The sequence below is a fragment of the Chamaea fasciata genome, unplaced genomic scaffold, assembly GCF_029207755.1.
Source record: "Chamaea fasciata isolate MVZ Bird 193981 ecotype frontalis unplaced genomic scaffold, bChaFas1.0.hap1 SCAF_23, whole genome shotgun sequence".
In the NCBI taxonomy this organism is placed as follows: domain Eukaryota; kingdom Metazoa; phylum Chordata; class Aves; order Passeriformes; family Sylviidae; genus Chamaea; species Chamaea fasciata.
The window spans coordinates 5,949,020-6,009,967 of NW_027094108.1; the positions used below are offsets into that span (position 1 = coordinate 5,949,020).

At 54.0% G+C, this 60,948-nt stretch overlaps 6 protein-coding genes across 6 annotated transcripts; 5 read left to right on the forward strand and 1 right to left on the reverse strand.

The window, feature by feature from the left end:
* The first annotated feature begins 15,021 nt into the window (after positions 1-15,021).
* Positions 15,022-33,136, forward strand: FHAD1 (forkhead associated phosphopeptide binding domain 1). The gene is given in 31 exon segments (XM_066203082.1): positions 15,022-15,117; positions 15,313-15,519; positions 17,395-17,662; positions 18,711-18,802; positions 19,053-19,280; positions 19,742-19,865; positions 20,261-20,391; positions 21,092-21,157; positions 21,564-21,656; positions 22,044-22,151; positions 22,538-22,621; positions 22,994-23,146; positions 23,488-23,683; positions 23,997-24,067; positions 24,375-24,512; positions 25,301-25,408; positions 25,602-25,691; positions 25,856-26,081; positions 26,559-26,640; positions 27,025-27,140; positions 27,819-27,978; positions 28,306-28,393; positions 28,737-28,766; positions 30,238-30,373; positions 30,624-30,760; positions 31,092-31,187; positions 31,772-31,992; positions 32,116-32,146; positions 32,149-32,198; positions 32,400-32,565; positions 32,841-33,136. Coding segments are annotated over 31 exon segments (3,876 nt in total). The 3' UTR covers positions 32,925-33,136.
* A 1,407-nt stretch (positions 33,137-34,543) lies between these two features.
* On the forward strand, positions 34,544-39,336 carry EFHD2 (EF-hand domain family member D2). The gene is made up of 4 exons (XM_066202898.1): positions 34,544-34,743; positions 37,817-37,964; positions 38,096-38,230; positions 38,369-39,336. The coding sequence occupies exons 1-4, from the start codon at positions 34,544-34,546 to the stop codon at positions 38,501-38,503; spliced, it is 618 nt and encodes a 205-aa protein (XP_066058995.1). The 3' UTR covers positions 38,504-39,336.
* A 528-nt stretch (positions 39,337-39,864) lies between these two features.
* Positions 39,865-41,564, forward strand: LOC136300462 (chymotrypsin-C-like). The gene is made up of 8 exons (XM_066202895.1): positions 39,865-40,015; positions 40,132-40,223; positions 40,309-40,406; positions 40,488-40,613; positions 40,730-40,866; positions 40,949-41,094; positions 41,254-41,406; positions 41,493-41,564. The coding sequence occupies exons 1-8, from the start codon at positions 39,976-39,978 to the stop codon at positions 41,508-41,510; spliced, it is 810 nt and encodes a 269-aa protein (XP_066058992.1). The 5' UTR covers positions 39,865-39,975; the 3' UTR covers positions 41,511-41,564.
* A 4,268-nt stretch (positions 41,565-45,832) lies between these two features.
* LOC136300463 (chymotrypsin-C-like) lies at positions 45,833-47,484 on the forward strand. The gene is made up of 8 exons (XM_066202896.1): positions 45,833-45,937; positions 46,054-46,145; positions 46,231-46,328; positions 46,410-46,535; positions 46,652-46,788; positions 46,871-47,016; positions 47,176-47,328; positions 47,414-47,484. Exons 1-8 carry the CDS (start codon positions 45,859-45,861, stop codon positions 47,429-47,431), a joined length of 849 nt encoding a protein of 282 aa, XP_066058993.1. The 5' UTR covers positions 45,833-45,858; the 3' UTR covers positions 47,432-47,484.
* A 2,864-nt stretch (positions 47,485-50,348) lies between these two features.
* On the forward strand, positions 50,349-52,959 carry LOC136300464 (chymotrypsin-C-like). The gene is made up of 8 exons (XM_066202897.1): positions 50,349-50,415; positions 50,532-50,623; positions 50,709-50,806; positions 50,888-51,013; positions 51,095-51,231; positions 51,314-51,459; positions 52,637-52,789; positions 52,891-52,959. Exons 1-8 carry the CDS (start codon positions 50,376-50,378, stop codon positions 52,906-52,908), a joined length of 810 nt encoding a protein of 269 aa, XP_066058994.1. The 5' UTR covers positions 50,349-50,375; the 3' UTR covers positions 52,909-52,959.
* A 1,438-nt stretch (positions 52,960-54,397) lies between these two features.
* CASP9 (caspase 9) lies at positions 54,398-60,705 on the reverse strand. Its single transcript, XM_066203123.1, has 10 exons — positions 60,428-60,705; positions 59,285-59,504; positions 58,819-58,899; positions 58,631-58,662; positions 57,928-58,104; positions 57,165-57,254; positions 56,349-56,496; positions 55,813-55,992; positions 55,526-55,635; positions 54,398-54,903 (listed from the first exon to the last, which is right to left on the reverse strand). The coding sequence occupies exons 1-10, from the start codon at positions 60,557-60,559 to the stop codon at positions 54,811-54,813; spliced, it is 1,263 nt and encodes a 420-aa protein (XP_066059220.1). The 5' UTR covers positions 60,560-60,705; the 3' UTR covers positions 54,398-54,810.
* Between the last annotated feature and the right edge of the window lie 243 nt (positions 60,706-60,948).

Genomic DNA, 60,948 nt, shown 5'->3' on the forward strand with positions numbered 1-60,948 from the left:
TGCAGAAACTGAGAGGAGACAAGGAAATGCCATAGCAGGGACCCCAAACCCACTGAGGGAGTAACTGTGATTGTGCCCTGCGCTGCAGCAAAGGTCCCACCACTGCTGGCTGAGGGGAAGGGAAAGGCGGCTCTCCCCTTACTCCAAGGCAGCCAGAACTCTGCAGGGTAAATAGAACGTTCAAACCCCCTGCCAAGTGTTTGTTGAAATGCAAAGGGGTTGTTCCCAAATACTGAAAAGGAACATAAAAAGCTGTGAATGTGATGCAGCAGCTTCTGAATGTGATCAGGCTGGAGAAGACCTAGACAAGACTCACCTAAAGGTAAAAAAATAAAACAGAAATTCAGGAATCCCAGATAAATGTGAAAACTGACCCCAGTGATGAATAAGAAAGAGAGAGCTTTGTACAGATTTCAGCTGCTGAATCTGCTAGGGGCATGGAGATCCCTGGAATGCACCTGCAGAGTGCTCTGATATTTCTGTAACTCTAACATCAACACAAAAGAAACATTAACCCTAAACCTAATGTTGGCCCACATCAGAAATAAAACCATAATGTAACACTGACCATGAAATTAGCCTAGCCCAAACATTAGCCCAGATCTCGACATAAGCACAACCCTTATACCAACCCCAACTCTACTCCTAACCCTAACCTTAATTCTGCTCCTAACCCCAACCCTAACTTGTCATCCCAGTGGATGAGGGAGATGCCTGGGTTTAAGTTTGCTCAGTCCAAACCTCAGGTTACACTGGAAGTTTACATAAATCCTTTGAGGGACATGTCAACAAAAATCCACCGAGGTGCCCATTAACCTCAATAGCCAGGAGGAAAAAAAAAAAAAAAAAAAAGAAGAATATCCAGTCAGAATATTAAAATCTGCTCTAATGGGATGGATCACTGTGCTATGAACCCTAAAAAAAATGCTTCATCTCATGAAACAGAAGGCAAAAAAATTAGAAATTTAATAATTGGAATAAGGTAAAGAAATTTAAAGTGTGGACTAGGTTAAACAATCCCAAAGCAGGTTTTGGGATCACTGAGATGCAGTTGCTGGCCTTTTTATAACAAGCACAAAATAAGGAATACTAATAATGACCTTGGGCTAAAATTACATTTCACTTTTATTTAGAAAGATGTTCCACTCTGGGCACATGAATAAATCAACGTGCAGCACATCTGCTCCACGTAAGCACAACCTGACAGTTTGGAGTGGCAGCTCCCCCCAAATTAAGAGTTACTCCAAGCCCTGGTAATGGGTTCATCAACAGCCCATCGCCAGGTTGTGCATATTCAACCCACTGATTTTATGACAAACCATTTGTCAAGGTCCCTGAAGGTGAGAACAGATTCTGAGTTCTCAGCATTTCTGAAAACGTACACAGATGTCTTTTCTTATTTTTTTTTTTCTTAATAAGAGGAGTCTACTGGGGATGATAATGATGTCATGGAAGTCAAAAAACAGTGAGCTGACAAGAGATATTTAAAATTATTTTATCATGTGAATAACAACAAGCTCTGCCTCCAGAACTGGCAGCTGTGGGCTGTGCAAGCAGAGGAGACACCATTGTCCAGCTCCCCAACACCCCCGGTGTCCCCATGACAAGAGTGGCTGGATGCAATGGGAACCTTCTCCTCAGGAAGGACAGAAAGCATTAAGCTGATGTTATCTCTCTATCTCCAGTGACAGTGGGGTGAGGTGACCCTGGCTGTAATCCCAGCACCCACCAAAGCCTCCCCATCACTGCCCTCCACAGCTGGACAGGGCAAAGAAAATTTCAGTGTTTTAAAAGATTCCTCTTAGAAATTGGTTCATCATTGGCCCTTGTGTGTTTAGTTTATTCTGTGCAAAACTTCATTTAGGGGGAAAGCCTCCTGTTCTAGGTCATTAGAAGGTGATTTTTGGTTACCAGTTTAGTCCCTGGGTCTTTTCCAACCTCAGCAATTCCATGATTCCATGCACAGCACAGTTACCTTTTGCTCAGGAGTCTAAGCAGCAAAATCCTTTCTAACTAGTTGTAGCTTTTGCCCTCTCCTCCAGGGGTGTTTCTTTTTCTTATCCAACTAAAACAAGGTTTTAACCAATTTCCCACACTTTCTGAAGGGACTCTGCAACAGGAGGGGCTGAGCTCATTTTCTCTCACTGAGCTGGTTTTCTCTCTGGGACCAGAGATCTGGCAGAACATCTTTTTTAAAGCCTTAAGCTACATTCTGAGGACACAGCTCCATCTTTCCCTGTGGGATCCCTCCTACAGAAAGAACACCCCGACCCCGCCTCCCCTGCACGTAGGAGCTGAGCTCTCCTTGCTGCTCTAACGATTCAGTGAGGTAACAATATTTTGGTAGTGATGTTAATTAGAGCCCCTCAAATGATGTCAGTGCCCAGGGCTCACTGAACAGCAGTTTAAGCCGTGGGTGTTCAGAACCAGGTGCTCAAGGGCTGCTGGAGGTTTTATATCTGCAGGTGTTCAACATCAGCCCCTGAGCTGTTTCTCGAGCACTTTGATGGCCTCGGGAGCCTGTGCTGAGCTTCTGCTTTAGATCTCTGGTAACATATCCCAGTTTCCTTCTTTATCCCAGCAGTTCTGCCTGCCTGAGCTGCTTTCTCAGCAGTGGCTGAGACTGGGACTTGACTGCCAATCTCCAGGGCGAGCAGACCTTACTTCAGCCACACAGCTCGATGTGGCACTGTTCAGTTTGAGCTGCAACAGGACAAAAAAATCCTTCTGCTGGGCACTGGATGCTGGACAGGCACTGCCCAGGCTCCCCAGGGAATGGGCACAGCGCCAAGGCTGCCAGAGCTCCAGGAGTGTTTAGACAGCACTGCCAGGTGCAGGGTGGGATTGTTGGGGTGTCTGTGCAGGGCCAGGAGCTGGGCTCTGAACCTTGCAGCTCAGGATATTCCATGGATTCTTTTCCATGAAGGGAATTCTGCTGCTTTCCCGCATTCACTGCGTACAGGGAGAAGGGTGCACTGACCAATTCAGTGTTTACACCTGAGAAAGTTTGTCCAGCTGCTCCTTGGTGAGATTTGTGGAATGAAAGAAGCCACTGACTGCATTGTCTTGCTGGCAATGGACTATTATGGGCTGCAATTGCTGTCACAGAGGCTGGAAATTTTCATCTGTTAAAGGATTGTTCACCCTTTCACTCCTGTGAACAGGTCTGGTCCCAGGGAAGGATTTGCTGAAGAACAACAAAAGTGCAGCAGCTCATGGAATCATGGAATGGTTTGGGCGGGAAGCGACCTTAAAGCTCATCCAGTTCCACCCTAGGGACACCTTCCACTAGACCAAGTTGCTCCACCCTGGCTTTGGACACTTCCAAGGAAAATGCTGCCCTAATACAAGACAACTTAATTGACAGAGGAGGAGGCACTGAAAAATTTCTTAATAAATTCTGACCAGAACTGAGGCTCCTTCTTACTCAGATCCCAGCAGATTTAGGCTCCATTGGCACCTTCCTCTGGGCATGGAATCATTGTGCTGCATCATCCAGTGGCCTCTGGAAAGAAAATGAGCCTGTGCGTGGAAACCATTTATTCCATAGTGTCAGAGAACATGGGAAAGGGTGAGGTGATCCGTGTCCTCATGCCTTCCCCAGTTTTCCCTACTGAGTCTGCCCTGAAACACTCCTGGCAGGGTCTGTGGGAGCACAGCACATTCCCACAGCTGGGGATCTCCTGTGCCTGTTGGACACACACAGATGACAGGGATGACAGGGGATGGACACACAGCCCCACAGGATGGGAGAGATACATCCCAAGGTGTCGTGGTGAGTGGAGAGCAAAAGGTGCCACAACCTTCTGGAAGTATCGTCAAGTGAAGAGCCAGCAGGAGTCACAGGCACACCAACACAACCACTCAACACTGACACTGGATAGCTGGGATAAATCCCTCGGCAGGAAGAAAGGGAAGGGTCTTCATTCAGAGTTCTACAGAGAGGCTCTAACCCAACAGCACAAAAAGGGATCCAAAGACGGGCATGAGGGAGGGACCAGGGTTTATATATGGGGTAACAGGGGCGGAGTTGGGAACAGGAGCCAATGGGTGAAGGACAAAGTGGTGCAAAGGCGGGGCAAGGTACAGGGAAAACCAATGGGGGAACAGGGGTGGAACATGGGCGGGGCTTGCACCAAACCAGGGCCAATGGGGCTTCGAGAAAGGGAGAACATTCCAGGGCAAGGACATAATAGGAAGAAAGGGGCAGGGAGGCCAATGGGCCAACCAGGAGAACAGAACTGGGCCACATTTGAATAACAACCAAAGAACTCTGGGAGAAGGCTGCTTCTTCTTCTCCTCCTCCTCTTAACATGAAAGGACTTGTCCCAATCAAGGGACATCCCTCCAAGGGAGCCTGAGGTGCTCTGGTTTAGGAGGTGGTCTGGCCTCCACACCAAGGCACAGGGAGAACAGTCTGGAATCATCACAAGAATCTTTTCTGTCAGTTCTGAAAGGTCACAGTGAAGAAGGGAGTTCCTGAAAAATAAACCTCGACATCTCACCCATCTTCCAGAGGAAACTCGAGAGGAAGTTTGGGAACTAGGAGTAAGTCAGCCTCACCTCAGTCCCTGGGAAGTTCCTGGAAAAGGATCCCCATGGGAGCATTTTATAGTCATATACAGGAAAATAATGTGACTGGGGCAGCCAGCAGGGTTTTGTTAAGGGAAGATGGAAGGAAAAGAGTAAAAAAAAAAAAAAGCTTTTGTTATTATTTTCCTTCCAATTTTGAGTTTTGTTCTGCCCTTTAAAGCATCTCCAGTCCAAGAGGAATGTTTCCCTTTGCACTCTCTGGTAGGAAATAGCTCTTGAGAGCCTCTTTAACCTTTGTCAGGGAATTTGAGCTCATTTCCCACAAAGGACAGGATAAGATTGCCCTCCAGTGGCTTACAAGAGAAATAAAATAAAATAAAATAAAATAAAATAAAATAAAATAAAATAAAATAAAATAAAATAAAATAAAATAAAATAAATAAAATGGCAAACTCTGGTTCCTGCTGTCATTCTTACAGACATTTCCCTTTGTTCTATTGCATTTATTGAGAGAGCTGCACCTCAGGGAAGACATGGAACAGCTGCTGTGACTCCAGAGTAAGCAACAAGTGTCCCTGGAGGAACAGACAAGTAAGAGAGGACTGAAAAAAATAAGCAGAATATAGATATGATCGAGGTGAGGATGAAAACAGCCCCTGGATTTGTAGGGAGTTGATAAAAGATAACACAGCTGCCCTATCCCTGAGAGTGTCCAGGGCCAGGTTGGATGGGGCTTGGAGCAGCCTGGAATAGTGGAAGGTGTCCCTGACCATGGCAGGGGTTGAACAAGATGGGCTTGGAGGTGTTTCTTTCAACTCAAACCCTTCTGGGATTCTGGGATTATATAAACTGCAGCAAAGGATTGATTCAAAAAGAAAAAGTTTCAGTAACAGGTATGATGAAGCTTTGGACATTTATGAGGAAATTGTGGGTCTGTAGGGCTTTAGGAACAAGTCAGAAAAACACCCCCCAGGAATGACCTGGAAAGAATTGCTTCTGCTTTTGTAGGAAAATGTAAATCTGTGGTTCAGTATAAATCTCTGTGGATCAAAAGAGCACACAGATCTATCAATGGATGGATCTACCTATCCATAGATCACCATGAATCTGGATCAACAGGTCTGTAGATCACCACAAGTCTGGATCAACAGATGTGAATAGGAGATCTGTATCTCACTATAAATCTGCTTGGATCAATAGATTTGCAGCTCACTATAGATCTGTCTGGATCAAAAGCTCTGTGGCCCAGCAGCTGTGTGAGCTGCTCTGGCTCCACAGGGACACGTCTCCCGTGGCTCCTGGTGGCACTTGCACGCTCTGTCTCTCCCCTTTCACTCCTAATGCACTGAACAAGAAAGCAAGACCCACCCACAGAGCTGCACATTCCAAACGTGAGCTCTGGAGTCAGACCAGTGGCTCTTAGCCCATGGCAGGGGCTGGAACGAGGCGGTCTTTAAGGTCCCTTCCAACCCAAACCATTCCATCATTCTGTCTGTGTGTCTGGTGTACAAAGAATCACTGAATGTCCTGAGCTGGAAGGGACCCACAGGGATCAACCAGTCCAACTCCTGTCCCTGCAGACACCCCAACAATCCCACCCTGGGCATCCCTGGGAGTGCTGTCCAAACTCTCCTGGAGCTCTGGCAGTGTCGGGGCCATGTCCATTCCCTGGGGAGCCTGGGCAGTGCCCAGCACCCTCTGGGGGAAGAACCTTTCCCTGATATCCAACCTAAACCCCCCTGACAGAGCTCCAGCCCTTCCCTGGGGTCCTGTCCCTGGTCACAGAGAGCAGAGATTGGAGCTTTTCCTCCTCACACTCCAATCTTTAATCTCACTGTACAAATCTCCTCCTTCACTTTCCTCTGCCTCAGGTGCCTCTGTCACCAGCCCAGAGATTTTCTCTCTCTCTAAGGCTCTATCTAGCTAGAAGCTCTTCTGATCCTCCCCTGACCTGTGTCCTGAAGAGACACCTGTGACACATGTGTGGGACATCCCCTTCCAGTGCAGTGCCCCCAGAGGATCCTCATGGGAAGAGATGGTGTCCATGGGATGCTGACTGCTGTGACCCACCTGGGGACAGTGGGCACAGCTTCTGTAGGCAACTTCTGGAACACCCAGAGATGATGTCACAGTCCTGTGCAGAGCTTTATCAGGCAATAAACATTAACAATCCTCAGCCCAACTGCCAGAGTGTGGCTGGAAGGGATTTGTTATTTTTATGAAGAAGATGAAAGGCTGGCGGGAGAGAAAACCCCAGTAACCTGGATACCATCTGACTGAACACCCACATCCTCCCATAAAACTTCACCACAAATGAGAGTGGTTTGTACCCGGCCCTTTGTTGGTTTTGAGTGATCCAGCCGCAGGAACCAGGATCTGCAATTGCCCCTATTTCACACGGAACAAACATTATTCCTGCCATAAACTCTTCGAGGCAGGCCTCCTGTTTTATTTGCATTCATTTGTCCAGACTCTTTTCCAAGCCAGCTCCTGACATGCTGTACTCACAAACCCCACAAGTGACTCTCAGAGACTGATTTAACTGATGGCTCTTTTTTGCTGCTGCTTCTTGTGGGGAGCTGGAGAATCTGGGACCCCAACAGAGGGAAGGCTGCCACAGGCCCAGCAGGCTCAGTGAGGCTGGGGCTGTATCTCCAGCAGCTGCACATGAACCCAGTATCTGCTCCTGGATCTTCCCCATTGATCCCTTCAGACTCCAAAATCTTTCCTGCAGTTGGCCCAGCCCCCCCAGTGCCTCTGGCAGCCAAATCCTCAGGTTTTCACATCCTCACACACATACAGACTCCTGGCTCCCCTGGCTGGACATTCTCTGGGATCACATCCCCACACACCCACAGTCCCACTCCAGGGGGGCTCTCAGACCTCCCTGCAGAGGGAATAAACAGTCCCTGACCCAGGAAAGGATTTAGGAATGGAGGCTAATGAGAAGCCACATCACAGTGTGCAGATCAGGATCAGGATCACACCACCCACTAAGCTCTTCACACAGCACTGGCCACTCTTGTCCCCTGAGCCTCATTTTTTTACCTTGTGTTTGTCTCTCTCCAAATTCCACCAACCTTTCCATTCCCCCACCTTTGCTTCCTCCCCTGAACATCCTACAGGAAATCTAATGAGATCCTGAACTTGCCTTGCCATGAACTTCATAATGTTTCCTACATCCCTATAAAAGGAGAGAGAGAAGAGAGGAGAGGAAATTCTGTTGGACTCATGGCTATGGATTTCACACCTGGACTACAGAATTGTGGAATATCCTGAGCTGGAAGGGACCCACAAGGAGCATCCAATCCAACTCCTGGTCCTGCACAGACACCTCAACAACCCCATCCTGTGCCTGAGAGCGTTGCCCAAAGGATTTTAAAGCTCATCTCATTCCACCCCTGCCATGGGCAGGGACGCCTTCCACTATCCCAGGCTGCTCCAAGCCCCATCCAGCCTGGCCTTGGACACTTCCAGGGATCCAGGGGCAGCCACAGCTGCTCTGGGCACCCTGTGCCAGGGTCTTACTGCCCTCCCAGCCAGGAATTCCTTCCCAATATCCCATCCATCCCTGCCCTCTGGCAGTGGGAAGCCATTCCCTGTGTCCTGTCCCTCCATCCCTTGTCCTCAGTCCCTCTCCAGCTCTCCTGGAGCCCCTTTAGGCCCTGGAAGGGGCTCTGAGCTCTGCCTGGAGTCTTCTCCAGGAGAACCCCCCCAGCTCTCCCAGCCTGGCTGCAGAGCAGAGGGGCTCCCATGGAACATCTCCATGTCCCTCAGAGGCCTTGTTGACTGGCAATGACAAACCAGGTTTTGGTCACATCTTCAGCATGCCTGAAATGCCCAGAGTCACCATGGGACAGACCCTTGGCACAATCTGTTTTCTTCCTGGAACAAAGAAGAGAATCCTTTGTGTGATGTTCTGTGAATTCACCGCTCTGTGGTGATTGGTTATCTCTGCTGTTGACTTATCAGGGGTTCAGACCTTCCGCCCTCCCCAGAAACAATCTGTTCAGCACCTGGATTGCTGGAGCGGCACCTTTGTTATTCCTGCAAGTTCCTGTTCTCTGTGCCTTTGTGAGCTCACTCTGCCACAACTGTCCCTGCCAGACCACATCCAAGAAGGCCCTGAAGGTCTGAGTCAACAAGAGATCAAAGATAAAGGAGCAGCTTTGGGGTACACAAAGGCAAATCATACCAGACAAGGGGAATTCACCTAAATGATCAGGCAGCAGGTTCAGAACAGTCATAAATATTTATTTTTCACCTACAAATATGCACCACACTTGGTACAGGCTTCAAAAAACACACAAAAAAAATCTTCCAGAGGTTCTAAAAGCCAAGCAGATCATAAGCAAACTGAGACACGGATCCTTGAAGGTGTGACAGAAGTGTCATTGGATGTGCCTTCCTGAAGGATCTGGAAATAACAGACCCTCCCACGATTATCCTGTCCCTCACAGTTGCCCCCTTCACCCTTTTCTTGGCCCCTTTCTCAGATTGAAGAAGTTCATCTCCCCCCCACCCGATGTGCCACAGACCCCTCACCACCTTGGTCACTCTGCACTGGATTTTCCAGGTTTTTTCCCCAGGTATTTCCCAGGAGAAGGGTTGGATATCTACCACGAGATGCCAAAAAATCGAAATTGCCTGGGGTAAATCACCTGAGTGACAATTCAGGCCCCAGCTGGGAGACACCAAACTGTGGGGTATTTCCAAAGTATTTGTGGGGAACAGCAAAGAAGAAAATTTACTGATCTGGTTAAAAAGTGTCTCACCATGACAGGACTGAAAACAGCAACAAAATACCTTTATCATTAATTCTGATTCCAGTGCCTGATAGTGAAATATCCCAGAAAGAGGAAAACATGGGATTTGTCTTTCAGACTCCTGGGGAAAAAAAAAACAAGTTAAGATCCTGGAAAGATCTAAGAGAATTCCTATCCCAGTGATAACAGTTTTTATCAGAACATGGCAGTGATGCAAAATATTTAATGCAAATTCTCCTTGGCCGTGACATTGCTTTTATGGAATTTTTATTGCCTATAAACCAAACCACATCATCGCTGGTACTTTCTCTGACCCTTGAGTTAAAATGTTACCCCAAGGACAATCACATCTTTGTGTGCTCTGTGTTTGCTGAGCACTCCTGGATCCCTGGATTTGCATGGGGTGGGAGCAGAGCCCCACTCAGGGATGGCACCAACCCCATCAACATTGCCTCTAATCTGTCTCCATTTTTTCCATGAAAAGCACTGAAATTTCCTCAAAAAAAAAGAGCTTTATTTGAAATTAGCAAAAGCTTCTGTTCTTCTGTTTCCTAGGTGGGGGCAAGTCAGAAATTCAGTGATGTTGAACAAAAAGACAAAAAAGGACAACCGAGCACTGGAATGGGCTGCTCAGAGAAGTTGCGGAGTCTCCATCCTTGGAGACATCCAAAAGTCATCTGGAAATGGTCCTGGGCACTCAGGTCCCAGACAGGGACCCCCATGAGCTGGCAGCTGCAGTGGGAGATGGAGCCCAAAATATTTTCTAGTATTTTCCTAGTATTTTTCTAATCAGATGATTTTGTAACCCCTTGCAGCACACGCGAGGTTTCAGCCTTAGCTGGTCATCAGCCTCCTGGGGTTGTTTTTGAAGGCTCAGAAATCTTCCTCAGGTTTGTACTTTTCATCTCTGTTTTCTGCACATGCTCTATAAGATTGTGTGCTCACATAGTCAGTGGTTAGCTTTTCGTAGTTAGCTTGCTCTGCTAAATTTGCTGATTTCTAAAAAGTGCTTCGTTCACGTACCCTATTACAAGGCACCTTCTTTCTGCACAGCTACAGCTTTTCGCACAGCTCAAGCATTATCCTGTTCCTCCGCATCACTCTCCATTCCCATCACTCCATCTGCAGCATCCTCACTTCTCACACCCCCTCGGTTCTGTCCCAAGGGCTCCCGTTAGGAGACGGATCGCTGTTCCAGGAGTGAATCCCCATTCCGCTTTCGGCCTGCAGGCGACACCGCGGAGACACGGCCCCGCCGCTCCTGGCACCGCTGACCCGCCGCCCTCGTCCCCACAGCGGGAAGCACGGCGGCGAGATCGCGCTCCCAGCTGGGCTCGGGGTTTGTGCTCAGGTGGGAAGGCGCCTTTCTGAGGAGAGACTTTATGTCGCCGCACCGCTCCTTCTCCTTCCCCAAAGCCATTTAGAATAAACGCCGGGGCAGCCATGTTGCGAGTGGCGTGGCGTCATTTCCTGCGCGCTGTCACCATCTTGAGTGTGGCGCCCGCGAGTGTCTTCCTGATCCGCCATCTTGAGTGTGTGACACGTGACTTTCTCTCGCGGACGTCATCTTGAGAGCGGCACGACGCCCTTCCTGCCTCCGCCGTCATCCTGAGTGTGTTGTCACGAGACTTCCTGCAGCCGCAGCCCAATGCTCCCTGGCAGCCGCGCCGCTCCTCCGTGGGCTCCCTGCAGTCCTCGCCCGACACTGCCCGCACAGCCGGGACCCGCGCCTGGTGCTCCCACGCTGGGCACCGTGCGTGCGCCAGGGCCGGCGGGAAGCGGCGGCGCTCCGCCAAATAACTGTGCCTGCGCGCCGTCCGGAGTTGCAGTACCGCTTTTGATCTGCGGGTGGGGCCAGAGAGCCGTTTGACGCACTGCGCAGGCGTGCCCGTCCTGCGTGCAGTACCGTCTTTAGCCTGCAGGTGTCAGGCCGAGCCCGCGAACACGCCGCACATGCGCAGTGCCCCGCGCTCAGCGCCGGCGGCGCGGCGGTTCGAGGCCCCGCCGAGATCTCGGGTTTGGTGTTCCAGTGGTGCACAAAAACCTCCTGAACGCACAGAGCTGCTTCTGTTGCCTTCGTAGAGCTCGTCTTTTCTCCCCTTTTCAGGCCCTTTATTATTTAATTTATATATACAAAGCTCATACTTGTATTTTCAAACCAAGATCCATACTCAGGATTCCTTACGCTCTAAGGTCCTTCATATAAAACTGCAGATATGGGCTTGTCCTTGGAAATCAATGCGCACAGAAATAAGAGAAAACTTCTACCATGAGGATGGTCAAACACCGGAAAAACTGTCCATAGTTGTAACATATGTTACAAAATAATTCGTGCAAAAGAATTACAACTACAGCATTCGTATAACCAAAGCCAGTGATGGGGAAAATAAAAGAGCAGTTTGCATCTGGTGATAAGGGAAGACAAATGCAGATACTAAGCAAGGATAAGCTGTCTCCAAAAAAATGATGATTCCAAAGGATTTCTTCGTCTGACAAGGTCCCAGTGATACACACTCAATATGCACCAAAGATAATATTCGTCGCCAAAGATGTTTATTCCTGAACAAAATTCCAGTAAAGAAATTAATTATTCACCCATTCTAAGAAACTTTTCATCAGACCTGGAGCAAGAAAAGAAAAATACATGAATACGCTGAAAGGATAAGATCAACAGAAGAGCAAGAAGACCCCCTGCTCAGGCAAAAAAAAAAAAAAGTATAAAACAAGACCCTGCGAAAGCAGGAGTGGTGAGCCACGGGGATTTGAAGCGATCGAGTTCAAATCTGGTTCACCCAGTGTCGATCACCTGGCTCAGCACTGTGATGCTTGTGGCTTTTCCAAATCTTATACTTTGGTTATTTAATAAATTCTCTTTGAATTATTAAATTGGCTAATCCGTTTATAACAATAGTGGTGGTGGAGTGTTGATCCTTGGAGAGATTCAAACCATTGCTGGGCGGGGCCCTGACCAATCTGCTCAGGGCTGCGCGCAGGGTTGGACTGGAGGATCTCAAAAAGTCCCTTCGATGTCAATGGTTCCATGCTCCAAGTCTGTATTGGCCTCCCTCTCTTCAAATCCTGGTGGGGAACCTCACCACCCACCTTCTAAACAAGTAAAAAGCGTGGAACTGTTCTCATTTATTTAAGGCAACTATTTGTATTTATTTAGGAACTGCCCACAGTTTGGAGGTAGAAGCTGCCTTTAAATCTTTTTTTTTTTTTAATCACCCCAAGAATTCTTGTGAACAAATTCTGTAATTTGTTCTGATAGCACCCCCTATTTCAGAAAATAAAGAATTGTTGCTCTTTGAAATTAAATCTAGCATAAATAGAAAACTACTGAACTGCCAAATTCAATTGACAAAAAATGGTTTTGCAGAAGAAATTCATCTCATCTTGTTTCTAAGTGCAGACGATTTTGTAAGGAGCAGAGCTCTGACAAGGATATCTTTTCCGTATCTCCATAATTTTTCACACAAGGTAAGAGATAGTCAAGCAGCTAATTGCGCCTTCAGCTTTTTAAATTTATTTCCACTTCCCCTTTCTTCTGAAGAGGAAGTAGTTTGCCCACAAATGCAATGTCAGCATGTTCTTTTGCTTCTTCGGCCTCTTTTTTCTATGCATCGTGTGCCTGGGAGAAAAATCTCCAGAATACAAGAAATATCTTTTTTAATTAACAACAGAAAAGCAAATTTCAAGGCTTTAATGATGCAGATAATCTCTAATTTTAGATGTGTCAATGCATTTACTGTCAATTTAAGACTTCTCTCTACTTAGCCTACCTTCTAATTAACAACCCTTCTTGTTTGTCATAATGTAATTTTTTAGGATTGTCACTGTTGCTTGTCTGAAGTCAGAAGCCTTTTTAGACTCCTATAAATGGAACCCATTTTAAAACTTAAATTCATCATTTAATGTGAGAGACATCAAAAACTATCAAAATTGAATACAGCTACCTGGCTGCTCTTGTCACAGAGAGAACAGTGTGAGGGGAAGGAAAGGAAAACAAATGATTCGAGGGAGGGAACACCTCTGCTATAGAAGCAGGAGGAGAGTGTTAGGGTTGTTTAGCCTGGAGAAGGGAAGGCTCCAGGACTTCTTATCGTGGCCTTCGTGTGGCTGTGAGAGGGTTGGAGAAGGGCAGGTGGCGATAAAACAAGGGGAATGGCTTTAGGATAGAAGAGGATTCGTTTCCATTAGATATTGGGAAGAAATCCTTTATTGTGATAGTGGTGAGGCACTGGCACAGGCTGTGACAGGAGAAACCCTTCAAGTGTTCAAGGCAAGGTTAGATGAGGCTTTGAGCAGCCTGGTCTAGTGGAACGTGTCCTTGCCCATGGCAGGGAGGGAGGGGCTGGAAATAGATGGTGTTTCAGGTCCCTTCCAGCCCAGGGATTCAGGGATTCCAGGATTCAGTGAGCCTCTGACTGCTGAGATGCTCAGATGCTGCCCAGGTGCACTACACAACTGCAGCTGGTGCTGAACCTCTACTCTGGTGTGTGTGTTTCTCATTTGGAAAAGGTACAGGACAGAATATCTGAGATGGAGAGAAGAGAGAAAACGAGAAGAGAGAAAAGAAAGAAAGAAGAGGTAAGAAGAGACAAAAGACACGAGAGTAAAAGAGGCAAAGCAAAGAGGAAAGAGAACAAAAAGAGAAAGAGAGAGGTGAAGAGAGAGAGCAGGACAAAGATGGCCAGGAGAGAGGGAGAGAGACTGAGAGGGGCAGGGGACCGAGCAAGAGAGACAGGGAGACACCCAGACAAAGACAACACAAAACACACTCACACATATTAAAAAAAAATATATATATAGTAAAACACATCAAAAAAAAATCTTTATGACTTCATAGAATTACCTATTTTCAGTTACACTTCCTCAGATACACCTCTGTACAGCTTAGTCACTTGAGAGTAAAATTTGACATCAATTTCAATACAGATTAATACAAGAGCACAGTGTGACAGGACAGAAGGGAATGGCTTCAAACTGGTAGAAGTTTGCAGAGAAGCTCTAATTCACCAAATGTGCTACTTCTACCTCAAAACGGAGCACGGTGAAATCTTGCAGGACTAGTGAGGGCAAACTGGGGTTGTTGGTGGCAAGTGGGTTTGGGGTTTTTTTTCCCCTTTCTCTTCTGAAAAAGGGAGTGTGGCAGCCTAGGACCAAGGACTATTGATGGAGAAGCACTGAGGGGTGACAGCATCCACCTGACAGCAATGTTTATTCCCCTTGCCTGAGGCTGCAAGACCTGTTTCTGTTTGTGTGTGAGCATGATATGAAATAAAAAATAAGTAAAATGAGGGCAGAAAGGTTCTTTGGCAGCCCAGGCAGGTGGCACAGCTCCTGTGAGGTTTGGGATCCACATTCTCACGTGTGTCCCCAGCTGATGGGATCGCTGTGGCCACGCCAGCACGGAGCTGTGTTGTGCTGCCGGGACAGTTGCTTGGAAAAAGAAGGGGGGGGAAAAAAAACCCTAAACAAACCGAAGAGGAAAAACTCACCCAGACAGGCAGCAGCAGGCTCCAGCGTGGCCGAGGTTTCCAAGGCTACTGCAGCCACACTGCCAGCTGGGACACAGCCGCTTGTGGGGTCATTTGGTACAGTTTTTTGTGTTTGAGCTGGTAAAGCTGCTCGTGGCTCAGGTTGAGTGTTGCCGGGGGAGAAATTACTGACTGAGGATTTCACTGTTTGGTGCAAGCCTTGCAAGTGGGGGAGTTGGGCAATGCGAGCGTTCCTAAAGAGCTCGGAGGGGTTTTTCCAGCTGAAATCCAACACCACGACCATCGGGAGCCACAGAGGGGCCGACATCGTGCTGCAGGTAGGGCCGAGGCCGCTGAGCGTCCTAAAACGGGTGGACGGTGGAGGGAAGAGGATGTGCTGGAGGCCTCCGTGCAAAGTGTGGAGGTGCCAGTTTGTGCCGGGATTGATGACCAGAAAAGGGGTTTGGCAAAGCAGGGACGAACCTGGAGCCACCTCCAGCAGCGTTCCCTGCCTGTCCCTCGCCTGCTCCCAGTGTGCAGGTGTAGCAGATCGTCACGCAGCCCTCGAGTTCTCCGCCTCGGACAACAGCTTCATCCTGCAGGACTTCAACTCTCCCCACGGCACCTTTGTCAACAGCTGCCAGGTCCAAAACGCCGCCGTCAGGGTGAGGCCGGGGGATATCCTGAGCTTCGGCACCGCGGGAGCGTCCTTCGAGCTGGTGGTGGATGGGGCTGCCCAGGTAGGGGTGGGGATGCCCGGGAAAGGTGCCCAGATAAGGGTGGATGCTGTGGGCCATGGAGGGATGCCCAGGCAAGGGTGGATGGGGATGTCCATGGGGAGAAGGTGGGTGGGTGAGTGCTGCTGCCCAGGGAAGGCTCCAGGAGCAGAAACTCGCTCCCGGCTCATCTGGGAGATCCTGAGGAAAGGTGCTAAAGGCGGGTGTCAGGAAAATCTATAAACACCAGAGGTTTATGTCCAAAAAGAAGACAGAGGAGTCCTTCATCTTTATTCAAATAAAGAGAGAGAGTCCACTGAGGCACATGCCCGTGGGGTTTTCTCTCTCGGGGTTTCAGAGGGTGCAACCTCTTTTCATTCCAACTCCCAGCCACATGATGACCCCTTCCTTTCCCCATTGCTGAGGTACCCGGAAGGTACAGCCTTCCCGAACTACCTACCACATATCCTCCCCTTGAACCTACTGTTTTACCCCAAAGTTCAGAAGTTCAGCCTTGTGCAGACACTTGTCTATCTCAGGAGCCAAACTGTGTGGGCTCTGCAACGAACCTGCTGCCCAAAGTCCGTAGAGACATTGAGACCCATTTCAAAGATGTTAACGCCCATACCTTCACCCATCAAATTATTTGTAAAGACAGTAGCACACATCTTTCCTTCACGGGGGAGGAAGAAATGAAAAGCTGGAGCTCCCTCTGCTGAAGAAATTCAGGCAGTTCGACAGGAAAATGGAAAAGCATGGGACGGAGATGCATTAGCAAAGATCTGGAAAATGTCCTTTTCCTCTAATTGCATTTAATGTTTCCTCCCAAGCCAGTTAACAAGAGAGAAGCTGGGTTTCGAATAAAACATAGAGGAACTGAGAATTGCCATTAGTATTTTTATTATTTTGGCTCTTGAAGAATCCTAGGTAAAGCTAGATCCTGCTGGAGCAGTGAGCTTTTGAATTCCCAAAGGCAGGGTGCACACAGCCATGCAGAGCCTGGCCATGGGGCGCCTTTTCCTCTCCCTGTGATCCTCCTTTGAAGGAGCAGCTTTGAAGCCTGACCCTGCTGCCTGCGGGGAGGGAACCACCTCGGCTCTGGAGCGTCTGACAAGGGGAGGGATCACTCCTCTCGAGTCTTAGAGGAACTTGTTGTACAGAGGAGCAGCACCCGGCTGGGAATCACATCCTGCCGTGCCCAGATAGGGACACTGCAAGGATTTTGTGCAATCCTGCCGTGAGCCAGCACCGTGGGGAGCAGCATGAGCAAAAGCAGCAGGGCTGGGATGTGCCCCGGGAGAAGGGAAGGTGCTGGACTAGCAGAGGGAGCCTGCACTGGGGTCTGGGGCTCTGTTAACAGCCAGATCTTGAAGAACCCACACCCAGGCCCAACCCCACGCTGGCAGATGTTTAATGCAGCCCTTGTAACTGAGACCTTGGTGGTGGCTTGTCCCCACTGTCCTGGAGAGCTCTGCTCATCAGGAGAACAGCAGACAGTGTGCTAATTCCCAGTCTGACAGGCACAGCTGATGGGAAGACAGGAGAACAATGAGAGGCTTTGGTTTCTCTGGGAGGAACAATGGGATGGGACCATGTATGAGCCAGGAGAGCTGTGAAAGGAGTGCTGCTGGATTGTGCAAATGATGGGCAGAATTAGGGCAGTCAGGTGGAGAGGGAAAAGCTCAAAAAGTAGAAAACCCCAATAATTTCCTTTTGTTTCAGCAGATTTCAATCATGCCCTGATTGAAGTCTGAGAGTTGAGTAATGGAAATGGGAAAAAACTGAAGTTGTGCTTCTGCTGAGATCTCTACCTGGGTTTTCCACAACACAGTGCACATGAATCCAGGGCTAAAATGTTTCCTAAAATCTTGCAGATAACACGGTGTTTTCCCACTGTAGATGTCCTGTCCTCCCTTGAAACGTCGCGTAGGGTGGAGTGGGCAGCTCCAGGTGGTTGCAGAGCCCAAAGCCCCGACTCCTGCATCTCCTCTGTGCCTGCCCTCGCTGCAGTGGCAGCTTCCCCCCGACTCCCTGGGCAGGGGAGCCCCCAGAACCCCCAGCCGTGCTCCCCATCTGCTGCCGAGGCGACCTGCGAGTGCCCGGGACAGGAGCACAGCCAGTGCCACCTCTCTGCACACCTTCAGCAGGACCTCTGCCCTGAGGCCAGGTACTCCATGGTGCCAGAACCAGCCATTTGTGTCCTGGTGTCCTCACAGAGCCACTCAGTGTTGAGCAGAGTTGATAGGAGCAGAAAAGTGACAAGCTTTGAGCAGCTGGGTGCTAGTCATTGTCTCCTGGAGCTGATCAATATCCCTGTGTGGTCCTGGGTGGGGTTTGGGTCTGAAGTAATGAGGTGTGACATCCCAAGGGGAATGCTGTTGCCCTTGCAGAGGGACATTTCCTCCTCCTTTTTCCTGGTGTGGGACCCAGGAAGGCCATGACTGACTTTATCTGCACCACTAACTTCTGCACCTATTTCCTGTGTGAAGTGGGGTTTTTTCCTCTTTAAAAGTGGCTGCCTCGAGTGAAGGCACTTTAAGATAGATTTATATCTGATGCACCTCTGAAAATAAAGTATGTGATAGAGCAGGGCAGAGGTGAGGGTTTGGGTGAGCAGCACAGCTGGAGAACGTGACATTTACCATGAATGTTGTGGCCTGGTGCACAGTGCAGTGGTTTTCCTGCTGTGGGGTTGGGTTTTTTGAGCAGTCATAAGCAACACGAAGTCAGCAGTGAGGTGCCAAAGTGCAGAGTGGAGGCAGCACCCTGCAGTCCCCAGTGCTGAACTGGAAAACTGCAGCAAGGCCAAAGGGAGGAACAGACACAGCCAGGGTAGCACAAACTCCTTTTTTTGGGGAACAGCCCAAAGGATCTCCATGCCCTAATGGCAGCGAGCAGAGCTATTCCCATGTGGGAAGACAGCTTTCTGAGAGGCTGGGGGGTGCTGAAAAATAAGGGCAGCATCTCTCTGCTGTGTCTCTGCTGCTTTGAGGCTGTTTTGGTTCCCAGAGGTGAATTAACTCTCTCTTCTGTGCAGACTGTTCGCACTCTAAGTGTCTTGGTTTTGGTTTTTTTCTGCTGGCTGTGAAGTGAGCTCATGCCCTGAACAGTGGCCACTGCCTTGGAGTAGTTTTGGGACAAGGGAAAAGAATGCTGCAGGGAGCATTTCTGCTGCTTGCATCCACCTCTCCTGCTGATAATCTGCTTTGTTCCAGTCTCAGCCAGCTTCTCTGGTGATGGTGCAAGCGGTGTGGGGGGAGCCCCTTGCCCAGGGACTGACAGGGTGGATCTCCTCCTGCAGGAGAAGGTAATGCTGGAGAGGGAGTGAGGAATGTCATCCCTGTCCTGGGCCTTGGCAGAGCAGGTGAATCCTGCCAAATGTCTGTGTCCCAGCAGGGTGTGGGGGCTGCCACCAAAGTGGGGACAGTGGGTGGCAGGAGGGCGTGGGAAGCTGGGGACAGCAGGTCCCTTGCTGATGGCCATGGGTTGGTACCCCTGGGCAGGTGGTCTGGAGTTTCTGTGGCTGCAGACTGACCAGTGGCACCTGAATCTGCCAGCAGGGTGAGAAGCTACTGGAGAAGGAAATGGGTCACCTTTCAGGTTTGGAAACAGAGTTAAAGGGAAAGGATGTGGTGATAAGAGACCTACAGGAGGAGATCACAGCCATGGCAAAGAAACTGGCCCAGGCAGCAGTGAGGAATGAGGTTGACCTGACCCAGAAGCTGCTCACCTTCAACAGAGAGCTGGGAGCCCAAACAGAGGAGATCAGAGCCCTGAGGGAACAGGTACTGGAGGCTTTGATTGGCACCAAGCAGGAAAAACACCTCCCAGGTACAGGTGTGTTTGTGGTGGAACACCCACGTTTGGGCGGGAGCAGCTTGTGTGTCTGAAGTCAAGAGAAATAAGGGAGGCCCTTCCCTTCCCTTCCCTTCCCTTCCCTTCCCTTCCCTTCCCTTCCCTTCCCTTCCCTTCCCTTCCCTTCCCTTCCCTTCCCTTCCCTTCCCTTCCCTTCCCTTCCCTTCCCTTCCCTTCCCTTCCCTTCCCTTCCCTTCCCTTCCCTTCCCTTCCCTTCCCTTCCCAGCATTAGGATTTCAGCAGGAACAGCCAGAACACATTTAAAGGTGGTATTTGAAGATACTAAAGAACATTCCCACCAAACCAGAAGTGCCAGGTGACCCTCTCTGAAGGGACTGTACTAGTCAGTGAAGGTTCTGGTGAGGAACACAGGTAAATCTGTGTTTTGCAGATCAGTGACCTGCAGAAAGGCTCGAACCAGGTTTTCAGCCATTCCCTCCACAAAAGGGACCTGGAGATTGGGAGGCTGCGCAGAGAAAGTGAGAAGTTGAAGAGGGACCAGGCTTTGACTGCAGGTATTGTATCCCTGGAGCTCTGAGTCAGCACATGAAGAAGTTGGGGACTGGCTCTGGGTAAGGAGCAAGCATTGGCCAAACTGTACAGGCAACAAATTATTCCTAGTGGCTTGTAGAAATCATCAAATCACAGAATGGTTTGGGTGGGCAGGGACCCTAAAGGCCACCTCATTTCACCCTCTGCCATGGGCAGGGACACCTTCCACTATCTCAGGCTGCTCCAAGCCCCATCCGGCCTGGCCTTGGACACTTCCAGGGATCCAGGGGCAGCCACAGCTTCTCTGGGCACCCTGTGCCAGAACCTCCCCACCCTCACAGGGGAGATTTTCTTCCCAATATCCTGTCTAAATGTCACGCCTGGATGACCTCTCACCTCTCAGAGTTGTTTTCCTCAGGTCTGGTGAGCAACATGCAAAGGGAACTCCTGCAAAAGGAGCAGAAAATCCAGCAACTCCAGCAAGAGACTGAAAAACTGAATAAGGAAAATCGAGAGAAGGACAATCAGCTGGCTGTGGTTTCAACCAAGGTTGGCAGCACTAATGAGAGGCTCAATAATGTATGACCCCCCTGTCTGACATGGGGATTAAGGTGGGAAAGCAGGTCAGAGGATGGTAGCAGTTGTATCACTGGGATATCGTGGTGATGGTCCCATGACCATGTCAGGGTGTGCCATAATGCCCGTGGATCAGGATCTCCTTCCCCAGCTGGATATCCCTCCTTGCTCTGCATCAGGTACCATGTGCCCCGGACTCCTGTGAGCACAGCAGCTGTTTGTACACACAAAATATTCCTGCCAAGGTGCCATGGAAACCCTGTCACTGAGCTGTGGGGCTCCCTGTGGCCCAGCCTGGATTTGCCCTTAAAGAAAGTGGCTTGTGCAGCAGGTTGTTCCTCTGCATGTGCAGCTCCTCAACTGGCAGAGCTGCACTGGGAGCATGATAAGGGCTGAGGCTGTGTTGGCTGCAATGTGCCAGGAGATCACAAGGATTGACTGGGAATCCTGGAATTGCTGAGGTTGGAAATGACCTGTAAGATCACTGAGTCCAGCCATTAGCCCAGCACCACCAAGGCCACCACTAAACCATGTCCCCAAGTGTCTTTTAAATCCCTGTAAGGGTGGTGACTCAACCACTGCCCTGGGCAGCCTGTTCCAGTGTCCCGATCACAGCAGGAGTGATGGTATCACTGCCCTGATGGTTATTTTCCTTGGTTGCCATTCCTTCTAGTGCTCAAGAACTAAAGAAGGAACAAATTGTGAATTCGGAGAGCAAGAACTAATCTCCTGCAGAAATGTGAGTCAAAAGTCATTTGGGGTAAGCAGTGGCTGCAGGAAGGCGTCAGCTAGGGGATGATTAACTGGGCATTGTAAGGGAGTTGTTTGGAACTCAGCTCCTGTCCTGAAAGGCACATAATGGGCATAAGATCTGGGGCAGTGCAAATTCTGTTGGATCTGTAATGCTGGGTTACAGCGTGAAGGGGAGGGCGGGTGAGAGGGAGCTTGGGGGGAATGTGATCAGAAATCAGATTGAATTCCACTTGTAAGCTGATACAACCACAGTAAATATGGGTTAGAAGAGAATTCCAGGGTAAACAAAGTGAGTTAGATGGGGAGAAAGTCTTGCTGATCAGTGGAGGTCATCCAGGGGGGCAATGCCCAGCTGCCCTGGTGAGATCCCTGCCCTCCCCGGGCTCTTGCAGCGCATCGAGGAGCTGGAGCGGGACCTGCAGGAGCTGCAGAGGGAGATCCAGAAGCATGAGAGTGTCCAAAAGCAACTGGCTGAGAAAGCCAAGGTATGCCTTTGGCTGCAGGGGACACACAGAGGGCAGGTCCCAGCATCCCAGAGGGGTGGGACAGGGACCAGCAATCCCTGGGAGCACAAGCTGGATGGGCAGGGCATCCAGCTGTCCTGAGCTCTAACATGGACCCTGATGGAAGAAGAAAAAAAGATGGCAGAGTCCCCTGATGTGAGTGTCATGGTGGACAATATCCCAAGGACCAAACCCAGACAAAAAGTGCCGTGAAGCATCAATGCTGCAACCCCACTCTCTGCAACAGGATTGCTGTCTGCCTCCTGGTATTCCAAAGGCACATTTGGACTCCTCTGATGGGAACAGTGGCTGAAATGCCCATGGCATGGTTTTGGATGTCACTCTGAAATGCCAAAGCTCTCGTTGCAGGTGGAGGAGGAGCTGAAGGCAGCCCATTCCCAGCAGGCAGAGCAGCTGCAGGAGATGGGGCACAGGGAGCGCCTGCTGCGCTCTGACCTGCAGAGAGCTGGGGAGCAGGTAGGGAATGGCAGGGATGCCAACATCACCACTGGGGCCATGGGCAGCACAGGGATACAGCTTCCCATGGGGAAACAGAAACTCAGAGTCCTGAGCACCAAACCCTGGCACGGGACTTGTCACTGGGTGAAGTATCCTCAGAATTTGTGTGGGCAGCATGGGCAATGGAGCAGTTTAACAGGATACAGAAAAGGAATCTGTAATCTTAGTTATGTTGTCCAGGAGCCACAGCAACCTCCCTCAGTGCCTGGGTAATGCTGCTCTGTGCAGGGGAAGCCCTTTGCAGATAACATCCTACTATTAACTAGATATTGATCATCAGTGATCAGCAGAGCGGCTATCAATGGTTGGTGGTGTTTGTTTCCATGCATTGATCCCTGCTGCAGCTGGAGTCCTTCAAGACCCAAGTGATGCAAGTCTGTTCTCCATCAGCAGCTGGCAGCACAGGGAAGCCTGTAACAGAGCAGCAGGTGAGTTTGGACATCAGCTCACAGAGATGTTTGGAGCCTGCAAAGCCCCGAGTGGCTCAAGGCCACTGCTGCAGAACGGCCGTGGTGCCTGCTCCAAGTGCAGTAGGGCTGCAGCATCCAGGCTTCTCCAGATGAGGGTTTGTGCTATGGCTGTCCCAGGTTAATGCCACTGCTCCATGGTGTAAAGGGGACACGGTCCTTTTTGTTTCCCAAAACTTGGGGGGAGTCAGTGGTTTACAACAAGCCCGAGAGTCTGATGTGGCTGCCAGTTTGCAGCAAGTCTCAGCAGTTGCTCTCTGAGACCATCCCTGGCCCCTCAGCTGGAAAACAGTATGAGCCTTATCCTCCTCTTTCTTCACCCACTTTTACCAGGTGATAGAGAAGGTCAGGCAGATCTCTGATGAGAACCAACAAAGTCATGAGAGAGAGAAGAGTCTGCAGAAGGAATTAAGCTCCAGGCTCGCAAAGGAGAAGGAGGTGTCTGCAGACATGGAGGTGTTCAAGAACTCCCTGCAGAAGCTCCAGGTCAGCCCTTTAAATACTGAGGACCAAGTGACAGCTGAGAGACAGTGGCACAGGGTGTTTTGTTGACCTGGGGAAAGGTCAGAATAAAGATACAACCCTGAAACAAAGCGTCATCCCTAAGTGTTCATGTGGTTGTTCCCAGGAGTTTTTCACAGATTCTCCATAGAGCCCATCCTGTTCCACCCCCTGCCATGGACAGAGACACTTTCCACTGGACCAGGTTGCTCCAAGCCCCATCCAACCTGGCCTGAGATGTTTAGAAATGTTGTGTCATTTGCCAGTCCCTGAAGGCCACTGACACTGGAGACTGGCTTGTTCCAGCCTGGTTCCATTTGTTCCAGGCTTGCCTGAGGAGCCCCTGCAGCAGCACCAGCCTGCGAGGGGAGCTTGGGCAGCTGGAGGTGTTGTGCCTGGATCCCTCTGTCTCGGCCATCAGGACAGCAGTGGTGGACGTGGCACGTGGTCCCCTGGCCTGGCTGGAGGGTGCAGAGCAGCTCCTGGACAGTGCGGGGATGGATCTGTGCACCTCTGGCAAAGGTCTGTGTCCTCATGGGCATCTCTGGGAAGGTGGGATGTCCTGGCAAGACAGATGTAGAGGAGAAAGTCCAGCATGAGCTGCTCCTTGGGGAGAAAATCACAGAATAGTGGAAATTTTAAGGCTGGAAAATACCTCCAAGGTCACTGAGTCCAGCCATTTAGCCAGCCCTGTTCCCAAGTGCCACAGCCTCACACTTCCAGGGATGGTGGCCTATTCCAGTACCTAACTGTCCTTTTCATGGAGAAATTTTCCCAGATATCCATAATAGGTGTGTGAGCACCCCACACAGTGAGGCTCCATTGACTTTTGCAGGGCTGCTGGCCACTCTCAGGAGCTTCTCGGAAAAGAGTCAGGAGATGGCACAGAGGAATCAGATGTTGCAGGTACAGAAATATTTATGCACATAAACTAGGTGGATTTGGACTCTTTCTATGGACAAATATGATGGCAATCCCAAGCAAGCCAGTGTGGCACCTGGACTGGGGATGTGCAGTAGCTGAGATCCCTGAGTCTACAGGAAATGTAAGGTAAGGGAGACACTGTCAGTGTGTCCATATCCCTAATGCAGCAAGGATGGAGAGGAGATCTCTTTTGTGAATTTTTTGTGAGTGAATGTACACAGGAGGTTGTTTTTTTTTTCCTGCCCTGCTGCTGACACACTTCCTTTAATACCTCCGTGTCTCCCTGTAGGAGCAATTAGAGAAGCTCCAGGAGCTGCAGGCAGAGCTGCTGCAGGAGCACACAAAGGAGCTGGAAGCAAAACACGAGCAAGACTTACAGATAAAAATCCAGCAAATTATCCTGGAAAAGGACAAGGAGAGCAAAGAGGTACAGTGACATGGTTGATATTTCAGAAGAAGAATGTTATGCAGGAAGAATGAATGTCTGTAAGAATGTTGGATAACAAGAGGAGGAACAAGTAGCTCTGAACTGAGTGCAGTCCCACGGGACTAGATATCCTCCCATGGGGATCCAAGTGATGTAAACCCCCAAAAGTATCCACGGTGGAACTGGGAAGCACCTGCAGGTAACATCAGGATGCACGGCTGCCAGTCAGTCACTGGGAGAAAGGGGAAAGCAAGGAGCTTCATGATCCAGGAGCTTAAGGAAACACTGCATTGCTTCCTCTCAAGCCTTCTCTCCTCCCTCCCCATGCTGGGCTCCCCTTGGCTCCTTTTTGGCTGGAAAAGGATATCCCTGTGGAGCAGGGGGCAGCAGTCCCCTCAGTCCCAGGGAAGCCCAGGCCAGTGTCTCTGGTGTGGGATGCAGTGTCAGTCAGGGTGTGAAAGGGTCTTTTGCCATGTGTGTGTTGTGATCATGGTGGCCTCGTAGGACAGCTTCCAGTCTGCTTCTGTGTCTGGCACCTTGGGAATGGTGGTTTTGTGGTGTTCAGTTTTCTAAGGATTCAGGCAAGGAGCAGCCAAGCATCTCCTACCCAGTCTCTCAGCCACGCTCCTCCCCAGGTGTTCCCATCCTCTCTCTCACTGATTTATCTCATGTCCTGCCAAGATTTGCTCACATCACCTGCTCTGGAGCAATGACTCTTCCTGCTGCTTTCCTCCTTGGAGGTGAGGTCTTTTTTTCCTGAAGTGAATCTGTTGACTGTTGATTCACAGATTCTGGAAAGTGCTGTCACTGAGGAGAAGGACAAGTGCAAGAAATCTGTGGAGGAAGAACAGAAGAAGATCCAAGAGTTGGAAAGCCACCTAAGAAGCATGGCTGAGGTGAGCATGGGAGGTGAAGCAGAACAGCTCACTCTTGGAATGAAGAAAAGGGAAAGTGTGCTGTAGTGTGGTGCTCCAGGGGCTCAGATCAGTGGGCAGAGGGGTTCCCCCTCCCCACATACCCAGAGAGGAGCTCTGCAGAAAGAAAGGTGGATTCCTGGCTAACCTAATTACTGCTAATTTCCTCTGGTAGGCAACAGCAAAGAAGGCAGAGGAGCAGGAGCTGACAGAGGGAAAACTGAGAGAAGCTTTGCACGAGCTGAAGAAAATCACTGCACAAGAGGTACTTGCCCTGACCCGTGCAGGTGGAGGATGCAGTGCTGGCGAAGAAGGCTTCCCCCATCCCTGAAATCCTTCCCTTCATTCTTGTGACCACCATCCAGGAGAGATGATGCCCATGGTGAACCCCCAGCACTTCCAACCGAGCTCCCACGTCTTGTTTCCCAGGCGGTGTTACAGCAGCAGGTGCTGCAGCAGGACCAACAGCTCAGGGCTGTCCAGGAGGAAAATGAGTTACAGAGGCAGAAACTGCAAGAAGAAGTTGCAGGATATAAGGAGCAAAGCAAGCAGCATTCCCTGACCATCGTGGCTTTAGAGGACAGGCTGCTAGAGGCCACTCAGCAGCAGAAGGTGCTGGAGGAGGAAAAGGCAGCACTTGTGGAAAAAATGGAAGGTAGGGAAGGGTTGTATGGGATGCATCTGTACCAGGATCTGGCTGGGTTAATATGAAACGCAGTGTGTCGAGATGGAACAGTGAATTTGCTGCTACAGAAAACATTGGGAGGATGTTGAATGAAGGTTTTTCCACCTGCAGGACAAGCTCTGTGAGACCGTGTAGAAGCTGTTTCATTGTTTGGAAGTTTTGGAGAACAGACAGGGCTTTGCCACTGGAGAAGGGCTCTTTGCCCTCTAAAGTGACAAGACTGACATGCTTTGGGCTGTTCTGAGACAGAAGCAATCCCAGGCAAGGCTGGATGTCAAGAATTGTCCAGCTGGCCTCGGAACTGGGCTCTCAGGGGCATGGGTTTCCCAGAGAGACTGTCCTCAGCCCTCAGAGCTGCCACATGAAGGAAATGATTTGTGTAGCAGAAGCAACAAGCGTGTAAGTGTTACAAAGAAGTAATTGGCCTTTTTTGCTTGTGTCCTCTAGGACTTCAGTGTGATGCCCACAGGTCAGCATCAGGAGCTTGGCTGGAGATTTGTCCTGCCATGGAGTCTCATGTTTGTCCGGGGTGAGCAGCACTCACTGAAGGTGATCAGAGAAGCTTGGAGAAGGGCAGGGACAACTTGGGAGAGCCTAAGGAAGTCCAACACCACTTGTCCCAAGGTCTTTTTAGTCTGGGATAGAACTTGAGTCCCTTTGCTAGGCTGAAGTGATCCTAAGGGCAGAGAGCATCAAAGTGATGCCAAATAGCATGTGAGGATCTGCCATGCCATTTGGATGGCTCCAGGTAAGAGCAAGTGGTGTGGCCACTCCACAGGGTGACCCCAGGGGACCAAAAGTCAGCTAAAAAAGGAATGTGTGTATTAACAGGAATGCAGCACAGGAAGGTGGGCATGGACTCCCTGCCATGAGGTTTCCCAATGGCTCTGAGATTTGCACTGATCTTTCCCAGGAAGCTGCAGAAGGAGCTGGCAGTTGCGCAGGCCACGCTCCTGGAGAAGAAGGCAGTGATCAGCAGGCTCAGCAGGGAGCTGTCAGAAACCAGAGCCAGGATGTCGGACATGAGAGGTGGGTGATGTGCACCGTGTGGCTGTCATTGTCCCCATCCTCCTCCAAGCAGTGATGGTGTAGAGGGTGCACACAGATCACAGGAAATTGATGTCACCGTTCTGAGGCAGTGCTTTGTCCTGCTGGGGGCAGAGCAGGCAGTCTGTTCCCTTTGGGAAGGTGAATTTCTCCCCATCCTTGGCTAAGTAATGGCCGAGGATGAGCAAGTGACAATGAGAGAGCAGAGTAATCAGGGGGAGAGCAGGTAGACAAAACTGAGCTCAAAATCACACTGATGAACTTCTTGGAGCTGAAGATGTTCCAAGCCAGTGGACTGGGAGAGCCTTGGTGGGATTTCTCCATGGGCTGGGCTGAGAACATGGGGACAGAGCCCATGAGGATTGTGTGGAGTCAAAAGATGCAAGTCAGAAAATGCTGGTGACCTGTCCTCCTTCAATCTGAAGGGAAATTGCCGCAGCAAGGAATTGCCCTGGTTTATACCTCCACAAAGAGACTGGGATTTAGTAAACCAGGATGTCCTGTTGGCATGGCCCAGGATCTCAGGGCAGCTGTTACGGGCAGGGCAGGGCTCTGCAGGGATGAGCCCCACTGTTGCTTCCATGAGGGTGCACCAGCTGCAGATCCCCCAGGACTGGGTGGTGAGTCAGCCAGCATCCCACGAGCCTGTTCTGTGCTTAGGGGAGCTGAGTGAAGAGCAGAAGGTGGAGCTGGAGCACAGCCAGAGGCAGCTGAAACACCGGGAGCGGGAAGTGAACCAGCTCAGGGAGAAGCTATCCGAGATGTCCAGCCTTGTGGAGGAGAAGGATCGGGCCCTGAAAGCAGCAGCTGAAGAGTTGAGGTACATCCTGACATAACCCAAGGCTTCACAGATGCCACTCTGTGTGTCCCCAGCAGCTGAAGGTGTTTAGGGTTCTCCCCAGAGCATAAGGCACGTGTGAGAGCATCAGGATGGAGCTCGGCTCTGAATCCACGACACAGGAACCGAAATGGGGGTTTAGGGGAGCTCATGCCAGTAGATGTGTAACTCAGGCACTTGTATCTAAGCGAGTGTTCCCACCCACGCCGTGGTAGTCATCGGTGGGTGCCCAGGGTGCTGCTCTCCACAAGCTGTTTGGGTCACCTTCATCCATCATGGGATCCCACAACATCTTGTCTCTTCACACAGCCAAGCCCAAACACCCTGCCAAGTGCTGAGGGATGCTTCCCAACAAACACTGGAGAACCCAGAGGATGCTGCCAGGACACCAGTGCAGGTGGGTGAAGCCCCCAAAGGGTGAATCCTCATGGAGAGCACCGAGGTGTGGGTTTGCCAAGAGCACTGAGGGCACAGCGTGTTTCTCAGCATCACAGTGAAAGCCAAGCTTGGAGCTGCTCCCCGCTGCCCCGAGGGTGGGATGGCTGGGCACCCCTCCCGAGCCAGGGCTGCCCGTGCTGCCTCTGATCCGGGGAGCCCACAGCCCCCACCAGGCTGCGGCTGGTTAATGAGCTGATGTTTGCACAGCACTTCGGAACCACCAAGTGCTGTGCCTGCTAATGGCTGCGTTAATTGCCAATTAGAGGGAACAGCAACATGCAAGCATTCCTTCCTTTTCCCAGCTTGCCGAGCTGTGGACGCCGGCTGTGCAGGTAATGCAGAACCAGTTCTAGGGTTGTACACGCAGAAGTAAGGGCAGCTTGTTGCACAGGACAGGAAGAAACGCTCTTCATCCTCCTGTGCCAAGTCCCTATTTGATTTTCCCGAGGCTGGAAAAGGGAAGAACTCGCAGGTGGTGGCAGCAGCAGATGGAGGGACTGCAGGAATTGTACATTCTGTACAGCGATGGTGGCAGCCAGCAGCGTGGCAGCGAGGCCGGCTGGCTGCGGGGGCCAGGCAGTGACTCACAGCCAGCTGATGGGTGGGCGGGAGGTACTGCCCGTGCTGTTCCACACACTGCGATGGGGAGAGGAAGATCCCGGTGCTGGGGGTGCCATTTAGGAGTGGGATGGGCAGAGACGTCCTGTTGGAACCCTGGAGGCTGAAAATTTCAGCCTTTCTGTGCTAAAAGGTGCTGACCCTCGAGCAAGAACCACGTTTGACTTGAAGCCTTGGAACAGGCTTCTGAGATTGAATGATAGCACTGGGGTTGTGGGTGTGTAGTTTGAGTGGTATTGTGTGATCTCACAGAGTGAAAAAGTTTAAGGTTTTAGAATATAGTGATATATATGGGGCAATATGGAAGATTTAGGCGTTGTCTAAGGCGTTGTCTAAATCCTTCTTCACCACCACCTTCCTTCTTCATGGGTTTGGTTGGTTTTCTGTATTTGGGTGAAAAAGGTCTTCACTGCAGGCCTTGGGTGGTCATTATTGGGTCAGAAACATAAATAATGTAGGTGTCACCTCATTATTGGGTAATTAGCACTGAAATAACTTCGGAAAGAGTTAGAGGTGCTCCATTTTACCTCGTTTCTCTAACTTGCCAGGTAAAGCTCACAGGCTCATGAGTCTGTAAACAGAGAAGAAATAATAAACATCCAAGTCACAAACTGTGATCCCTGTGTATCAATCTCAACCTTGGTGGAGAAAAAGAAGCCAGAACCGTCACAACATGGGGTGACAAAAGCCAGACTGGAGCTGGGGGTCTGCAGCCATCATTAGCTGTGCACAGGGCACAGCCCTGTGGCCCTGGCCCCATCACAGATTTTTGGATGTTTGTCATAATGCGGGGATCTAGATGGGGCTGGGAGAGGGCAGTGCATATGCAGAGAGTAATGTCCAAGTTTGTGTAGGGACACAGTCTCTGAAGTGCACTGCTGTTCGTGTGTAGATGGCAAATGCTCTGTGGTGGTGCAAAGGATGAGGGAAAAATGCCAACATGGCTGTTCAGAGCTGTGCACCAGCCCTCTCCTGGCTCTCCAGAGCAGGATTCCTATCCTGACCATGGCACAGCAGAGCAGGAAAGAGGTCTCTGACAAGTCTCTTACACCCCCCCAAATCCATGGAGATGCTCCCCAGGCTTTGTTCTTGTGCCAAGTGCCCAGTGTCTGGCTGTAAGGTTGTGTTTACACCGAGCTTGTGCTGCGCCAGATGCAGTCTGAGCAAGAACCTGTCTTCTTCCAGGAGCCACCATCAGACTTGGCTGAGCTTGGTGCAAGATGCCGAGGCCTCAGGCACGAGGAAACAATCCAGCGCCAAAAGGAAGGTTTGGCCGAGCTCCGGGAGAGAGTAAAGATGCTGGACAAGAGACAGTGCTCAGGTGAGCAGGGCTCTCCTAGAATTATGGAAGAGACTTTAAAGACCATCCTGTTCCACCCCTTGCCACTGTCCCAGGCTGCTCCCAGCCCAATCCAGCCTGGCCTTGGGCACTTCCAGGCGTGAAGCAGCCACACAGCTTCTCTGGGCAACTTGTGCCAGGGCCTCCCCACCCACACAGTGAGGCTGGGAAAGCTGGGCAGCCTCAAAGTTGTGTGGAGAGAGCAATTTGGCATCTGCTTGTTTGCCTCCAGGTGCTGTGAAGAGCAATTCAGAGCCACTGGTGGTCCGGATGAAAGACTTTGCAGAGAAAATAGTCCAACAAAGAGGTCTTGAGCTGGAGCCTGTGTTGGGAGAAAAACTGAAGGCTGACAAGATAGGGAGGCAGTGTGTGGTTTGTAATGCCTGTGACTTTGTTTGGAAAGTACACCCTGGGAAAGGGAGAAATAGGTTTTGAGAGATGCTACACAAGTCAGGGTGGGAGATGCAGCCTCATGGAGTGCAGGCAGTGCTCCTGCAGAGGGTGGCAGCTCCATCAGGACCTGCACATTGCCTGGTGCTGTGGAGTAGCACCAGGGATGCCATGAGCTGAGTGGGGTGGGAGGCTTGGGACCTCAGCAGTACTGGGGTGGTTTCCCATGAGGTGAAAGGGAGGCTCAAAGGCCACTCGACCAAAAACCAGGCCCAGAGTGGGCTCCATGGGTCTTTCCCTGTCTCTGCAGGTTCCTGACCATGTTCACAAAGGGGGCTCATTCAGGGTCACCAACAGCACAGTGAACTTGGAAATGGCTGAGGCAGCAGACTTGGGTGAGCAGATGGTATGTCAGGGATAGATGTGTAAATCATGTGTAGAGTGTGTGTACATGCCCAGTGTGTGCAGAGTTTAGATGTTTCTTGAACACATTCCAGAAGTATGTCACATCAGGATGCCGCAGGAATTTTGAAGAGGAACTGCTCTGTGGTCCAGTTAAAGACATCCCTGTCCATGGCAAGGGGGGTTGGTTTAATGACCTTTGAATTTCCATTCCAAACTAAACTATTCTATGGCCCAGAGCACACTGTGTGTCTGCCAGGACATCCTGGGACCCCAAAACATGCCATGGTGCATCAGAGAGGCTGGGGGGCAATGGAGGGAGCTGCCATGGGTAGCACAGCTGGTGGGTTGGGCAAGGGGGTCTCTTCCCTACAAAAAAGGCAGGGAAACACCCATTAAGGAAAACAATCATCTTAGAAAAGGAAGCAATCCAACTCAGTAAGCTGTGCAGCTGGGAATGGAATGCCAACCTACTTTTCCTTGGGACACTGTCGTCTCCTCAGGAGAGCAGACAGAAAGCAGATGGCTGAGCAGCGTGATGGAATGTAGCAGACCTGGTAAATAATGCATTCCCTCTTCTTCCCACAGTACCTTGATGTAATCGGTGCTCTGGGAAGCCTGGTGGAGATGAAGGAGCTGTCAGGAATGCAGCCTCTGCAGCATCTTCCTCAGGAGAGAAGGGCAGAAGTGGGACTGCAGAGAAAAAAGGCCCTGGAGCTGTTGTACAGAAAGATCAGGAACCTCCAGCTTCACCTGGAAAGGAAAGAAAAAATGCTGAAAGATTATGAGGGAAGTGTGGAACAGCTCAGGTATGGAAAGTCAGGGTTCTGAACAAGACCTGGTCCTTGGATGCCAAGTGACAGGGAGCTTGGGGCAAGGAGTGATGTGACACTGCTGGGTCCTGTGTCTGTGTGGCACCAGTCTGTGCCTAGGGCCACAGCACAAAAGTCAAATGTCAAGAGGAGTGGGGAAAGGTCCTTCCAGTTTTCTGCAGTGGTACCTTCTGCAGCCTCACGTGGTTGAGCAGTGTCAGAGCCGGGAAAGCCTTGACAGGTTCCCTTGTCCCGGGTGGCTGGACAAGAGAACAGCAGCAGCACTGGCTGGGGCAGGGGGACAGCGTCAGCAGGACCAAGGAAGGTGTGGGAGAGCACAGCTGAGGGTCAGGGGGCTGATAAGGGCAAAAGACGGACAGAATCTCCCCTCCTGTTTTGCACAGGCAGAGCCAAGCTTCCCTGCGAAGGTGCCAGGAGGATATGTCCAACCTGGAAGATGAAGCCCACAGGGAGGCAGAAGAGAAGGCTCTGCTGCGAGAGGCTCTGGAGAGGATGCAGCTCCAGCTGGACCAGGAGAAGAGGCTGCGGCAAGCGGCCAAACGGCACAAGGTGAGAGGGCAACACCCAACACCTGCTCTTTGTACAACAGCCAGCTCCACCTGTTGGGAACCATCCACGGAGTGGTCAGTTGGACCATCTCAGGAGGCTGGAGGCTCTGGCCCCCAAGGCTGAGCCACAGCATCGTGGCAGCATCCCTTGATGAAGCTAGAGGAGATGCAGACACCTGTTGCCATGGGTTTGTGCCATGTATGAGGGCGAGGGAGAAGAGCAGGTCGTGCTGAGCGCTCATGGTCAATGCTGTGTCTGTTGTCTCTGTTCTGCAGCCTGGAGCCACAAAGCCTCTCTGCCTGCGCAAGCCGAAGGCCAAGGTGCACGTGGCAGATGCTGTCAAGTCAGGAAGCTCATAGCAGCACCACGGGGACCTTCACTAGGTGGTGGTCTGCAGTGGAAGCAGGTCATCACTGTGGACTCTGTAGGGTGGAGGTGGCATGAGGTGTGGGTGCATTTCAGGGAGCTCCAGTTTGTATCCTGTAGCTCCTGGGCCCACTGGTGCAACTGTACAATATTTTCCCACAGTCCATGTCCCATTGAGCGTGGTGGGATTTATGGCAGTGGAAAAAGTGGGGAGGATATAGTCCAGTGTACACGTGTGTGTTTATTTACACGTGTAAATACAGCCCAATGATGTGTGAAGTCAGTTGTGGGGGATGTGTCCTGTCCTTGCTGATGTGGCCTCAAGCACATGAAGCCAACATGGCTTGAAATATCCCTTGCAACTCCTGTGTCCTCTAATCTCCACTGTGCCATGGGGAAACTGGAACATAAGGCACGATGTAGTACAGAATTCTGGAATTCCTGGAATACCCCAGGAATGCTGAACCTGCCACCTGGGAAGGGGGAAGAGGAGTTATGTCAGCCACACCAGTACAGCAGCAGCATGAGGACAAGCTGGGGAGATGAGAGCGATGTGCTGGTGGGTTGGGGTGATGGCACAGGCTCACTTACTGATTCCTGCAGACCCTGGATTTTGGGGAGCAGCACTGTTTTGGGGACAGGGTCCCTGCAGGCAACTGGCAGCTCCAGCCATCCTCCCTGCAGCTGCTCCACCTCGGCACTGCTCGGAGGAGTCCGTGCACCAAGTCCTCTGCAGACCTCTTCAGCTGAGGATAATTTGGATGTCAGCAAAGCCCCTCTGGGGTTTTTTTTGTCTTTATTTTTTAATAGGATAAAAAAGGTCTGGAAGCAAGACAGAGGGCTGCAGCGGGCTGATGCAGGACTGCACTGTCTCTGGGCATGCAGAGCACCCACGTGTGCACAGTGGCAATGACAGTGCCACCATGGGGCTCTAGTAGTTGGTGTGGCCTGGTTTTCCTGCTCCCTGTGCTGGATGCAGCTGGATGCTTCCCTGTCTGAATGCCTGGGTTTACTCTGGGGCAAGGCATGACCTTGTATGCTTGTGTGGGTTGAAGGTGCTGCCGTGGGCATCCTCTGCAGGTGTATCTGGAGGTGTTGGGCTGTTCTATGACTCAGTGTGTCCTTCCCATGCCACCCTTGGCAAACTCTAGGTCAGGAATGAATAGAGATGGCAAGAGTGGCTGTGAGTGCACCAGACTCCCCGCACCCTCCTTTGAGCCTATGGATTCACAGAATCACGGGTTGGTTTGGGTTGAAAGGGACCCTGAAGATGGTCCGGGGGGATCCCACCGGGGGATGGGACCCACTGGTGATGCCGGACCCTAAGGATCATCCCGGGCTGATCCCGCCGGGGGATGGATGAGCCCTGCCGGTGTTGCCGGTGGAGGGGAGGGGGTCTGAAGGGACGGCGATAGCTGATGGAGGGCGGCGGGGAGGGGACCCTCGGGGCCGGTGCGGGAGCCGGGCGGGCTGGGCGGTCCGAGGGGACGGCGCTGCGCTTGCCGGGGGCGGGCAACCGGAGCCCCCCGGGGCGGGCGTGGGAGCCGGGGGGCCGCAGCCCGGCCCCGGGGCGGAGCGGGGCGGAGCGGCGCGGCCATCCGGGCACCGCACCATGGCGGCGGCGGCGGAGGAGCCGGAGGGGCGGCGGGGCCGGGGGCCGCGGCCGGGGCCGGCGCCGGGCAGCCCCGCGGGGCGGGCGGTGGGCGAGGGCTCGCCCGGAGGGGGCAGCGGCCGCCGCGTCTTCAGCCCCGCTGGGGAGTTCCGCGAGTTCTCCCGGCGGCAGCTCCGCGACATGGAACGGCTCTTCCGACAGTGAGTGGGGGGCGCGGGGAGAGGGGGGGTCCCCGGGTGGCAGCGCCGGGGCGGACGCGGGACCCCGGGCAGCCGGCACCCACGACATCCCGGTTCCTGCATCCCCGGTATCCCGGCTCCTGGCAGGGCAGATGCTCCAGCACCTCCCGCCCCGTGCCTGCGGGCGGGATCCCCTCATTCCTTGTGAGAGGGACCTCCATGCACCCCAGCCTCTTGCGGGAGGGATCCCCCGGCCTCTTGTCCATGACTCCCCCCGCCCCAGCTCTGTGCAGCAGGGATGCCAAGGCGCCTCCAGTTCCTTGCAGGAGGGATCCCCCTCCTGCCCCTCTCAGGAGGGATGCCAGGGACACCCCTCTCCTCCCAAAACCCCTCACAAGATTGGTGCTGGGGACATCTCCCCCCGGCTCCTTGCAGGAGGCGTTCCTGTGCGCCCCTAAATTCTCGCAGAAGGAACCTCCTGTCCCCCTGGCGCTGAGGTCAGAGAAAGGGGTCTGAAAGAGGGGACCGGGGACCCCCACATTCCCTCTGCCGCATCACCGAGGGATCCCACATCCCTGCAGCTCCCGGGGCCGCAGAGGCCAGGCTGGCGTGTCCTCAGCATCCCTGTCCGCGCTGCATGCCACCACGCGTGGCGGAGCGTGACTCGGAGCACGAGCTCGGCCCGCGGCCCCTGGGGAAGGGGGGGAGCTGGCAGCGAGCCTCCAGCCCTGGAAATTTCCAGGGGCAGCCAGAACTCGGGGTGACTCCAGCCGCGGTCACGCTGCTACGCGCGGCAATCGCCAGGGGCCAACGGGACAGCCCGGAGCATCCCCATGGATCCCGCGCTGGGTGCTTTGTGCAGGAGGCGTGGAGACAGCGCAACTCCGGGAAAAGCGCGGAGATACGGCACAGGCGAAGGCATGGCTGCGACACGCCAATGCCCCTCATCCCGTCTGGCACCGGGAGGAGGATCCGCATCCTGGGTGGTCTCGCTCGGACCCGAGCGGGGGGGGTGGAGGAACTGGGGGGGTTGGAGGCAGAGATCGCCGAAACATAAGGTTGGGGGGCTGCGTAGGGTGCAGGCACACCCTGTCAGCATCCCTGGCGGTGCACGGAGCCTCCCTGTTCCCCGTGTCCTCCTGGGGGGCTGTCACCCACCGCCAGCACATGGCAGCGAGCCAGACGCTGCGAGCCGTGCACTGCAGCAGAAGGGAGCGTGCGGCGGGGACAGCGTGCTCGGGGTCCGCGGGAGGGGACAGTGGCAGCTCCCGGTGCCGGGGGCGATGGGTGGCCGTGCCGGGGGTGCTCTGGGCGCAGATGGCAGGGCGGGTGTCGGCGCCGCGCAGGCGAGGGAGCGGCGTGCGGAGCAGACGTGTTTGCTCTGGCAGCTGCGGCGTGTCGCTGCAGCGAAAGGAGCAGCGCCCGGGCTGCGAGGCTCTGGGGAGGTTTGGGTGCCGGGGGGTCTCCCAAGGGAAGGATGCTCTGGAGCAGAGCCCTGCCTCTCTGTCCTCGCCGCTGCTGCTGTCCTCGGGATGTGACAATCCGGCTGTAGAGGATAAAGTGATGCGGGGAAGGGTTTTGGCTCTCTGCAGGGGAGGTGGTGCCCTTTGGGAGATGCGGGATGCTGGTATCCCAAAACAACAGAGGAGGGGATTGAGAGAAAGGAAGTGCCTTGCATCTGGGGAGGTGGCTTGTGTGGGATGGAGTGACAAAGTCAGGCCAGGCATCTCGCCCCTTGCACAGAAACTCTGGGATGCAAGATGGAGAAGGACTTTGGACAAGGGCATAGAGTAACAGGACTAGGAGGAAAGTCTTCGAAAGTGACAGAGGGCAGGGTTAGTTTGGATACTGGGAGGAAGTTCATCCCTGTGAGAGTAGTGAGGCCCTGGCACAAGTTGCCCAGAGAAGTTGTGGCTGCCCCGTCCGTGCAAGTGTCCAAGACCTGGTTGGACAGGGCTTGGAGCAACCTGGGATAGCAGAAGGTATGCCTGCCCATGGCAGGGGGCTGGAATGAGGTTGTCTTTAAAGTCTGTTCTAACCCAAACCATTCCTTGATCCTATGATCCCGTGCTCCAAGAGGGGTATTGGAGGCAAAAGTCATGTGGGATCTGTGCTCGCAGCCCCATTCTGAGACAGATGGCAGCAGTAGGCAGGGGTGAGCAGGACCAGCCCCATTCTGGGGTCCCTGTCAGATCAGGAGGGCTCTGCTGGAGACACAGACAGAGCAGACAGCAGCAGGGGAGGTGCAGATGAGTCACGGACCTGCAGCGTGGGGGGCCGGGGCTCTGCGTGGCTGCTGCAGTGACAAGATACAGAAAAGAAAAAGCCCTGTCACAACGGGTGCAGTGTGTAGCTGCCCACCTACAACGTGTGGAGCTGTACAAAGCGTGGCTCCGTGCTGGCTCCCCGTGGAGATTCCACTGTGCCACAGCAGCGTGGTGCCAGCACAACCCACAGTGGGCGGGCAGCGGGCAGGGGAGCAGACAGTGGGGTGGCTGCAGGGAAGCTGGAGGGGACTGTGGCATGGCCACAGGCAGGAGTCTCAGGAGGGGCATTCCTGACAGGTCTGTAGGCAGCATCAATGGGCAGAGCTGTGCCCAAAGCTCTCAGCCAAGCCCAGGCACCTGGCCAGGGGTGGAGCATGGATGGCACAGGCTCTGGGCAGTGAGGGTGGGTCACCTGGAGGTGTCATAGTGAGGAGGAGGTGGTGGCATGGGGAGCAATCCCACATGGGCTTAGCCCCATGGCCTGTTATCCCACGCTGCAGCCAAAGGGAGTGTGTGCTTAGGCTCCTGGCACAGGGAGCTGGCAGCAGGCTTGGCAGCATCCTGGCAGGTTCTCCTGCCAAGTGCTGCACGGAAACAGGCACGATTCTGGATAATGCTCCGGGGGGTTGTTAGCGGTTCAGCAGCAGCTTCCCTGTGGTCTGGAGAGCTGCCGGGGACCATCAGTGCCCAAGCCCTTGCTGATCCTTCTTTGCTTCCCAGCCAGTGTGAGAGCACACAGGGGTCATCTGCTGGGGGGATCAGTGTGGGGGGCTGTGTGGGCTCTGCACCCCGTGGTGATGTGTCAGGATTGTGCTGCCATCCTGCAGGTACGACGCAGGGAAAGACGGCTTCATTGACCTGATGGAGCTGAAGCTGATGATGGAGAAGCTGGGGGCTCCACAGACACACCTGGGACTGAAGAACATGATCAAGGAGGTGGATGAAGACCTGGACAGCAAGCTCAGCTTTCGAGAGGTGAGGGGATAGGAGGCTCCACGCTGGCAGGGAGATGTCTCCAGCCACTGTTTGGGCTGGTGAGAAGGTGGGCAGTGGCTGTGGTGGCTTTGGGGTCTTCAGAGAGCCAATACTGCCATCTCCCCTCACAGTTCCTGCTGATTTTCCGGAAGGCAGCAGCAGGTGAGCTGCAGGAGGACAGTGGACTGCATGCCCTGGCCCGGCTTTCTGAGATCGATGTCTCCACAGAGGGGGTGAAAGGTGCCAAGAACTTCTTTGAGGCCAAGGTGAGGCAGGGCTCAGGAGGTCCCACTGCAGCCTGGCAGTGCACCAGGGCAGTTTGGTGCCGGGCAGGCAGGAGGTGAAGGTGTTGGGGTGGACAGGAGAGCTTGGCAGAGGTCACAGGCAGACATTTCCATCCACAGGCACAAGCCATCAATGAAGCCAGCAGGTTCGAGGAGGAGATCAAGGCAGAGCAGGAGGAGAAGAAGAAGCAGGCAGAGGAGCTGAAGCAGAGGAAGGCAGCCTTCAAGGAGCTGCAGTCCACCTTCACGCAGTGACAGGGGCAGGCAGGACTGGCCAGCTGTGCCCAGAGTGGCACCGCTGCCTGTGCCACATGTGGGGAGCGATGCCCGTGTGCCCCCCGGGCTGCCGGCAGGACCCCGGCAGGACCCCGGCAGCTCTGCTGCTGGCAGAGCCCCATCAGCCCCAGCTCCCCCCTCCCCTCTTGCTGTGGTGTCTGTAGGTGTTGTCCGTGCCCCCCACCTCCCCAGCGTGCCCCCCACCCTGAACAGCACCCTGTTCTCTGCCCGCAGCTGCACTGGGGGATGCTGCTGCCGAGTCCCAGGGGAGCTCTGTCCAGAATGTCCGTCCCTGGGACACCTGTGCCCAGACTGTTGTGTGTTGTGAGTGCACTGGGAGGTTTGCAGGATGGGGGCTTTCGTAGGTGGCCTTGGTGGGTGTCATGGTGGCCACGTTGGCTTGGCATCTGTTGGTATTGCTGTGTGTGACACCAGTGACAAAAGCCATGGTAAGGGCCAGGTGCTGGTAGAGGGGCTCTGTGTGTGTGTGTGTGTGTGTGGTGCTGGGGGGTGGGTGTCCACCCCACCGACATGGAGCCCCCCAGGAGCTGTGTCTCTCTTCATTTGGTCAAAGACGTACAGAAAGGCAGCTGCAGGCTCATGGGGCTGTATTATGTTTTTTTCATGTTGTGTTCAGCCTGGCAGGATGAGCGTGGTGGCCACAAGTGGTTGCCATTGGTCACTGAGGCTCTCGTGTTTGTGGGTTGCTGTAAAAACCCACACCTGTCTCACAGTGTCCCCCGAATGGTGGCATGGGGGTGTGTTATGTTTTTTTTTTTAATTTAATCCCAAATAAATATTATATTTCTTAAGTGCTGGTTGCTGGGGTGCAGCTGTGGGATGGGCAAGTCTGTGGCAGGGGCTTGAGTGGGGGGAAGGAATCTGGGGAGTGGAGTGTGACCAGGGGCACGTGGTTCCCATGTGATGGGAGATGGTGGCACTGAACAGAGACAAGCGTGGGAAGCAGCAGGGGCCTGACCCAGGTGTGGGGACATGGAGTGACTGAAGGCCATCAGCAGTGATGCTGATACCTGTGCCTGTCCCACCCTGTGGCACCTGTGGGGTTCTGGCTGGTCTTGACCACATCAAGAGTGAGATAAAGGGATCTTGTGCCCTGCAGGGTGGTGGCATGAGGGGTGCAGTGTCCTGGTAGTCAGTGCTCAGCATCATGGGTGGGGGGCTGCCCACCAGCTGTGCCCCAGAGGGGACCCTGCCCATTCCCAGAGCAGGGCCACGTGTCCCCGCCATGCCCCAGCACGGTGCCAGCACGTGTCGGGCAGATGTGGCCGTTCCCAGGCCATGGGGCCGTGGGGCTGAGGAGCCCCTGTGCCCACAGCGTGGGACAGTCCCCACATGTCCCTGGCAGGCGGGGCCACTCCAAGGTCCCCAGTAGTGCGGACACCGTAAGAGGGGTGAGCGGCCCCACTGCCACACCTTTGGTCAGCACAACCATGCTGGGAGCCGTCTGCCTCGTCCTGCTGCTGGGCTACGGTGGGTGCAGGGTGTGGGGAAGGGTCGGGCCAGGGGGGACAGGACGGTGGGGCCTGCCAGGGCCCCGGGCACGGGCACAGGCAGCCCCTGATGTCCCTTTGCCGGGTGTCACACAGCCTACGGATGCGGCCAGCCGGCCGTGCCACCACAGCTGAGCTCCCGCGTGGTGGGCGGTGAGGACGCCGTACCCCACAGCTGGCCATGGCAGGTAAGGGGGCACAGGGACGGGGATGGGGACAGGGAGAGGGACAGGGATGGGGACATTCCTGCTCTGACCCCCTTTGCCCTTGCAGATCTCCCTGCAGTACAGCCGCTCTGGATCCTGGTCCCACACTTGTGGTGGAACCCTCATTGCCCCCCAGTGGGTGCTGACAGCTGCCCACTGCATCAGGTGGGTGTTGGGGTTCTCAAGGGGTCTGTACCAGCAGGATGAGATATCTGTGGGATCTGACACCCCATCTCTCCCTGGCAGCTCTTCCCTGACCTACCGTGTGGTGCTGGGCAAGCAGGACCTGTCAGAGGATGATGAGCCCGGTTCTGTAGCCGTGGGTGTGGAGAAGATAATTGTCCATGAGAAATGGAACTCCTTCCTCATCATGTAGGGGATGGGATGCATCAGTGGTGGGTCATGGGAGGTGTGGCCATGGACTCCTGTCCCCATGGCCAGGGACCCTGTTCTCATGGCCAGAGACCATGGTTCGTGTGTCCTTGCAGCAACGACATTGCCCTGATCAAGCTGGCAGAGGAGGTGCAGGAGAGTGACACCATCCGTGCCTCCTGCCTGCCGGACGCTGGCAAGATCCTGGCCAATGACTACCCCTGCTATGTCACCGGCTGGGGACGCATCAGGAGTAAGTGTGGTGTCCCCAGCGTGTCCCTGGGAAGGGGATGCAGGCACAGGGTGTGAGGTACGAGCTTTGGCTGTCCTTGCAGCCAACGGGCCCCTGGCCGACGCCCTGCAGCAGGCTCTGCTGCCCGTGGTGGACTACGAGACCTGCTCCAAGTGGGACTGGTGGGGCAGCCTTGTCCTGGAGAACATGGTGTGCGCTGGCGGTGACGGCGTCGTCGCTGGATGCAACGTGAGTGTGGGCACTGTGGGGTGGTGGGTGTCCAGACGTTGGGGAGCCACGGCCACTGGGAGGGAGGGGATGGAGCCGTGGTGGTGGATGGCCAGGAGGGATGAGGGGATTGTTGGCAGGGTGCCCAGGAGCAGTGGTACCGAGTGTCTCTGCACACAGGGCGATTCTGGCGGCCCCCTGAACTGCCAGCGTGAGGACGGCACCTGGGAGGTGGAAGGCATCGTCAGCTTTGGCTCTGGCCTGGGCTGCAACGTGGCCAAGAAGCCAACAGTCTTCACTCGAGTGTCTGCCTTCATCGACTGGATCAACGAGGTGGGTGCCCCTTCCTCTGCCCCACACAGGGGCTGTCCTTGCCCCACTGAGCCTCTTACCGTGACCCCCCTGTGTCTTTTTGGCAGAAAATCAGCACAAACTGAGGACGCGGCATGTGGCGATACCACTGTTGACCAAGATAAAAGCAAAAAAGCTGAGCTGGTCTCGCTGGTTCTTTTTGGGGGCTGTGGTAGCACTGGGGGCACACATCCAGGGCTGGGGCTGGTGATGCCAAGGTGATGCTTGTGTGCTGGGGAAGGTGTTCCTGTTACGCAATGAGGCTGTGCAGGGCTCGGGGGAGGCTGTCGAGCACATCCTGCAAGATGCTTCCAGTCCTCATGCCATGGCTGAGCCAAGAGGCTCAAGATTTAGCAAGTAGTTTGATGGGAAAGGGACTGGAGTCAGTCCAGGTTGTTCAGGGGAGCTCCAGGGAACCCAGCTGGCCCTTGGGGGTGATCGGGAACACTTGGTAGCTCCCAGGGTGCTTTAGGGGACCTCACTGGCACTGCCTAGATGAGGGCCGACTTTCAAGTGGGGTTCTGGAGGGAACTGGGTTGGTCTTGGGGGACTTGAGAGAGTCTGACTGCTTTGGGAGGGGTTCAGGGGTGGCTGCAGGAGCTCTGTTGGAGATGGAGCTCTTGGGAGCTGTCTGGCACTGCTGGCTCCATCTCCAGGACCTGTGACGTGGCCCAGGAGTGGAGCATCTTACCATGAATCTCCTTCCATGGTGGCTGGAAGAACAAGGTGGGTGGTGGGCAGCTGACAGGACCCCCAGCTGTGGGGTTCTCAGGAGGAGTCAGGGCTGCCCTGGAGGAGACAGGGAAGTTTTCCAGGAAAAAGGCAGCATGTTGGTGGGAGCAGGTGGGAAGGGGCCGTCCAGGAAGTGGGGGTGGGTGCTGCACCGTGAGCCCCCAAGCAGAGCCATCCATCACACCACTATCCCATTGTGGCTCCTGGAACCCAGCTGGGATCCTCACAGGGTGAGGAGGAGGAGGAGAGTGAGCAGGGATGGATGGCAGCACCTCGAGCTCGGCGGGGGACGTAATGGACAGTGCCTGGTTTAGGAGCCATGGTGCCACTGGACTGTCACCAGCCCAGAGAGCAACACCAGCACCTGCACCGGGGCCCAGGAGCACTGGCACGAGACCTGGCACCATGTGAGCCACTTGGGGACTCCACGGGGACCCCCTGGCACTTGTCAACCTGACCAAAGTTCTAGCAGGTGAAGAGCGATGCGGGGTGGGGAATGGTTTGGATGGACAGGAAACGTGCTGTGGCAAAGGACCTGTAGGGATCACCCCAAAGGCGATTAAAGGCCTGCCAGTCAGATGATGCGTGGAGCTGGCTACTCTGCCCAGCAGGATGGGGCCAGGTGCTTGGGACACTGGCATAGGACTGGCAGCAGGATCTGCTGCCTTGGGTGGAGAGCTCCAGGCTGTCCATGGGAAGCTGGGCAATGTGGGGTGCCCCTGTCCCCTCTGCATGTGCCCACATGTGCCATGGGGACAGTGGTTTGGGCTGGGAGTGCGGGACCCTGGTGTGTGTGTACCTGTGCACTGTGTCCCATCCTCAGAGAGGATTTGGTGGAGGGAGGAGGCCTGGACAAGGCCCCGGAGTGCCACAATCACCTGCGCTGGGGCATCAGCCCTGCCCCACCCAGCCAGGCATGGGCACCCCCCACAGTGTGTGTCACCCCAAAAACCAGTGTCCCCCTGCCCAGGAGGTGGTGGAGAGTTGTGACCCTCTGGGTGAAGAACCTTTTTCTCACATCCAGTCTCTCCTTGGACACAGCTCCAGCCCTTCCCTCCGGAAGGACTGTCCCTGGTCACAGAGAGCAGAGATCTGAGCTGCCCCAGGGAGGAGCTGCAGCCTCCAGTGAGGTCTGACCTCAGCCTCCTCCAGCTGAACAAACAGAGTGACTACAGCCTGAACCACTTTTCATCTCTAAGGCTGCACAGAGTTTAATGAATGGTTGTTAGACTTACGTGTTAATTGTCAGTTATTGTTATATTATGTTCATACAATTTTAACTGACACATTAAATCTACAAGTTAACCTAAAGAAGTGTAAACTTTGTTTTTGTTAAGTGTGTTACATCTTATACACACTCTACAGGATGCGTCCATTATTAAGTATTTAACAATACGGGAGAGTAAGGGGAAGTTGAAAAGAATACAGTAAAACTTTGTCAAGTTCATATCTTTTACATCACTGTTGAAATATAAGTACTCATACAATAATGAACAAACTCCCCTGACACTGAGCAGCATCCTGATGCTGGTGGCACCGAGCCATAGGGAAGCACAGCCCCGACACATGGTGCCAGCCCCAGGCTCCCCTCAGGGACATCCAGCACTGAAACACAAGGAGGAGGGAGAAGCGCAGTGGGGTCCATGGAGTAACCAAGAGAGCACTACTCCATCTCTCCCTGCGCCCCCACTGTCCTCCAGCTCCACCACACCTCCCAACACCACACCTGTGCCACTGCAGTGCTCCTGCTCCGCTCTCACCTCCACCAAGGATGGCCCAGGAAGGGACAAGCCACTGCAGGTCATGTCATGGAAGAAGGAAAAGGACAAGACGGAGCCATCTCTGCCCAAAGTCAAGCACCAGCTCCCTGCATCCCCAGCCCATGGGACACCCCAGCCCCAAGGCTCCCTTGGTGAGAGAACTGGGGAAATAAACAAGCGGAGGAGCGCAGGGTCACCTTTCCCAAAGGAAAACAGGTCCAGGGGAGATGAGATCAGCCCCAGCATCACGTGTACACCCAGGTGCTCTGTGCAAAAGTAGCCGACACAGGACAGGGCAGCCCAGAATGTCACACCACAGGGGTGTGGGGAAGGGGTCACATGTACCACTGAGCTCTTGGAAAGCCCTGGGCAAAGGCATGGCCATTACAGCCACATCCCTGCTCCTGCTGGACCCCCTTGGAGTGCTTGGGTGGCCCTGGCTCCCCCTGGCAGAAGTGGCCACATACGTCCAGGTGCTCTTCTCCAGCCACATGTGGGCATTGGCCCCCACCACTGCCCTGGGGCACCCACCACCAGCCAAAGATGATACAAAAAAACCCTAAAACAAACTTCTGCAGCTTCAAACCATCAACACAGCAGTCTAAAATGGCAGCAAAAGCCCCCCAAATCCTCAGGCATGCACTTTCTAGCTGTACATGGCACAGCCACACATCCCCAGGCTTTCCCGAGTACAGAAGGTGCCTCCGGCATCCAAGATGATCCACAGCCAAGGCAGCAGCCAGGAACATGCACCCAAACATGACAAAGATGGGTACACTCTCAGGTTTGGTTTTCTTTTGCCCGAAATTCCGGTGGTGGTTCAAGAGAGTCTTTTGCCCTCTGAAAGCCCTGTGCCAGGAGCAAGAAAGAAACGGACTCCTCAAGGTCTTGTTTTTCTTGGTTTCTCGTGTTGTTTATTATTTCTTATCTTACAATGTTCTCTGTGCCCTGCCGAGGTCTGTTCTGCTGCTCGGACACAGGACGACCCCCCCTTCGGAATGGGAGGTCGCTACCTTTTATACTGATAATTATGTACATCTTATTTACAATTATGTGCCAATGCTTATTACTTGTACTAAAGGGGTCAACTCTACGCTGACCCAATCTCCTTAAACTACTTTGTGCCACCGTCACAGGAAGATGGAGGCCAGGGGAGAAGAAGGAAGAACTCAGGGCACGACCCTAAATCCTCCATCTTGTTCCCCTTGCACCTACATACTAAGAACCCTAAAACTATAAAATTTTTCACCCTGTGACACTCTACAGTACTGTCTGTCACACCTTTGTGACTTGTAATTCTTCTCTCAGTGTTAGAAGTTTTTTCCCTGGACTGAAGTCAAAGGCTGTGCCTCTCTGGGCTCTGTGCCAGGGTCCCCAACCACCTGGACCGGCTCCACAACTCCCTGTCCACGATTCAAACCCTCTTGTACAGATCTCAAACCCTCTTGCTCGGGTCTCAAACGTCTCTGTCGAGGTCTGTGACTTTCCAGGGCATTCAAAGGGATGCCCTGGACTCCAACAGTACACAAGGTGAACAAACACTGATAGGGACTAAGAGACATCCAGTGATGAGCGTTTCAGGAAAGGGAGCACCTTATCCCTGAGGGACTGAGGGTCTGAGGGCAGGGAGTGTCCTGGGGGAGTCAGTACTCAGCTTGGGGTGGACGCGGGGATGCCCAGCACCCCACTACCAGCATCATGGGTGGGGGGCTGCCCACCAGCTGTGCCCCAGAGGGGACCCTGCCCATTCCCAGAGCAGGGCCACGTGTCCCCGCCATGCCCCAGCACGGTGCCAGCACGTGTCGGGCAGATGTGGCCGTTCCCAGGCCATGGGGCCGTGGGGCTGAGGAGCCCCTGTGCCCACAGCGTGGGACAGTCCCCACATGTCCCTGGCAGGCGGGGCCACTCCAAGGTCCCCGGCAGTGCGGACACCGTAAGAGGGATGAGCGGCCCCACTGCCACACCTTTGGTCAGCACAACCATGCTGGGAGCCGTCTGCCTCGTCCTGCTGCTGGGCTACGGTGGGTGCAGGGTGTGGGGAAGGGTCGGGCCAGGGGGGACAGGACGGTGGGGCCTGCCAGGGCCCCGGGCACGGGCACAGGCAGCCCCTGATGTCCCTTTGCCGGGTGTCACACAGCCTACGGATGCGGCCAGCCGGCCGTGCCACCACAGCTGAGCTCCCGCGTGGTGGGCGGTGAGGACGCCGTACCCCACAGCTGGCCATGGCAGGTAAGGGAGCACAGGGACAGGGATGGGGACAGGGAGAGGGACAGGGATGGGGACATTCCTGCTCTGACCCCCTTTGCCCTTGCAGATCTCCCTGCAGTACAGCCGCTCTGGATCCTGGTCCCACACTTGTGGTGGAACCCTCATTGCCCCCCAGTGGGTGCTGACAGCTGCCCACTGCATCAGGTGGGTGTTGGGGTTCTCAAGGGGTCTGTACCAGCAGGATGAGATATCTGTGGGATCTGACACCCCATCTCTCCCTGGCAGCTCTTCCCTGACCTACCGTGTGGTGCTGGGCAAGCAGGACCTGTCAGAGGATGATGAGCCCGGTTCTGTAGCCGTGGGTGTGGAGAAGATAATTGTCCATGAGAAATGGAACTCCTTCTTCATCATGTAGGGGATGGGATGCATCAGGGGTGGGTCATGGGAGGTGTGGCCATGGACTCCTGTCCCCATGGCCAGGGACCCTGTTCTCATGGCCAGAGACCATGGTTCGTGTGTCCTTGCAGCAACGACGTTGCCCTGATCAAGCTGGCAGAGGAGGTGCAGGAGAGTGACACCATCCGTGCCTCCTGCCTGCCAGACGCTGACAAGATCTTGCTCAACGACTACCCCTGCTATGTCACCGGCTGGGGACGCATCAGGAGTAAGTGTGGTGTCCCCAGCATGTCCCTGGGAAGGGGATGCAGGCATAGGGTGTGAGGTACGAGCTTTGGCTGTCCTTGCAGCCAACGGGCCCCTGGCCGACGCCCTGCAGCAGGCTCTGCTGCCCGTGGTGGACTACGAGACCTGCTCCAAGAGCGACTGGTGGGGCAGCACGGTCCGCAACACCATGGTGTGCGCTGGCGGTGACGGCGTCGTCTCTGGGTGCAACGTGAGTGTGGGCACTGTGGGGTGGTGGGTGTCCAGATGTTGGGGAGCCACGGCCACTGGGAGGGAGGGGATGGAGCCGTGGTGGTGGATGGCCAGGAGGGATGAGGGGATTGTTGGCAGGGTGCCCAGGAGCAGTGGTACCGAGTGTCTCTGCACACAGGGCGATTCTGGTGGCCCCCTGAACTGCCAGCGTGAGGACGGCACCTGGGAGGTGGAAGGCATCGCCAGCTTTGTCTCCAGCCGGGGTTGCAACGTGGCCAAGAAGCCAACAGTCTTCACCCGGGTGTCTGCCTTCATCGACTGGATCAACGAGGTGGGTGCCCCTTCCTCTGCCCCACACAGGGGCTGTCCTTGCCCCACTGAGGCTCTTACCGTGACCCCCCGTGTCTTTTTGGCAGAAAATCAGCACAAACTGAGGACGCGGCATGTGGCGATACCACTGTTGACCAAGATAAAAGCAAAAATCTGAGCTGGTCTCGCTGGTTCTTTTTGGGGGCTGTGGTAGCACTGGGGGCACACATCCAGGGCTGGGGCTGGTGATGCCAAGGTGATGCTTGTGTGCTGGGGAAGGTGTTCCTGTTACGCAATGAGGCTGTGCAGGGCTCGGGGGAGGCTGTCGAGCACATCCTGCAAGATGCTTCCAGTCCTCATGCCATGGCTGAGCCAAGAGGCTCAAGATTTAGCAAGTAGTTTGATGGGAAAGGGACTGGAGTCAGTCCAGGTTGTTCAGGGGAGCTCCAGGGAACCCAGCTGGCCCTTGGGGGTGATCGGGAACACTTGGTAGCTCCCAGGGTGCTTTAGGGGACCTCACTGGCACTTGTCAACCTGACCAAAGTTTTAGCAGGTGAAGAGCGATGCGGGGTGGGGAATGGTTTGGATGGACAGGAAACGTGCTGTGGCAAAGGACCTGTAGGGATCACCCCAAAGGCGATTAAAGGCCTGCCAGTCAGATGATGCGTGGAGCTGGCTACTCTGCCCAGCAGGATGGGGCCAGGTGCTTGGGACACTGGCATAGGATTGGCAGCAGGATCTGCTGCCTTGGGTGGAGAGCTCCAGGCTGTCCATGGGAAGCTGGGCAATGTGGGGTGCCCCTGTCCCCTCTGCATGTGCCCACATGTGCCATGGGGACAGTGGTTTGGGCTGGGAGTGCGGGACCCTGGTGTGTGTGTACCTGTGCACTGTGTCCCATCCTCAGAGAGGATTTGGTGGAGGGAGGAGGCCTGGACAAGGCCCCGGAGTGCCACAATCACCTGCGCTGGGGCATCAGCCCTGCCCCACCCAGCCAGGCATGGGCACCCCCCACAGTGTGTGTCACCCCAAAAACCAGTTTCCCCCTGCCCAGGAGGTGGTGGAGAGTTGTGACCCTCTGGGTGAAGAACCTTTTTCTCACATCCAGTCTCTCCTTGGACACAGCTCCAGCCCTTCCCTCCGGAAGGACTGTCCCTGGTCACAGAGAGCAGAGATCTGAGCTGCCCCAGGGAGGAGCTGCAGCCTCCAGTGAGGTCTGACCTCAGCCTCCTCCAGCTGAACAAACAGAGTGACTACAGCCTGAACCACTTTTCATCTCTAAGGCTGCACAGAGTTTAATGAATATTTGTTAGATTTACGTGTTAATTGTCAGTTATTGTTATATTATGTTCATACAATTTTAACTGACACATTAAATCTACAAGTTAACCTAAAGAAGTGTAAACTTTGTTTTTGTTAAGTGTGTTACATCTTATACACACTCTACAGGATGCGTCCATTATTAAGTATTTAACAATACGGGAGAGTAAGGGGAAGTTGAAAAGAATACAGCAGAACTTTGTCAAGTTCATATCTTTTACATCACTGTTGAAATATAAGTACTCATACAATAATGAACAAACTCCCCTGACACTGAGCAGCATCCTGATGCTGGTGGCACCGAGCCATAGGGAAGCACAGCCCCGACACATGGTGCCAGCCCCAGGCTCCCCTCAGGGACATCCAGCACTGAAACACAAGGAGGAGGGAGAAGCGCAGTGGGGTCCATGGAGTAACCCCAAGAGAGCACTACTCCATCTCTCCCTGCGCCCCCACCGTCCTCCAGCTCCACCACACCTCCCAACACCACACCTGTGCCACTGCAGTGCTCCTGCTCCGCTCTCACCTCCACCAAGGATGGCCCAGGAAGGGACAAGCCACTGCAGGTCATGTCATGGAAGAAGGAAAAGGACAAGACGGAGCCATCTCTGCCCAAAGTCAAGCACCAGCTCCCTGCATCCCCAGCCCATGGGACACCCCAGCCCCAAGGCTCCCTTGGTGAGAGAACTGGGGAAATAAACAAGCGGAGGAGCGCAGGGTCACCTTTCCCAAAGGAAAACAGGCCCAGGGGAGATGAGATCAGCCCCAGCATCACGTGTACACCCAGGTGCTCTGTGCAAAAGTAGCCGACACAGGACAGGGCAGCCCAGAATGTCACACCACAGGGGTGTGGGGAAGGGGTCACATGTACCACTGAGCTCTTGGAAAGCCCTGGGCAGAGGCATGGCCATTACAGCCACATCCCTGCTCCTGCTGGACCCCCTTGGAGTGCTTGGGTGGCCCTGGCTCCCCCTGGCAGAAGTGGCCACATACGTCCAGGTGCTCTTCTCCAGCCACATGTGGGCATTGGCCCCCACCACTGCCCTGGGGCACCCACCACCAGCCAAAGATGATACAAAAAAACCCTAAAACAAACTTCTGCAGCTTCAAACCATCAACACAGCAGTCTAAAATGGCAGCAAAAGCCCCCCAAATCCTCAGGCATGCACTTTCTAGCTGTACATGGCACAGCCACACATCCCCAGGCTTTCCCGAGTACAGAAGGTGCCTCCGGCATCCAAGATGATCCACAGCCAAGGCAGCAGCCAGGAACATGCACCCAAATGTGGCAAAGATAGGTACACAAGGTGCACAAACACTGATAGGGACTCAGTGGCATTTCAGGAAAGGGAGCACCTTATCCCTGAGGGACTGAGGGACTGAGGGTCTGAGGGCAGGGAGTGTCCTGGGGGAGTCAGTGCTCAGGGTTGGGGGGCAGCAGGGCTGCCCAGCACCCCACTACCAGCATCATGGGTGGGGGGCTGCCCACCAGCTGTGCCCCAGAGGGGACCCTGCCCATTCCCAGAGCAGGGCCACGTGTCCCCGCCATGCCCCAGCACGGTGCCAGCACGTGTTGGGCAGATGTGGCCGTTCCCAGGCCATGGGGCCGTGGGGCTGAGGAGCCCCTGTGCCCACAGCGTGGGACAGTCCCCACATGTCCCTGGCAGGCGGGGCCACTCCAAGGTCCCCGGCAGTGCGGACACCATAAGAGGGGTGAGCGGCCCCACTGCCACACCTTTGGTCAGCACAACCATGCTGGGAGCCGTCTGCCTCGTCCTGCTGCTGGGCTACGGTGGGTGCAGGGTGTGGCGAAGGGTCGGGCCGGGGGGGACAGGACGGTGGGGCCTGCCAGGGCCCCGGGCACGGGCACAGGCAGCCCCTGATGTCCCTTTGCCGGGTGTCACACAGCCTACGGATGCGGCCAGCCGGCCGTGCCACCACAGCTGAGCTCCCGCGTGGTGGGCGGTGAGGACGCCGTACCCCACAGCTGGCCATGGCAGGTAAGGGGGCACAGGGACAGGGATGGGGACAGGGAGAGGGACAGGGATGGGGACATTCCTGCTCTGACCCCCTTTGCCCTTGCAGATCTCCCTGCAGTACAGCCACTCTGGATCCTGGTCCCACACTTGTGGTGGAACCCTCATTGCCCCCCAGTGGGTGCTGACAGCTGCCCACTGCATCAGGTGGGTGTTGGGGTTCTCAAGGGGTCTGTACCAGCAGGATGAGATATCTGTGGGATCTGACACCCCATCTCTCCCTGGCAGCTCTTCCCTGACCTACCGTGTGGTGCTGGGCAAGCAGGACTTGTTGACAGATGACGAGACAGGCTCTGTTGCTGTGGGTGTGGAGAAGACGATTGTTCATGAGAACTGGAACTCCTTCCTTATTCGGTAGGGATGGAATACAGCCGGGAGTGGGTGTAGGGCAAGAAACCTGGGAGCCACACCTTCATGGTTCGTGTCCCCCTGTAGCAACGACATTGCCCTGGTGAAGCTGGCAGAGGAGGTGCAGGAGAGTGACACCATCCGTGCCTCCTGCCTGCCGGACGCTGACAAGATCCTGCCCAACGACTACCCCTGCTATGTCACCGGCTGGGGACGCATCAGGAGTAAGCAGAAGGTCCCCAGGAGGGTCCCCTGGAGTCCCTGGGAAGGGGGTGTGCAGAGTGTGAGGTGTGACTGTCCTTGCAGCCAACGGGCCCCTGGCCGACGCCCTGCAGCAGGCTCTGCTGCCCGTGGTGGACTACGAGACCTGCTCCAAGTGGGACTGGTGGGGCAGCACGGTCCGCAACACCATGGTGTGCGCCGGCGGCGACGGCGTCGTCTCTGGGTGCAACGTGAGTGTGGGCACTGCGGGGTGGTGGTACCACTGCTGCAGATCCTGTCCAGGTTACTGCGTGATGCCCCTTCCTACCCACAGCCCCCACGGCCCTGAGCCTCACACAGCCAAGTCCCAGTCTCCGCCTGGGCCATGGATTTTGGGAGTCCCCAGGGTAAATTTTAGGTGGGGGGTCTTTTGGGAAAGGAGCCCCCTCTGCTGCCCCAGGCCTGGGAGTGTCCGACGGAGGAGCAGGTGAGACGGGTGAGCAGAGCCCAGGGAGCTGCGGGCCGGGCCCTGCGCTGTGGCAGAGCTCTTCCCAGCCCCGAGGTGTGTGAGGTGTCCATGTCCTCCACAGACCCCTTTGACTGCCAGGCCTGTGGCTTGGGCGAGTGGGCCCCAGCAGGGAGCGAGGTCTGCTTCAACCCCAACTGCTTCAACCCCACCATCGAGTTCCTGTCCTGGTCCCCGCCCCTCTCCTGGGCGCTGCTGGCCGTGGCTGTTCTTCTCATGCTGCTCATAGCAGCACTGGCTGTCCTCTTTGCCCTCCACACCTGTGGTCAAGTTTCCTTCATGCTGGGCTCCCTGGCCTGCGCCCAGCCCAGAGCAGGACTGACAGCGGTGCTGGAGCAGTGCAGGGACACAGGTTCCATGGGAAGCACAGGAGGGGAGGGGATGGAGCTGTGGTGGCCTGTTGGATTAAATCAGCCAAGACTCCATTTTCTTCATGCAGAAAGCCAATTCTTTATTCACAAAGCTCATATTTATAGGCAATACCAGAAGGCACTGTGTTAAACCTAACTGGTCAGCAATAGAGTGAAACTCAGTTCATTGGTCAGTAAAGGCTATCGTGTATGTCTATCAAATTTTCTCTCTCTAGGTATGTTTACATTTTTCCTCTGTGGGTTCTCATGGGACAAATCTTACTGTTTGCACAGGTGCTTTTGTTTTTCACCATCAGAATAGATTGTTGTGTTAAAGGGACTTCTCATTCCTAAAATAGCTTCACATGGGAACTTTCAAATTGCTTGTTAGCTGCACTTAAAAGAAATGATAGGCCAGCTTTGGCAATTTTAGCAGAGTGAGGCCTAATTTCATAAGGCCTTTCTTCTGTAATTCTTCTACCTGTCTGTAACAGCGGCGGGTGCTGTGTGGGATGTGGGGTGACCCACGGCCCACGCTGTCTCTGCACACAGGGCGATTCTGGCGGCCCTCTGAACTGCCAGCGTGAGGACGGCACCTGGGAGGTGGAAGGCATCGTCAGCTTCGGCTCTGGCCTGAAATGCAACATGGTCAAGAAGCCAACAGTCTTCACCCGTGTGTCCGCCTACATCGACTGGATCAACGAGGTGGGTGCCCCTTCCTCTGCTCCCAGCCAGGGGGTTGGCCGCACTGTCCCTGCCCTGCCAGAGGTCTCACCATGAGCCTCCCCATGTCTTGTCTTTGGCAGAAAATCAGCACCAACTGAGGACGCAGCATGGAGCACAAGTACTGAGTGCAATAAAGGCAATAGTGCTGAGCTGGTCTCATGTGGTTCTTTCGAGGGGACGTGGTGGAGCAGAACCAGGGGGCTGTGTCTTGTGGTCCTGGGCTTCTGCCTGTGTGCTGGGGAGAGCCCCCCACCTCGTGCAGTGAGGCTGGGCAGGGTCCTGGGGAGCCTAAGGTGGGCAGAGATCTCACAAGGTACTCCCAGCTAGGAGCAGAACCATGGCCATCACCAAGCCTAAGGGTTCAAGGCTTGACTGGTGGTTTGATGGGAGAGTGGCTGGAATCTGGTCTGGTGGTCCTGGGGGGCTCAAGGGAACCTGGGGGGGGCTATAGGGCCCCTGGTTGGCCCAAGGAGGTTTTAGGTGTCTTGGCTGGTGCTGGGATGTTTCAGGGGATCTTGCTGGTAACTTAATGGCAGCAGATTTATAATGGGGGTGTTGAGGTAACTGGGCTGGTCCTGGGGTCATCCTGCAGCCCCAGCACATTCCCTCCACCACCTGTGCTGCCGGAGTGCTCACACTCTGTTCTCACCTCTGCCAGGGATGCCCTGGGGAAGGAGCCATGGAATGCAGTCCATGTCATGGAAAGGAGAAGGACAAGGCTGAGCCATCTCTGCCCAAAGTCACCCCCACCCCAGCCAGGGTGCCCACAGCACACCCCAGGCCCAGTGCTTCCTTAGGGAGAGGAGCAGGGAAATAAACAAGGGGAAGAGTGCATGGTCACCTTTCCCAAAGGAGAACAGGTCCAGGGGAGATGGGATCAGCCCTGGGATCACCTGCACACCCAGATGCTCTGTACAAAACTGGACAACATGGCACAGGGCAGCCCAGAGCCCCACTCCCCTGGGGAATGGAGAAGGAGAATAGAGAAGGAGATAAACATGAGCTCTCACAAACACCTGAGCACAGGCAAGGCCACCACAGCCACACCCCAGCTCCAGCTGGACCCTCCTTGGGGTGCTCAGGGCAGCATTGGTTCCCTCCTGCAGCACCCTCAAAGCACTTGAAATGCTCCCAAAGGAGTATGGAAATGCTCGGTGACTGCAAAAGCAGATTGGATATTCCCAGGCTCCCTGGGAATCCCCAAACATCCCTCAGCACAGACCTACCCTAAGGCCTCTGCACCTCCCAAGGGTGCCTCCACGGATGCTTTCCCCCCTCAAAATCCAACACAGACGCAGGATGTCTGACCCAAGGCCCTCACTGCAGCAGCTCCTCAAGTACTTTCCCTTAGCACTGGTATTTCAGTGAATCCTCATCAGTTTCCTGCTGTAATTAGTGACTGACTCCTCAAAAGGAGCAGGATGCCTGCTCCCCAGGCTGGCACAGCCACATTGTAAATGACCAGACAGCAGTGCAGACCTGAGTGAAGGCTCCTACTCTTCCCACTTCAGAGGAGCCTTCAGGAGGTGCTGAAATGGCAATGAGGAGATGGAACAGACAAGGGGATGCAGCTAAAGATTTGCTCTTTATTTGCATTTATTAAAATCATTGACTGCAAAACTCTGAACATCAGACCTTGGTCCCCTCAATCAGCTACCCAGGCAGCACAGGACACAAATATCATGATCAGCAAAGAAAAACACTCTGAGGCTGAGCGTGGCTGTGTCAGGATGAGCCAAAAGGGCTCTCCTCTGGCTCTGTTCTCCAGCAAAGGGACTTCCTGCTCCATCCACAACATTTCCCCTCGGCACAGCACAATCTCCATCTCATCTCCACTCCACAGCAAAGCCAGGGCTGGCAGGTCACATTTCTCCAGACAAACATCTGGACACACAGACAAAATCCACTGGGAGCACTGACACCAGATCGTGGCAGGCACAGATTTCCCTCAGCCACAGGAAGAATCTCCAGTGCTTGGCAGGGGGCTGGAAGCCCACGTGTCAGTCACACACGAAGAAGAACTTTTTACGAAGGAAATTGAAACATCCTGGGATCTGCTTGTACCTTCCCTTGGCAGAGACAGCGTGTGCCACCTGGGAACAGGAGAGAGGATGAGGAATGGGGTGCTCTCCCCATCCCTTGAAATCAATGGTTGCCACATCAAGATGGCCAAAGAAGCACCACAACGACCAGAAAACAACAACAAAGTGATCCTGTAAGTCGTCTCTCTCTCTCTCCTCACTGGACTTTCCTCCTACCCATGGAGAACAGAGAAAGCATCTGGGGCACCTACACTTGTATGCAACTTTGGCAATCCTGAGTCAACAAGGCACACAAAGGAAGATCAGCCAGACTCATTCCATATCCCCGTGCACTGTGCTCCTCCACCCCCAGGACAAGCTTACAGGAGCACCCAAATCCCATCAGCTTGGATAGGACACGCCATGACATTTTTTAGCAATTTCTTTAGAAGGATTAAAGCCTGAATTGCCAGGATTACTCCTCACTGGAGAAACCTCCAGTGATTTTTGGCAGATTGAGGCCAGACATTTTCTTTGCAATTAAACCTCTCTGCAGTACCTCCAATTAGCCCATCCTTAAACTCAACACTCAATATCCTCACTCCTTTTTTGAGTGTAGGCCTCCATGCCCCAACTGAGCACACCCCTGACTATTTCCTTCATCAATAAAAAGCAGATATAAAAAGACATTTACCCTCACTAACATGTTGAGCAGATCTTCTGAACAAGCATATTGCTCCAGCACATTATCCAGCATTTCCACATACCACGAGCCACTCGATTTCTCCCTCCAGGAGACAAAACCTTCAGAGAAACGAGAATGTTATGCCAAAACCCATCTGCTGTTCTCATCCCAACAAGTTCCTGCCACTCCAACAGAGCCAGGTTGTCCCAAACTGCCCCTATCTTTGGCCATGGAAGCTCCGACTGTTTTTCTAATTCCCCCACACCTAGAAAAGGATTTGCACAGGCTGTTTTCACCTGGAAAAGTTGAGTAGGAAACCAAGATGTCGCTGGGTGTGGGCAAACAGGCAATGGCATCAGGCTCATCCACCTTATCCGATGGAACCCGAAATGGGGTCGCGTCCGACTCCAAAGAACCCCCAGGAGCCTCCTCTTCGGGTGAGTCACAATCCACTACAAAGCCTTGATCTCTTTGTTCTGAAAAAAGCAGCAACAAGACAGCTCCTGAAGTTCATGCCATGCAAGAGATTTACGGTTGTACATCTGACATTAAGAAAAGATGGGGAAAGAAAAGGACAAAGGCCCTAGAACAAAATAAGGTTTTTTGGCCGTTCGGCTGCACCAGCCGAGTCAAAGTCACTGGTGGTTTATACAAAATTCCCCACTGCGTGCGAAGAGTTGGAGCAGCCTCTCAGCACATGGTAAGAGAAGAGGCAGCTGGTGTGAGCAGACAGCTGGAGAGAGGGACAGTCGATGAACAGAAAGGGAGCCAAAGCCACAGCCTGACCACATCTCCGCAGCCCAACGCTACCGGAGCCAACACAAAGATTCACCTCCACCACAGGCCTGGATGAAGAACAGTTTGGGTTTTCCTCTCAAACTCGGGCAATTGGACCCATTGAAATAGTTCACAATCTTTTCTATGGGAATGGGTTTTCCATCCGTTCCGTAAACGCCTCCGGGAAACTGAATATGGCTCGTCTGCAAGAGGAAAATGCAGGAGCTAGTGACACAGAAGGCAAGGCCAGTTCTGAGGGAACCTGTTTCCCATCAGATGCTTCATGGCATAGAGGTACCAGAACACATCCTGGTGTTTGTGGGAATCCCTGTGGCCAAGTCAAGGTGAGGGGACATCCAGGAGACATTTGAAATGCAGTAAAACCCAACAATCCAACTTCCATTATCCAACTCATACCCCACATCCTCCAGCAAAGGAGTTCTTCATCCTCTGGTACAACGGGCACATGCCATACACCATTTTCCTAAGAATGCCTCTCCTCATCCTTCAAGAACTGACCTGGAATAAACAGGCTTAATTGCTAATAGCATGTCTCTGGCAGAGCTGGAGAACAGGAAGGACTGAATGACCACAGCGTGAGGCTGAGTGGGACCTCCCTTCGGTTCCAAATTATTAGCCCCTACTTCCAAAATGGAAAACACTTGTCCACTGGCACCACTGGATCAGACTACCTTAGAGAAGCTCCTGTTTTCTTTAATCCAGAATAAGGGTGTAACTCTTTGAAACCTACTGCGATGGCAGAACAAGGTTTTGACAGACCACTTCCCTCTCACCCTGTGTGAGACCACAAGACAGGCAATTAACCCCTTCCCATGCCTAAGGAACCAAGGGAGAGATGGGACAAACCCACCTGACAGCCATGGGAAAGGATGACCACAATACAGCAGTCCAAAGCACTGTGGTCCTGCCGTGACAGCTTCAGCAGCTCCAACACCATTTCCTATGTGGAAAACATCACAGTCAGTTTTTTTGAACCATGTCTCAGCCACAGGTTACTGCCAGGCCCTGCTCTAATTGCACTGCCATGGAGCCAGTCAGTCTCTGCCACAGGGTAACATGAGCCCCAAGTACAGCTGGCAAAAGCCATTGGCAGAGAGTGAGTGTTTCTGCATCCCTGCCCTTATTTAACACTGGCTGTGTTAATCACACAGATTTCTCACCTCTCTACACTCTTTACAACACAGCACCACAAACCAAAGCACATTTCCATGTGATTTATCTGCTGACACCGTTGCCTGTAACTGGGAGCTGGCGGGTGAGTAGAAAACCATGTTTTACTTTCAGATGATCAAGTTCCCCCAACACTTCTCCAGTAACAGCCAAGGATGGCACAGACAGACATGACACAGCTGACCGAGCTAACCCAAAAACACAGCCTCACCAAATCCCTACAAACCACAACCAGCATTCAACATTCATGCAGAGGGATGAAAACGTGCAAGGTCCTCTCTGCTGCAATTGCAGAGCAACAATGAAGTAAGAGGATGCACATTGTTTTTTTGTGGGAGGTTTTCAGTGTGCTGCCAACTCAAGACACATCCCCTAAAGAATTCCTGTTGCTTCCAGGGGCTCACCTCTCATCCCTGGTGACAGCAGGACACAACCAGCCTCACCTGAGCGCTCAGATTCCGCCGGGTCAGGACGGTGAAATGCAAGGCCCTGAAGCGCCTCTCCAGCTTCTCACAGTCGATGTCGGAGCCTTCTCGGGTGGACAGACCCGAGTCTCTGGAGAAATTGACATTATTGAGGATCAGGCAGTGTCCGCAGGGATCCGCTTTCATCTTATAATCCTGGCAGGGACATGTCACAATTAAACTCACTCCTACTTCAGGTGCTTGCTGGCTAATCCAGCAGGATACAATGCCAGTGAGGAATGGAAGTCCTTAAAGTGGCTCATTTCACAGCTTCTTCATTTCTCTAGTCCTAGGGATGGGTAGGAGCATCCATTCTCCACATGTATCTTCTCATCAGCAGCCAGGAACAAGAAACAACCCACTAAATTGGGGAAAACCGGCTGCTGCTTTATCTGTGGCATCTTCAACTGCAAGTTGAAATTTCTGGGAAATTCTTTGAGGCATCATCATCAAGCCTCACCAAAAGGAGCCAAGAACTTGTGTTATTGCTGTGGTAATCTTAAGGAGGATCTGGCTAATGACTGACCCACTCTGAAACCATCGGCCCTGTTACAGCCCCAGAGCAATTGCTCAGGCAAGACAAAGTGAGAACCAGCTCTTCCAGAAATATTTTATGGAGCTACCCATGAGGGACAGAGTTTTTGCCCAGTAGGGAACACTTTCAGCCTACTCAAACACTAACCTGGTCATAGCTCCTCTTGTCAACACCTGAACCTACAACACAAAACAGACACAGGATTCAGCTCACCACAAGAAGACCGCACTCCTAGAGTTCTCATCTTCCCCAACACCTCAATTTCCCCTTCCCATCACACTGGAAACGAGCATTTGGCATGCTGTGGTTCTAGGAGAGCCTGGAATGTGGCTTACCCTGGGCCAGCACAGGAGGTATTCGAGGTCTTTCGCTCTCGGCTTGGACTGGGATAGACAAACGTTCGTGAGGGATCACATCTGTAACGACATGGGACAAAAAAATACAGAGGATGACTTTGAGCTAAAAAGACTCCACTGCTGAAAAGCAGGACATACGGGACATGGCCTGAGAGGCTGTGGGGGCCTCAGCCCTGGCAGTGTTCAAGGCCAAGTTGGACAGGGCTTAGAGCACCCTGGGACAGTGGAAGCTGTCCCTGCCCATGGCAGGGGATGGAATGAGACGAGCTTTCAGGTCCCTTCCAACCCAAACCATTCTGGGATTCCATGATTCTCCCAATAGTCACCTCCACCAGGAGAACAAAAATCATGACTTCCCAGACTCTTGCCCACACCAAGAAGGATCCCAGCTGCCACCCCACCATGCCGCTGTTTGCCAAAAACACACCACACCCTCAGCACTGACTTTTACGCTGTTTTCCTTCCCGCAGCTCCAGCTCCACGGGCCGCAGGTCCGGCAGCTGCGCTGGCACCGGCTGGGATTGGCACTCCTGGATCAGCATCTCGGCGAGGTCGCCCTGCCCAGTGTCCCGCAGGATGGAGAGGAAGGCAGGGAAAGCCTGCTTCCCACGAGTCTCCAGGTCAATGATCAGCTGCCGGGCTTGCTCTCCGCGGCTGCCAGCGCTCTGCAGAGGAGAAAAACCCAGACCCGGTGTTCACACAGTGCCTGGGCAGCCCTTCCAACCACTCTGAGCAGGGGAACATGGGATCCGCACCCACGACATGGACACGGGGTAAACAACAGCAAAACTGAGTGGAAATAGTCACAGGGACCCCCAGCCCTGACGTCCCTCCAACACTAGCACCACTGAGGGGTCTAGAGGGAAAGAGGGAGAGGGAGCACCCCAAGTCTGGCCCCTGGGGACAAACAGGCACCTCTGGACTGTCACCAGACATGAGATGGGGTAAAAAAAACCCCAGACCTGTCACCTGACACCAAGGGGGAAAACAAGAACACCTTAAGGGTGTCATCAGATTGGGATGGGGAGACAGAGAAACCCTGACACCTGGCACTGCCTGGAGCTGGGGACAAGAAGAGACCAGTGGCGGGGTTCTTGAACATCTTATCTGCACAAAGACCAACCCCAGGCCTTGTCATCAGAGTGAGAGGACACAGGGCCATCCCTTTGGGCCTGTCACCAGGGCTAAAGGGTCATGGAGCTGCCCTATGAGCTTGTCACCAGAGTGAGAGGACCTGGAGTCTCTCTTGGAATCGAGAGGACACAGGACAATCCCTTCCACGTCTGTCACTAGAGTGAGGGGACTTGGAGGCCACCCCCCAGACCTGTCACCGGGCTCAGGGGACATGGGTTCCCTCTTTGGGCCCAAGAGGACATGGAGCCACCCCTCTCAGGCCTGTCACGAGGGAGAGGAGACATGGGGGCTACCCTTCAGTCACCAGTGCTCAAGGGACACAGGACCTTCCCTTGGGCCTGTCCCCTGCGTTCAGGGGATGCAGGAGCTACCCCGCCGTGCCCATCCCCGGCTCCCAGGGAACACGGACCCTCCCGGGGCCACCCCAGGTGCTGTGTCCCGCCTCCCGGGTCACCTGCAGCTCCTCCAGCATGGGCCGGGTGAAGATCCCGCGCTGCTCCAGCGGGTCCCAGAGCGGCTCCACCCGCAGCGCCGCCACCAGCCGGGCCCGCCCGCGCCGCAGCGCCCGCCGCTGCTGCTCCTCCATGGGCGCGGAGCGCTGCGCTGCCGGAGCCGCCGCTCAACGCCCGGGAATCGCTGCTCAGTGCCCGGGAATCGCTGCTCAGTGCCCGGGAATCGCTGCTCAGTGCCCGGGAATCGCTGCTAAATGCCCGGAGCCGCCGCTCAATGCCCGGAGCCGCCGCTCAATGCCCGGGAATCGCTGCTCAGTGCCCGGGAATCGCTGCTCAGTGCCCGGGAATCGCTGCTCAGTGCCCGGGAACCGCCGCTCAGTGCCCGGGAATCGCTGCTCAGTGCCCGGGAATCGCTGCTCAGTGCCCGGAGCCGCCGCTCAGTGCCCGGGAATCGCTGCTCAATGCCCGGGAATCGCCGCTCAACGCCCGGGAATCGCTGCTCAATGCCCGGAGCCGCCGCTCA

Coding starts and splice junctions, on each gene's coding strand:
- LOC136300463 (XM_066202896.1), top strand. CDS start 45,859: ATGAGCGGCCCCACTGCCACACCTTTGGTCAGCACAACCATGCTGGGA. Junction 45,938..46,053: donor CGTCCTGCTGCTGGGCTACG/GTGGGTGCAGGG, acceptor GGTGTCACACAG/CCTACGGATGCGGCCAGCCG. Junction 46,536..46,651: donor TGGAACTCCTTCTTCATCAT/GTAGGGGATGGG, acceptor GTGTCCTTGCAG/CAACGACGTTGCCCTGATCA.
- CASP9 (XM_066203123.1), bottom strand. CDS start 60,559: ATGGAGGAGCAGCAGCGGCGGGCGCTGCGGCGCGGGCGGGCCCGGCTG. Junction 58,105..58,630: donor ACAAGAGGAGCTATGACCAG/GTTAGTGTTTGA, acceptor TGTCCCTGCCAG/GATTATAAGATGAAAGCGGA. Junction 57,255..57,927: donor GGCGGAATCTGAGCGCTCAG/GTGAGGCTGGTT, acceptor TTTTCCACATAG/GAAATGGTGTTGGAGCTGCT.
- EFHD2 (XM_066202898.1), top strand. CDS start 34,544: ATGGCGGCGGCGGCGGAGGAGCCGGAGGGGCGGCGGGGCCGGGGGCCG. Junction 34,744..37,816: donor ATGGAACGGCTCTTCCGACA/GTGAGTGGGGGG, acceptor GCCATCCTGCAG/GTACGACGCAGGGAAAGACG. Junction 37,965..38,095: donor GCAAGCTCAGCTTTCGAGAG/GTGAGGGGATAG, acceptor CTCCCCTCACAG/TTCCTGCTGATTTTCCGGAA.
- LOC136300462 (XM_066202895.1), top strand. CDS start 39,976: ATGCTGGGAGCCGTCTGCCTCGTCCTGCTGCTGGGCTACG. Junction 40,016..40,131: donor CGTCCTGCTGCTGGGCTACG/GTGGGTGCAGGG, acceptor GGTGTCACACAG/CCTACGGATGCGGCCAGCCG. Junction 40,407..40,487: donor ACAGCTGCCCACTGCATCAG/GTGGGTGTTGGG, acceptor TCTCCCTGGCAG/CTCTTCCCTGACCTACCGTG.
- LOC136300464 (XM_066202897.1), top strand. CDS start 50,376: ATGCTGGGAGCCGTCTGCCTCGTCCTGCTGCTGGGCTACG. Junction 50,807..50,887: donor ACAGCTGCCCACTGCATCAG/GTGGGTGTTGGG, acceptor TCTCCCTGGCAG/CTCTTCCCTGACCTACCGTG. Junction 51,460..52,636: donor GCGTCGTCTCTGGGTGCAAC/GTGAGTGTGGGC, acceptor CTCTGCACACAG/GGCGATTCTGGCGGCCCTCT.